The sequence below is a fragment of the Taudactylus pleione genome, unplaced genomic scaffold (assembly GCF_031769625.1).
Source record: "Taudactylus pleione unplaced genomic scaffold, aTauple2 ptg000579l, whole genome shotgun sequence".
NCBI classification, from domain to species: Eukaryota; Metazoa; Chordata; class Amphibia; order Anura; family Myobatrachidae; genus Taudactylus; species Taudactylus pleione.
The window spans coordinates 4,081,733-4,153,821 of record NW_028284981.1 but is presented as its reverse complement, the minus strand read 5'-3'; positions in this window follow the sequence as shown (position 1 = coordinate 4,153,821).

The following is a 72,089-nucleotide window of genomic DNA, read 5'->3' as shown; positions in this document are numbered from 1 at the left end:
GGGCAGTGGAGGTGCAAACGCAGGCGTGCCTGAGCATCTCAACGGCGTGTTAGAGGTGTGCATAATAAAAAGACAGCATCATAGTACACGTCACCTGGCTTGTTTATACACTGAAGTGGTCAACCACAAGTGCTGCGATAGCATCTAATGTTACCCGATGTACCGATGGTTGCATACACTTCCTGGACATGATGTGCACAAGTGGGCATCTTAAAACAGGCTGATGGGTGTCTACATACACTATGTGATCGCTCTATAAGAAATACTGGGTGTGCTAATGCATTGCTGTGCGGTTGCACTGCCTACGCAATTTGCATACACATCGTGTGAGCGATCACATATTAGTGAGAAGGTCTGAATCAGGCCCTAAGCGTACAGATACAGGTGACCTCTGTGTCCTCATTCACATAGCATTTTTGCGACATACTGTATAGCATGAGACGCTTGCCGCAACTCGGATGAATCTGCCATGGATAGCGATTAATACTTTTTCCTAAATTCTGTGTCATAGTCATAGATTCGCTCACAGTATACCAGGGACACTAGATGAATACTTTGGTCACACAGGAATTGGTATGTGAATAAGATCCATAGTAAAAGAAAAAGATGTTTGGAGCAGCTAAATGGCAAAGTCTGTAGTACATCCAATGGAACTATTTGGAGCAATGTGAGAAAAGGTGTATGTAACACATCTGTACACCCCCAGGCTGGTGTGTGTGAGCGCACACAGAGTCAGATATGGATGGGAGCGCACAATAATTGATCCACCACCAGATGGAAACTGGAATGATCCAGCAGCTTGGTGGTCAGCTGAAATGGCTGGATAGCATAGTGCAGTCAGAGAACTCACATATAACTAGGGATGTGCGCCGGACCATTTTTGGCGGATTTGGATTTGGATTTGGTTCTAATTCGTCATCCGGCTTTGGATTTGGATTTGGATTTGCCAAACTGCGGTGACTGGCTTTGGATTTGGATTTGGATTTGGATTTGGATTTTTTGCCAAAATTGGCAAAAAAAGCTAAAATTACATAAATTGGGCTTTTTTTTCTTCCTAGAGTGTTATTTACCTCAATAACATTAATTTCCAGTCATTTACAGTCAATTTAGACCACCTCACAGCTTAAATTATTCGTTTCACCATTATTGGCCAAAGGTTGCAGTGAGCTGACTGGTGACCAAGCGTCAGAGCAGCGGCGCAGTGGCACAGACACCACAGTTTAAAGCACATCTATGAAACTATGCCACACAGCAGTGGCAGAAATGAAAGGTAGTGCTAGATGGAATTGTCCTTGGGCCCTCCCACCCACCCTTTATGTTGGATCTTAAAAAGGACATGCACACTTTAACAAACAAAGCATTTCAGCGACAGGTACTGCCACTTTGTGGCTGAAGTGCTTGGTTTGTTTGGGCCCCCACAAAAAAATCTTCCAATCTACTAAAGGCAACAGGTCTACAGTGGCATGATGTCACCATCATTGCCATCCTCACCCTCATCAGTGTGTACATCATCCGATTCCTCACACAATATCAGTTCATCCCCGCTGGAATCTACCATTACAGAAGTATCTGTACTGTGACGTGATTGGTGGGAAAGGTTTTCCTCGTGAAATTTCCAGTTCATTTTAATGAACATCATTTTTTCTACATTTTGTGGAAGTAACCTCCTTCGTCGTTCACTCACAAGGTTCCCGGCTGTACTGAAAACTCTCTCCGAGTACACACTGGAGGGTGGGCAGCTTAAATAATGCAAAGCCAGTTTATACAAGGGTCTCCAAATTGCCTTTTTTTTCTTCCAATATTCGAAGGGACTCTGTGACATGTCTACGTGTATGGTGTCCTGAAAATAATCCTCCACCATTCTTTGGATGGTAATCGTATTAGATGGAGTTGCGGTAGAGGTGTCACTGGTGTTGGGCAAATCTTTTAGACCCGACCAGATGTCAAAATGTTGACTTGACTTATCTGCATCACCACTGGGTCTTTTGGAAAAGGTGCATTTTTTTCTGGCTGCTGCTGCAGAAACCGAAGGAGGAGACGTCATCGTAGTGCCATGTGTCACTTCAGCTGCCAACTTGCTCACCAGGAGCGCTTTGGTTCTTTTAAGATCTGGGTCAGTTGTAAAGAAAGACACAGCATATGACTTGAACCTAGGATCAAGAATGGTTGCTAAAATATAATGATCAGATTTCAAGATCTTGGCCACCCGTGGATCCTGGCGAAGCGAACAAAGGACTTGATCTATCAGTCCAGCATACTTTGCGGAATCACTTTGTTTAATATCATCCTTCAATTTCTCCAGCTGCTTTTCCAAAAGCGAAATCAGGGGAATCACCTTACTCAAGCTAGCAGTGTCAGCACTCACTTCACAAGTGGCAACTTCAAATGGTTTGAGCACCTTGCACAAGACAGAAAGTACTCTCCACTGTGCTGGGGTAAGGTACATTCCCCCTCCTCTCCCAATGTCATGGCTTGTCGTATAGCTATGGATGGCTTTTTGCTGCTCCTCCATCCGCTGAAGCATATACAGGGTTGAGTTCCACCTCGTTACCACTTCTTGCTTCAGTTGATGGCAGGGCAAATTAAACTGCTCTTGCAGGTGCTGCAATCTCCTGCACGCTGTTGCTGAATGCCGAAAATGTCCCGAAATTTTTCGGGCCACAGACAGCATCTCCTGAACGCCCCTGTCGTTTTTTAAAAAACCCTGCACCACTAAGTTTATTGTGTGAGCAAAACAGGGGATGTGTTGGAATTCACCCAGCTGTAATGCTTTCACTATATTTGTAGCATTGTCAGAAATCACAAATCCTGAGGAGAGTCCAAGTGGGGTAAGCCATGTTTCTATGACATCTCTTAGTTTTTCTAAGAGGTTGTCAGCGGTATGCCTCTTATTGAATCCGGTGATGCACAGAGTTGCCTGCCTCTGAATGAGCTGGTGTTGTTTGTTAGATACTGCTGCTGCTGAAGGCGATTCACCCACCCAGTGGGCTGTCACAGTCATGTAATCTTTAGTTTGTCCACTACCGCTTGTCCACATATCTGTGGTTAAGTGGACAGTGGGTACAATAGCATTTTGCAGACCAATAATTAGGTTCTGTTTAACGTCCTGGTACAGCCGAGGAATGGCTTTTCGGGTAAAATGAAACCGAGATGGAATTTGGTACCGGGGACACATGACCTCAACTAGCTGTGTAAATCCCACTGCATTAATTGAGGATATTGGACGCAGATCTAATATTAGCATAGCTGTCATGGCGTCAGTGATCCGCTGTGCGACAGGGTGAGAGCTGTCATACTTGCTTCCCCTTGCAAGAGATTCTTTAACAGTCAATTGTTTTTTTGGTATACTACTAGTAGTCTTCTTTGTCCACTTCTGGGATGAAGATCCACCAGCAGCAGCAGCAGCAGCAGCAGGCCTAGCGCTCAAAGATTCAGTTTCTTCTGAGGTGTCCTGGAAATTGGAGGAGTCACCGTGACTTAGCACTAATAAATTGGATGTTGTACTACCACTGATCATTCCTGAGGATATTGAGGAGGAAGGTGTTGTCGGTGGAGATTGCAGGTGCTGGGATTTAGTAGAGAGAAGGCATCTAGCTAATGCTGGACTGCTTGTTGTCATTTTTTTTGCAGTAGTTTCTGTTATCAAACACCTGTCATGAGCTCGCTGCAGATGACGTAATAGCGTAGAGGTTCCTAGATGTTTAACGTCCCTACCTCTACTAACTGTGGTCTCACAGAGGCTACAAATGGCTTGACAAACGTTGTCAGGGTTTGGGTAAAAGTAATTCCACACAAAAGATGTGGATTTCTTGGTTCTATGCCCAGGCATGGCAATGGCCTTCTTATCTTGGCCAAGAGCTGCTTCCACTGGTGCCTGACTTATACAAATAATATCCTCATCCTCAACATCCTCATTAGTGCCAGCATCAGCTGCACATATATTCCTCTCATCCTCTTGCAATTCCACGGTGGCATCCTCAATTTCTATGTCCTCGGCAATACTGCTCATCCCCACAACTACAGATGGAAAAGAAACTGTGGAGGGCGGCTTCTCTGAAAGGTCAGGCTTACACATAGAAATGCCACTTGTGGACCCACTTAGACTCTCCTCAGGGATTTCTGACATTTGTGTTTCAAAAAACACAGTTTGTTCGACTGCCTTATTGGTTTTAAATTTTTTCACACTTCTATAGTCTGATTGAAAAGGTCTTTTATCATCACGAGAGGCACAAGATGCCTCACTGACAGCTGCAGAACCACCACTCAGAAATAAAGGGCAAAGCCTGAGTCTTTCCTTGCCGCTACGTGTGGTGAATGGTATGTTGCCAATTTTCTGTTTCTCTGCAAAAGTAGTAGTCTTTAGAGGTTTTTTTTTTGTCTTTACCCCTGTAAAATCTAAATTTTTTGATTTCAGGTTCCCTAAGGTTTTAAAGCCTCTACGCCCTTGAGCATCAGCTTTAGATAAAAGTGATGGACTTCCAGCCGCTGCAATGCTAGCATTTACATGTTGTTTCTGCTCTCCTCTCAGTTCATTCTCGTGATCCATATTACTTTATCACTATGAACTGGAGTCACAGAGCTTGTATACACACAGTGGGCTATGCCCTTTCACGGAGCTTGTATAATAGACACAGTGGGCTATGCCCTGTCACGGAGCTTGTATAATACACTCAGTGGGCTATGCCCTGTCACGGAGCTTGTATAATAGACACAGTGGGCTATGCCCTGTCACGGAGCTTGTATAATAGACACAGTGGGCTATGCCCTGTCACGGAGCTTGTATAATACACTCAGTGGGCTATGCCCTGTCACGAAGCTTGTATAATACTCAGTGGGCTTATGCCCTGTCACGGAGCTTGTATAATAGACTCAGTGGGCTATGCCCTGTCACGGAGCTTGTATAATAGACACAGTGGGCTTATGCCCTGTCACAGAGCTTGTATAATAGACACAGTGGGCTTATGCCCTGTCACGGAGCTTGTATAATACTCAGTGGGCTTATGCCCTGTCACGGAGCTTGTATAATAGACACAGTGGGCTATGCCCTGTCACGGAGCTTGTATAATACACTCAGTGGGCTATGCCCTGTCACGAAGCTTGTATAATACTCAGTGGGCTTATGCCCTGTCACGGAGCTTGTATAATAGACTCAGTGGGCTATGCCCTGTCACGGAGCTTGTATAATAGACACAGTGGGCTTATGCCCTGTCACAGAGCTTGTATAATAGACACAGTGGGCTTATGCCCTGTCACGGAGCTTGTATAATACTCAGTGGGCTTATGCCCTGTCACGGAGCTTGTATAATACACTCAGTGGGCTATGCCCTGTCACGGAGCTTGTATAATAGACACAGTGGGCTATGCCCTGTCACGGAGCTTGTATAATACACTCAGTGGGCTATGCCCTGTCACGGAGCTTGTATAATAGACACAGTAGGCTATGCCCTGTCACGGAGCTTGTATAATACTCAGTGGGTTTATGCCCTGTCACGGAGCTTGTATAATAGACACAGTGGGCTATGCCCTGTCACGGAGCTTGTATAATACACTCAGTGGGCTATGCCCTGTCACGGAGCTTGTATAATAGACACAGTGGGCTATGCCCTGTCACGGAGCTTGTATAATACACTCAGTGGGCTATGCCCTGTCACGGAGCTTGTATAATAGACCCAGTGGGCTATGCCCTGTCACGGAGCTTGTATAATAGACACAGTGGGCTATGCCCTGTCACGGAGCTTGTATAATAGACACAGTGGGCTATGCCCTGTCACGGAGCTTGTATAATACACTCAGTGGGCTATGCCCTGTCACGGAGCTTGTATAATACTCAGTGGGCATATGCCCTGTCACGGAGCTTGTATAATACACTCAGTGGGCTATGCCCTGTCACGGAGCTTGTATAATAGACACAGTGGGCTATGCCCTGTCACAGAGCTTGTATAATAGACACAGTGGGCTATGCCCTGTCAAGAAGCTTGTATAATACTCAGTGGGCTATGCCCTGTCACGGAGCTTGTATAATACACTGAGTGGGCTATGCCCTGTCACGGAGCTTGTATAATACTCAGTGGGCTTATGCCCTGTCACGGAGCTTGTATAATAGACCCAGTGGGCTATGCCCTGTCACGGAGCTTGTATAATACACTCAGTGGGCTATGCCCTGTCACGGAGCTTGTATAATAGACCCAGTGGGCTATGCCCTGTCACGGAGCTTGTATAATAGACACAGTGGGCTATGCCCTGTCACGGAGCTTGTATAATACTCAGTGGGCTTATGCCCTGTCACGGAGCTTGTATAATAGACACAGTGGGCTATGCCCTGTCACGGAGCTTGTATAATACACTCAGTGGGCTATGCCCTGTCACGGAGCTTGTATAATAGACACAGTAGGCTATGCCCTGTCACGGAGCTTGTATAATACTCAGTGGGTTTATGCCCTGTCACGGAGCTTGTATAATAGACACAGTGGGCTATGCCCTGTCACGGAGCTTGTATAATACACTCAGTGGGCTATGCCCTGTCACGGAGCTTGTATAATAGACACAGTGGGCTATGCCCTGTCACGGAGCTTGTATAATACACTCAGTGGGCTATGCCCTGTCACGGAGCTTGTATAATAGACCCAGTGGGCTATGCCCTGTCACGGAGCTTGTATAATAGACACAGTGGGCTATGCCCTGTCACGGAGCTTGCATAATAGACACAGTGGGCTATGCCCTGTCACGGAGCTTGTATAATACACTCAGTGGGCTATGCCCTGTCACGGAGCTTGTATAATACTCAGTGGGCATATGCCCTGTCACGGAGCTTGTATAATACACTCAGTGGGCTATGCCCTGTCACGGAGCTTGTATAATAGACACAGTGGGCTATGCCCTGTCACAGAGCTTGTATAATAGACACAGTGGGCTTATGCCCTGTCACGGAGCTTGTATAATAGACACAGTGGGCTATGCCCTGTCACAGAGCTTGTATAATAGACACAGTGGGCTATGCCCTGTCAAGGAGCTTGTATAATACTCAGTGGGCTATGCCCTGTCACGGAGCTTGTATAATACACTCAGTGGGCTATGCCCTGTCAGTTGTCATGGAGCTTGTATAATACAGTGAGTAGTAGAGTACACATACACACAGTGGGCTTATTATGCCCAGTCACGGAGCACACACAAGGGCTTATGCCCAGTAAAGTCACAGAGCACTGCCTACTCTAATCTATCTAACACTAGAACAGACAGCGCACTAGCTAACTACCTAACTACGCGTCACGCGAGAAATGGCGCCGACTGCCGGGCGCCGCGCCTTTTTATTGAGGCCGAACGTCACTCGGCTCTCGCGAGAATCCGACGCCGGACGGGTGACGTTCGGCCTCGAGGTGGAATCCGAGTCAGGCGGGAACACCCGAACTTGCGTTCGGGTGGACTCGGATTCCACCTGTTCGGAGAGGTTCGGATTCCTCAGAATCCGAACCGCTCATCACTACATATAACCACTGCAGTCACTGATAATTTGCACCAGACTCACCACTCTGGCTCCACCCAGTCCTGGGTGCCACCAACCAAGCTCTCAACACAGCACCCGGCTCAGGCCTCCCCTCAGCAGCTGGGAAACAGCCACCGTGAGCTCTCCTCCTGTGTGACTGACGCTCAATTCATGCCATCCGGGCTAGCTGACATCAGGGCCAGCATGGGACGCAGCTCAGTGGAGGCAAAGAGGAGGAGCCATGGGTGATGATGGGAAGGAACCGCCTCCTCCCACTTTGTTATTGCTCGTGGCTCCATGCCAGGGGCGCATTAAGAGAGGAGGGGGCCCATGTGCATTCCCCGTCTGGGGCCCCCTCCTCTCTCCCTGATGCCGCCTGCGACTGACAGCAGCAGTAGACTCCGGGAACTAGTCTAAGTCTACTGGACCCAGGGGCCGTGTGCCCCGCACACCCTGCACCCATTATAAATACGCCCCTGCGCTTGCTACTGACTCAGGCCCTAAGAACCCACAGGGCCTTAGGCAAAATACAGCCTCACGCCCCATATTAACATATACTGTATATAAATACATAGGTGTATATTTACTAAGAATCGTGTCTGGCCCCTTATCAAACATGCTGGGTATTGCATGGACACCAGTGAGTTTGTTTCAAACAAACGTGTGTGACAGAATGATATTTATCGATGGTGTATGCAATCATATTGCAAGTGTGTGTATTCAGTAGTATTTGGACTGAATGCAATAGAGCTGCCTGTTAGCTGCGTGTTTAACAGAAGTGCATGAAGGGCCCACCTTGGGGAATGCAGTGGTAGGGGCCCATGCTTAAAGGGTGCGGTCAACCACCAGAGGGGTTGTGGAAAGCAACCACAGATAATTGCCTAACCATTAGAAGGGAACCAAGCCCCCATGTTGATCAGTGGTCCTGCTCCTCCAGGTAACTTACTGTCTAATAGAGTAACAATCTATAATTTGGGGTCTGGAACCTAACACCTAGAAAAGGGGGGTGGGCCCATAGGCAGTGGGGACTACTGGGGATTTCCCCATAACCCTGTGGTCCAGTCCGACCCAGCTCTTATTTGAAGAGCTGTCCTTTGCAGGGTTTTTTAATTATTTTATTTTTGGAATTTTTTACACCCAAAATAACAACAGAACACATTTCAGACAAGACAAATGTGCAGTTTTAGAATAAACAATACAAAAGTACAAAAGAACTGGCATGAATGAAGACAGCAATAAAAGGAAATTACATTAAATATACGTACAATATCAAAGACAAGACAAAAAGACAATATGAAAAAGTTTAAAGCATATCCAGTGAGTGGTGTAGTGTGATGAAGAATAAGTACAGAATATATGAAAGAAAACAAAAAATACAGAACAGAACAAGGTCAAAAACAAGCAGTTAAGAGCTTTATAATATACTGTACAGGTAGTCCACAGATACAAAAACCCCTAATAGGATAATATCGACGAGACGGGTGGCTGAAGGAGCTTTCCAGGCCCTTGCAATGAGAAATAAAAATAACAGGAGCAATAGGTACCAGCAAAGTAAGGAGAAATTCCAGCCTACAAAGAGGGTCAATATAGCTCTTTATGAAAATAAGGATAAACAAAATAGGAAAGGCCACAATCAGTGGCGTAACCAGGGCAGGGCAAGCAGGGCACGTGCCCATGGCGCTGTGACAGGCCCAGCAGAGGGGGGCCCCGCTGGTCAGGACACCGTGACCCCCAGCCCAATGACCCCCCCGGCATCTCCATTGCTCCCGGACTGAATATTGAACAAACAGGCATGTGTGCCTATTGGTGCTGCTGAAGGCCTGTAGGTGGAGCTGCAGCAGAAGCACGCCGCCCCTCCCAGGCAGTCTTCCCATTCTCCCTATACTGAGAGCTGCCTCTGGAGGTGCCTGTGACAGGGTGATTCCTCTTCCCCGGCGCTCTCTCCGCTCCGGACCAGCCAGGTAAGGGGTGGTCAGACTGCCGCGAGGGGGGGTGACTTTCAATTGACGTCAGTGATGTTTTTACTTGGCTGGCTGCATTTGTGTGAAAGGTGTGTGTGTGTGTATCTGTGTCTGTGTGTGTCTGTCAGGCTGTGTGTATGTATATGTGTCAGTGTGTGTCTGTGTATTGAGAGACAACACGGGGAAGGTGATGGTGTGATGAGAGTTGACGCAGGGGGGTGATGGTGTGCAGAGAGTTGACACAGGGGGGGTTGATGGTGTACAGAGGGTTGACACGGGGGGTGATGGTGTGCTGAGAGTTGACGCGGTGGGGTTGTGCGAAGAGTTGACGCAGGGGGGGCAGTGATGGTGTGCTGAGAGATGAAGCGGGGAGGAGGAGATGGTGTGACTAAGAAGAGACAACACAGGGAGGGAGATGATGGTGTGGCTAAGAGATGATGCAGTGAGATGATGGTGTGACTGAGAGACGCAGGGGGAAGGAAGTTACATGGGGAATGAGTCTGGTTGAACCGCTATCGTATGATGATGACCTTGTTAATACTCCTACACAAACAGGCATCTTCTGGATGATGTGACCTACATGAATAGTGAATACCAACTGAAGATGCCGTTGTCCCAGGGAGGATGTATTTCTTCAGAGGTTCCACATTGTGAGAAACCACCGTATAGGTAAGGTGCATATGGAATACAAAGGAATGTTCCCAGACTGACAAGAAATTGGTGGCTTGTCATGCTGGCCCACCTCATTCTCAGGAACCACGCCCCTTTTCTGACCACGCCCATTTTTTGCTGCGCGCCGCATAATTTAATAATAACTCAACTTACACAAGTCAGTTTTATTGAGTGATTTGGATTTGGTTTGGATCTTCCCACCAAGTTCGCATCTCAAAATGAAGAAAAACATCATCTTTGTCCATGAAAGATGACGTTTTGCCTTGTTCTAAAATCTGAACTTGGCAGGCAGATCTGAGCCAAAACCGAACCGCTCATCTCTATTATCATTGAGCGTATAATCACATAGATATCCCAAAATAATGTGAGAGGGGGAACGTAAGGCTTTGGAGAGGACCCAAAATGTCTGATGTCCACACAAACTCAAAAGATTAGCCTCACATACAATATGGGCCAGACAAAATGGGAATTTTAACTCCCAAGACACAGCTAGCCCCTTTGTTCTATACCAGAAATTACCTTTTATAGATTGTCCATTCCTCCTGGGCCAATGCTAAGAGTCCCCCATCCCCCAGGCTACAATTTCTGGTCTCTGCTGGGCACCAAGTACACTCGGTTATTACTGACTTTTCCTTATCTGATTGGTATAACAGCCTTGATTCTCTTGTGTGTAAGCCTCTGGTGAGAGACAGGGACATTTCCATACATGACCAGTACCTCCGTAGGTCATAAAAAAAAAATCCTACCCTTTCCATTGACCAGTTGTTTATGACACTATCCTACTTCTGCAAAATGCTTACAGTTAGTTCTTATAGGTCAATGTTTATTAATATATAAGTTGCTAATACTGTCCACAAGTTCTATTTCTTACAAAATGTAATTAAATCTTGTGTATCATAAGGTGCAATATACCCCCCTACCTTACATTACTATAGATATCAGAGGACACCGCAGAGTTCTATGACCTGTATAATAGACTAGGCCGGCAGCACTGTACGTCTATATGGTCACTCATCAACACAGATGGGCTTTCTAAATGCAAAATCTGCATATTTATCATCCATAGGGTTTCAACTTCCAATTGAAGATGAAACCCTACGGATGATAAATATGCAAAATTTGCATTTGGAAAGCCCATCTGTGTTTTAAATCTAGCTAAATCAACATTTAGTAAATTTACCCCTTAGGGTAATGTTCATTATGTTAATTATTGGGGTCTGATAATTAACATTCTAACTCGCCGCACTCAAGCTCCGAAAATATAATATCTTTGGTGCTTGATGAATTCTGTCACCGTGCTAGTATATGGGGACAGCGGGCCATTCCGCAAGAGAAAGGTAAGCAGGAGATATCTGTGATACTAGTGTATGGAGACAACGGGCCAATCCGCTAGAGAAGGGTAAGCAGGAGATATCTGTGATACTAGTATATGGGTACAGTGGGCCAATCCGCTAGAGAAAGATAAGCAGGAGATATCTGTGATACTAGTGTATGGGACAGCGGGCCAATCCGCTAGAGAAAGATAAGCAGGAGATATCTGTGATACTAGTGTATGGGGACAGCGGGCCCATCCGCTAGAGAAAGATAAGCAGGAGATATCTGCGATACTAGTGTATGGGGACAGCGGGCCAATCCGCTAGAGAAAGGTAAGCAGGAGATATCTGTGATACTAGTGTATGGGGACAGCGGGCCAATCTGCTAGAGAAAGGTAAGCAGGAGATATCTGTGATACTAGTGCATGGGGACAGCGGCCAATCTGCTAGAGAAAGGTAAGTAGGAGATATATCTGTGATATCTCCTGTTTTACCTTCGTGATGAATGGCCCGATAACTTAATTTTTACAATTGCAGGTGAAAATGTTAATTTTAAGCTGCTTTTGTAAAAATTAAGTGATGATGAATAGGCCCCATGAGTGGCAGAAAAAGAGAAAAAAGCAGCTAGTAAGAGGCCTGAGGGCCTGATTCAGACCCGCTCGCTAAGATGCATACTTTTGTTGCTGCCGATGGTATGAAGTGTGCATGCGCATACCTTAGCGAAAGTTCACAATGCATTCGCTCGCTGCACATAGACAGCCCAGCAGAGTGAGTGACAGGAGAAGACGTTTGGTAGGTGGTAACGTGCTGGCCATTAAAAACGGGGCAGTGGAGGTGCAAACGCAGGCGTGCCTGAGCATCTCCACGGCGTGTTAGAGGTGTGCATAATAAAAAGACAGCATCATAGTACACGTCACCTGGCTTGTTTATACACTGAAGTGGTCAACCTCAAGCGCTGCGATAGCATCTGATGTTACCCGATGTACCGATGGTTGCATACACTTCCTGGACATGATGTGCACAAGTGGGCGTCTTAAAACAGGCTGATGGGTGTCTACATACACTATGTGATCGCTCTATAAGAAATACTGGGCTTGCTAATGCATTGCTGTGTGGTTGCACTGCCTACGCAATTTGCATACACATCGTGAGAGCGATCACATCTTAGTGAGAGGGTCTGAATCAGGCCCTAAGCGTACAGATACAGGTGACCTCTGTGTCCTCATTCACATAGCGTTTTTGCGACATACTGTATAGCATGAGACGCTTGCCGCAACTCGGATGAATCTGCCATGGATAACGATTAATACTTTTTCCTAAATTCTGTGTCATAGTCACAGTGTAGCGGCCTACAGATTCACTCACAGTATACCAGGGACACTAGATGAATACTTTGGTCACACAGGAATTGGTATGTGAATAAGATCCATAGTAAAAGAAAAAGATGTTTGGAGCAGCTAAATGGCAAAGTCTGTAGTACGTCCAATGGAGCTATTTGGAGCAATGTGAGAAAAGGTGTATGTAACACATCTGTACACCCCCAGGCTGGTGTGTATGAGCGCACACAGAGTCAGAAATGTATGGGAGCGCACAATAATTGATCAACCACCAGATGGAAACTGGAATGATCCAGCAGCTTGGTGGTCAGCTGAAATGGCTGGATAGCATAGTGCAGTCAGAGAACTCACACATAACCACTGCAGTCACTGATAATTTGCACCAGACTCACCGCTCAGGCTCCTCCCAGTCCTGGGTGCCACCAACCAAGCTCTCAACACAGCACCCGGCTCAGGCCTCCCCTCAGCAGCAGGGAAACAGCCACTGTGATCTCTCCTCCTGTGTGACTGACGCTCAATTCATGCCATCCGGGCTAGCTGACATCAGGGCCAGCATGGGACGCAGCTCAGTGGAGTCAAAGAGGAGGTGATGGGAAGGAACCGCCTCCGCCCACTTTGTTATTGCTCGTGGCTCCATGCCAGGGGCACATTAAGAGAGGAGGCGGCCCATGTGCATTCCCCGTCTGGGGACCCCTCCTCTCTCCCTGATGCCGCCTGCGACTGACAGCAGCAGTAGACTCCGGGAACTAGTATAAGTCTACTGGACCCAGGGGCCGTGTGCCCCGCACACCCTACACCCATTATAAATACGCCCCTGCGCCTGCTACTGACTCAGGCCCTAAGACCTGTGGGGTCTTAGGCAAAATACAGCCTCACGCCCCATATTAACGTATACTGTATATAAATACATAGGTGTATATTTACTAAGAATCATGTCTGGCCCCGTATCAAACACGCTGGGTATTGCATGGACACCAGTGAGTTTGTTTCAAACAAACGTGTGTGACAGAATGATATTTATCGATGGTGTATGCAATCATATTGCAAGTGTGTGTATTCAGTAGTATTTGGACTGAATACAATAGAGCTGCCTGTTAGCTGCGTGTTTAACAGAAGTGCATGAAGGGCCCACCTTGGGGAATGCAGTGGTAGGGGCCCATGCTTAAAGGGTGCGGTCATCCACCAGAGGGGTTGTGCAAAGCAACCACAGATGATTGCCTAACCATTAGAAGGGAACCAAGCCCCCATGTTGATCAGTGGTCCTGCTCCTCCAGGTAACTTACTGTCTAATAGAGTAACAATCTATAATTTGAGGTCTGGAACCTAACACTTAGAAAAGTGGGGTGGGCCCATAGGCAGTGGGGACTACCGGCGATTTCCCCATAACCCTGTGGTCCAGTCCGACCCAGCTCTTATTTGAAGAGCTGTCCTTTGCAGGGTTTTTTAATTATATTATTTTTGGAATTTTTTACACCGAAAATAACAACAGAACACATTTCAGACAAGACAAATGTGCAGTTTTAGAATAAACAATACAAAAGGACTGGCATGAATGAAGACAGCAATAAAAGGAAATAACATTAAATATACGTACAATTTCAAAGACAAGACAAAAAGACAATATGAAAAAGTTTAAAGCATATCCAGTGAGTGGTGTAGTGTGGTGAATGATAAGTACAGAATATACGAAAGAAAACAAAAAATACAGGACAGAACAAGGTCAAAAACGAGCAGGTAACAGCTTTATAATATACTGTACAGGTAGTCCACAGATACAAAACCCCTAATAGGATAATATCGATGAGACGGGTGGCTGAAGGAGCTTTCCAGGCCCTCGCAATGAGAAATAAAAATAACAGGAGCAATAGGTACCAGCAAAGTAAGGAGAAATTCCAGCCTACAAAGAGGGTCAATATAGCTCTTTATGAAAATAAGGATAAACAAAATAGGAAAGGCCACAATCAGTGGCGTAACCAGGGCAGTGTAAGCGGGGCATGTGCCCATGGCACCGTGGCAAGCCCAGCAGAGTGGGGAGTGGGGCCCCGCTGGTCAGGACACCGTGACCCCCAGCCCAATGAACCCCACGGCATCTCCATTGCTCCCAGACTGAATATTGAACAAACAGGCATGTGTGCCAGTAGCTGCTGCTGAAGGCCTGTAGGAGGAGATGCAGGAGAAGCACGCAGCCACTCCCAGGCAGTCTTCCCATTCTCTCTATACTGAGAGCTGCCGCTGGAGGTGCCTGTGACAGGGTGATTCTTCTTCCCCGGCGCTCTCTCCGCTCCGGACCAGCCAGGTAAGGGAGGGTCGGACTGCCGCGAGGGGGGGTGACTTTCAATTGACGTCAGTGATGTTTTTACTTGGTTGGCTGCATTTGTGTGAAAGGTGTGTGTGTGTATCTGTGTCAGTGTGTGTGTCTGTCAGTCTGTGTGTATGTATATGTGTCAGTGTGTGTCTGTGTATTGAGAGACAACACAGGGGGAAGGTGATGGTGTGATGAGAGTTGACGCAGGGGGGTGATGGTGTGCAGAAAGTTGACACAGGGGCGGGTTGATGGTGTGCAGAGGGTTGACATGGGGGGTGATGGTGTGCTGAGAGTTGACGCAGGGGGGGAGGTGTGCGAAGAGTTGATGCAGGGGGGGCAGTGATGGTGTGCTGAGAGATGAAGCGGGGGGGAGATGATGGTGTGGCTAAGAGATGATGCAGTGAGATGATGGTGTGACTGAGAGACGCAGGGGGAAGGAAGTTACATGGGGAACGAGTCTGGTTGAACCGTTATCGTATGATGATGACCTTGTTAATACTCCTACACAAACAGGCATCTTCCAGATGATGTCACCTACATGAATAGTGAATACCAACTGAAGATGCCGTTGTCCCAGGGAGGATGTATTTCTTCAGAGGTTCCACATTGTGAGAAACCACCGTATAGGTAAGGTGCATATGGAATAGAAAGGAATGTTCCCAGACTGACAAGAAATTGGTGGCGTGTCATGTTGGCCCGCCTCATTCTCAGGAACCATGCCCCTTTTCTGACCACGCCCATTTTTTGCTTACAATCTTACATTTATCCTGGGCTCCGAAGACCCTAGTTACGCCACTGGCCACAATTCCCAATACCACACCCGGTCACATAGACTCACCTCAAAGAAACATTTGTGAAGTGGTACAAACCTGACAAACAAGCATAAAACAGAAATAAATAATATGCACATCAGCCACATAATTTAATAATAATAATAATAATAACTCAACTTACACAAGTCAGTTTTATTGAGCGATTTGGATTTGGCTTGGATCTTCCCACCAAGTTCGCATCTCAAAATTAAGAAAAACATCATCTTTGTCCATGAAAGATGACGTTTTGCCTTGTTCTAAAATCTGAACTTGGTGGGTAGATCTGAGCCAAAACCGAACCGCTCATCTCTATTTTCATTGAGTGTATAATCACATAGATATCCCAAAATAATGTGAGAGGGGGAACGTAAGGCTTTGGGGAGGACCCAAAATGTCTGATGTCCACACAAACTCAAAAGATTAGCCTCACATACAATATGGACCAGACAAAATGGGAATTTTAACTCCCAAGACACAGCTAGCCCCTTTGTTCTATACCAGAAATCACCTTTTATAGATTGTCCATTCCTCCTGGGCCAATGCTAAGAGTCCCCCATCCCCCAGGCTACAATTTCTGGTCTCTGCTGGGCACCAAGTACACTCAGTTATTACTGACTTTTCCTTATCTGATTGGTATAACAGCCTTGATTCTCTTGTGTGTAAGCCTCTGGTGAGAGACAGGGACATTTCCATACATGACCAGTACCTCCGTAGGTCATAAAAAAAAAATCCTACCCTTTCCATTGACCAGTTGTTTATGACACTATCCTACTCCTGCAAAATGCTTACAGTTAGTTCTTATAGGGCAATGTTTATTAATATATACCATAGGTGCTCCCTGTCCCCTCCCCGCTACTGGGCTCTCAATTCTGCTTGTTCAAAATGTGAACCTCCAAGCACTGCCTCCTGTGCACTGCATGTGGGAATGTCCTTCTGTTATACATTTCTGGAGGCAAATTGACCTCTATAACTCTACCCATTTAGTTTTCTATGCCCCCATTTTCCCAGCTTGGGAAATATTGGGCATTCTTCATTCCTCTTTGAAATTGACCAGAGATAAGAGAAAACATGTAATGATCGCCGTGACTGTGTGTCCTTCAGGCCTGGATACAGGCAAACCCTCCACTTATGCAGTGATGGACTGTGCACTGGAGCATGAAGGGCCTACCAGGGGAACGCAGTGATAGGGGCCCGCTGAGGGGGTGTGACCATCTGCCAAAGTGGGTGTACCCAATGAACAGAGAGGTGTGGCAAGGCTGATTCTGAGAGAGAGACGTATCCCTGGTCACTTTTACGGCTGTCTGCTTACTACATTATGGTAATGTGAGAATCCGCTCATGTATACTAAATATCCGCGTGACTGCATGTGGAAGCTTAACCCGGCCACTGTTCTTACACACCAGCAAGGAAGTCGGTCTACACACCCACGACACTCAAACTAAATTGAAAAGATCAGTACTATCTCATGCTTTCCATGATTTTCTTGACATTGTAAAAGTTTTGTTATATTTATTATTCCTATAACAAAAACTATTTAAAATAAAGCAACACATCAGTGTCAGTTCGGCCCTCTCATCTCACGATATATGTGTATATGGGTACATTCAGCATCACTGTGGAGCTCAGCTTGTTTTACTTCTATCTCCAAGGGAGGCAGATTGATAAGTAAGCATAGGCAGCACTGACTAATGGTGCTGATTGTGTCACTGGTCAACTCTGGTTGGAAATAACTGGGGACAGTATGTTTTATTACAACTGATGGGTACCAAGAAAAAGTCACATAGGTATGATAGGTGCTGCTTCTGCTGATTACACAGACTGGTGATGTCACAATGTATTACCAAGTCTGGCCATTATGAGGTCACATATGGATCATATACACTGAGCTGTTTGGCTTGGTGCTCACTTCTTGAAGGGAGCTGGTGGTAAGAAGTTTCCATTGCAAAATGGGATGTTGCGGAAGCAAATGCTGTAGAGGCGATGATGATGATGATGATGGGGATTATGCTGCGTCTGCCGTAGCTCAGAATCCTGACATCTGCTCCAATGTCCAATCCATGGATCTCTCGTTGGAAGAGGAAGCAGATATCCTTGAAAAAATCATCACCACCCCACCAATGTATAGCAAACGTAGGATATACAAATACAGGAGCTATGCATTTAGGCCAAATCTTCCCAGTATACCTGAGGAGGAAGAGCCGGAGGAGCCTGTGGAAGAAAATCTTCCCAGTATACGTGAGGAGGAAGAGCCGGAGGAGCCTGTGGAAGAAAGTTTTAACAACGGTGAAGGAAACATCATTGGCTGTAATAATGCTGATGACCCATATCTATATATGCTGGTCAGCGTTCTGTCATGGATAATCGGAATCCACATCTATTTTTGGATACATTGCTTATTTTAACCGGTGATGATAGCCAGAAAATGGATGGCCCCTGTCGCCTCAACTCCCCGAACATGGGTGGCGCTAATAAAGAAACAACTGGGCAAAAACGATTGATACATACTGGGAGAAGCTGTATGCTGACATATGAGAGCGCGTGCAGCAAGACTATCGATGGTGGAAGAGGAAGATCGATGGTGAACCCCCATGCTCTATTTATATATGGACTCTCTGCAGAGAGCAAGACATGAGTAGGAGCAAAACTAACTCCTGCCCACGGTTCTATCATCAGAAATTAAAATAGAGAAGGAAAACCAGGAGAAAGAAAAACATTTGTATATAATTAGCAATAAACCAATTTATAACAACAAAAAGTAAGTGTATGTGTTGTATGCATGACACAATCCTGGCGCAGACCGACACGCATCTTGCAATTTTTGCAAATCTGTATTTACAAGCAATCGTGTTTATTTAGTTAACGCATTTTACCGTTTGGAAATAGTGACGCAAAAATGATCTAATTCCCCATAGTGTTATATATTTATTGGTATTGATTAACATAAAACCGTTATAAGTTGCTAATACTGTCCACAAGTTCTATTTCTTACAAAATGTAATTAAATCTTGTGTATCATAAGGTGCAATATACCCCCCTACCTTACATTACTATAGATATCAGAGGACACCGCAGAGTTCTATGACCTGTATAATTGACTAGGCCGGCAGCACTGTACATCTATATGGTCACTCATCAACACAGATGGGCTTTCTAAATGCAAAATCTGCATATTTATCATCCGTAGGGTTTCAACTTCCAATTGAAGATGAAATCCTACGGATGATAAATATGCAAAATTTGCATTTGGAAAGCCCATCTGTGTCTTAAATCTAGCTAAATCAACATTTAGTAAATTTACCCCTTAGGGTAATGTTCATTATGCTAATTATTGGGGTCTGATAATTAACATTCTAACTCGCCGCACTCAAGCTCCGAAAATATAATATCTTCGGTGCTTGATGAATTCTGTCCCCGTGCTAGTATATGGGGACAGCGGACCATTCCGCAAGAGAAAGGTAAGCAGGAGATATCTGTGATACTAGTGTATGGAGACAGCGGGCCAATCCGCTAGAGAAGGGTAAGCAGGAGATATCTGTGATACTAGTATATGGGTACAGTGGGCCAATCCACTAGAGAAAGGTAAGCAGGAGATATCTGTGATACTAGTGTATGGGGACAGGGGGCCAATCCGCTAGAGAAAGGTAAGCAGGAGATATCTGTGATACTAGTGTATGGGGACAGTGGGCCCATCCGCTAGAGAAAGGTAAGCAGGAGATATCTGTGATACTAGTGTATGGGGACAGCGGGCCATTCCGCAAGAGAAAGGTAAGCAGGAGATATCTGTGATACTAGTGTATGGAGACAGCGGCCCAATCCGCTAGAGAAGGGTAAGCAGGAGATATATGTGATACTAGTGTATGGGGACAGCGGGCCAATCCGCTAGAGAAGGGTAAGCAGGAGATATCTGTGATATTAGTGTATGGGGACAGTTGGCCAATCCGCTAGAGAAAGGTAAGCAGGAGATATATAAGTGATACTAGTGTATGGGGACAGCGGGCCAATCCGCTAGAGAAAGGTAAGCAGGAGATATCTGTGATACTAGTGTATGGGGGACAGCGGGCCAATCCGCTAGAGAAAGGTAAGCAGGAGATATCTGTGATACTAGTGTATGGGGACAGTGGGCCAATCTGCTAGAGAAAGGTAAGCAGGAGATATCTGTGATACTAGTGCACGGGGACAGCGGGTCAATCTGCTAGAGAAAGGTAAGTAGGAGATATATCAGTGATATCTCCTGTTTTACCTTCGTGATGAATGGCCCGATAACTTCATTTTTACAATTGCAGGTGAAAATGTTAATTTTAAGCTGCTTTTGTAAAAATTAAGTGATGATGAAAAGGCCCCATGTGTGGCAGAAAAAGAGATAAAAGCAGCTAGTAAGAGGCCTGAGGGCCTGATTCAGACCCGCTCGCTAAGATGCATACTTTTGTTGCTGCCGATGGTATGAAGTGTGCATGCGCATACCTTAGCGAAAGTTCACAATGCATTCGCTCGCTGCACATAGACAGCCCAGCAGAGTGAGTGACAGGAGAAGCCGTTTGGTAGGTGGTAACGTGCTGGCCATTAAAAACGGGGCAGTGGAGGTGCAAACGCAGGCGTGCCTGAGCATCTCAACGGCGTGTTAGAGGTGTGCATAATACAAAGACAGCATCATAATACACTTTACCTCGCTTGTTTATTCACTGAAGTGGTCAACCTCAAGCTCTGCGATAGCATCTGATGTTACCCGATGTACCGATGGTTGCATACACTTCCTGGACATGATGTGCACAAGTGGGCGTCTTAAACAGGCTGATGGGTGACTACATACACTATGTGATCACTCTATAAGAAATACTGGGCGTGCTAATGCATTGCTGTGCGGTTGCACTGCCTACGCAATTTGCATACACATTGTGCGAGCGATCACATCTTAGCGAGAGAGTCTGAATCAGGCCCTAAGCGTACAGATACAGGTGACCTCTGTGTCCTCATTCACATAGCATTTTTGCGACATACTGTATAGCATAAGACGCTTGCCGCAACTCGGATGAATCTGCCATGGATAGCGATTAATACTTTTTCCTAAATTCTGTGTCATAGTCACAGTGTAGCGGCCTACAGATTCGCTCACAGTATACCAGGGACACTAGATGAATACTTTGGTCACACAGGAATTGGTATGTGAATAAGATCCAAAGTAAAAGAAAAAGATGTTTGGAGCAGCTAAATGGCAAAGTCTGTAGTACGTCCAATGGAGCTATTTGGAGCAATGTGAGAAAAAGTGTATGTAACACATCTGTACACCCCCAGGCTGGTGTGTGTGAGCGCACACAGAGTCAGATATGGATGGGAGCGCACAATAATTGATCCACCACCAGATGGAAACTGGAATGATCCAGCAGCTTGGTGGTCAGCTGAAATGGCTGGATAGCATAGTGCAGTCAGAGAACTCACACATAACCACTGCAGTCACTGATAATTTGCACCAGACTCACCGCTCAGGCTTCTCCCAGTCCTGGGTGCCACCAACCAAGCTCTCAACACAGCACCCGGCTCAGGCCTCCCCTCAGCAGCTGGGAAACAGCCACCTCCTCCTGTGTGACTGACGCTCAATTCATGCCATCCGGGCTAGCTGACATCAGGGCCGGCATGGGACGCAGCTCAGTGGAGTCAAAGAGGAGGTGATGGGAAGGAACCGCCTCCTCCCACTTTGTTATTGCTCGTGGCTCCATGCCAGGGGCGCATTAAGAGAGGAGGGGGCCCATGTGCATTCCCTGTCTGGGGCCCCCTCCTCTCTCCCTGATGCCGCCTGTGACTGACAGCAGCAGTAGACTCCGGGAACTAGTCTAAGTCTACTGGACCCACGGCCGTGTGCCCCGCACACCCTGCACCCATTATAAATACGCCCCTGCGCCTGCTACTGACTCAGGCCCTTAGACCTGTGGGGTCTTAGGCAAAATACAGCCTCACGCCCCATATTAACGTATACTGTATATAAATACACAGGTGTATATTTACTAAGAATCGTGTCTGGCCCCGTATCAAACACGCTGGGTATTGCATGGACACCAGTGAGTTTGTTTCAAACAAACGTGTGTGACAGAATGATATTTATCGATGGTGTATGCAATCATATTGCAAGTGTGTGTATTCAGTAGTATTTGGACTGAATACAGTAGAGCTGCCTGTTAGCTGCGTGTTTAACAGAAGTGCATGAAGGGCCCACCTTGGGGAATGCAGTGGTAGGGGCCCATGCTTAAAGGGTGTGATCATCCACCAGAGGGGTTGTGGAAAGCAACCACAGATGATTGCCTAACCATTAGAAGGGAACCAAGCCCCCATGTTGATCAGAGGTCCTGCTCCTCCAGGTAACTTACTGTCTAATAGAGTAACAATCTATAATTTGAGGTCTGGAACCTAACACTTAGAAAAGTGGGGTGGGCTCATAGGCAGTGGGGACTACCGGGGATTTCCCCATAACCCTGTGGCCCTGTCCGACCCAGCTCTTATTTGAAGAGCTGTCCTTTGCAGGGTTTTTTAATTATTTTATTTTTGGAATTTTTTACACCCAAAATAACAACAGAACACATTTCAGACAAGACAAATGTGCAGTTTTAGAATAAACAATACAAAAGGACTGGCATGAATGAAGACAGCAATAAAAGGAAATAACATTAAATATACGCACAATTTCAAAGACAAGACAAAAAGACAATATGAAAAAGTTTAAAGCATATCCAGTGAGTGGTGTAGTGTGGTGAAGGATAAGTACAGAATATATGAAAGAAAACAAAAAATACAGGACAGAACAAGGTCAAAAACAAGCAGGTAACAGCTTTATAATATACTGTATAGGTAGTCCACAGATACAAAAACCCCTAATAGGATAATATCGACGAGACGGGTGGCTGAAGGAGCTTTCCAGGCCCTTGCAATGAGAAATAAAAAAACAGGAGCAATAGCTACCAGCAAAGTAAGGAGAAATTCCAGCCTACAAAGAGGGTCAATATAGCTCTTTATGAAAATAAGGATAAACAAAATAGGAAAGGCCACAATCAGTGGCGTAACCAGGGCAGTGTAAGCGGAGCATGTGCCAATGGCGCCGTGGCAAGCCCAGCAGAGTGGGGCCCCGCTGGTCAGGACACCTTGACCCCCAGCCCAATGACCCCCCCCGGCATCTCCATTGCTCCCGGACTGAATATTGAACAAACAGGCATGTGTGCCTGTAGGTGCTGCTGAAGGCCTGTAGGAGGAGATGCAGCAGAAGCACGCAGCCCCTCCCAGGCAGTCTTCCCATTCTCTCTATACTGAGAGCTGCCGCTGGAGGTGCCTGTGACAGGGTGATTCTTCTTCCCTGGCGCTCTCTCCGCTCTGGACCAGCCAGGTAAGGGGGGGTCGGACTGCCGCGAGGGGGGGTGACTTTCAATTGACATCAGTGATGTTTTTACTTGGCTGGCTGCATTTGTGTGAAAGGTGTGTGTGTGTATCTGTGTCAGTCTGTGTGTCTGTCAGTCTGTGTGTATGTATATGTGTCAGTGTGTGTCTGTGTATTGAGAGACAACACAGGGGGAAGGTGATGGTGCAATGAGAGTTGACGCAGGGGGGTGATGGTGTGCAGAAAGTTGACACAGGGGGGGGTTGATGGTGTGCAGAGGGTTGACATGGGGGGTGATGGTGTGCTGAGAGTTGACGCAGGGGGGGAGGTGTGTGAAGAGTTGACGCAGGAGGGGCAGTGATGGTGTGCTGAGAGATGAAGCGGGGGGAGATGATGGTGTGGCTAAGAGATGATGCAGTGAGATGATGGTGTGACTGAGAGACGCAGGGGAAAGGAAGTTACATGGGGAACGAGTCTGGTTGAACCGTTATCGTATGATGATGACCTTGTTAATACTCCTACACAAACAGGCATCTTCCAGATGATGTGACCTACCTGAATACTGAATACCAACTGAAGACGCCGTTGTCCCAGGGAGGATGTATTTCTTCAGAGGTTCCACATTGTGAGAAACCACCGTATAGGTAAGGTGCATATGGAATAGAAAGGAATGTTCCCAGACTGACAAGAAATTGGTGGCGTGTCATGTTGGCCAGCCTCATTCTCAGGAACCACGCCCCTTTTCTGACCACGCCCATTTTTTGCTGCGCACCAAGGGCACGCAACACAAATTTTCCTCTGTGGGGAGGGGGGTTCCGCCGCCAATCTTACATTTATCCTGGACTCCGAAGACCCTAGTTACGCCACTGGCCACAATTCCCAATACCACACACGGTCACATAGACTCACCTCAAAGAAACATTTGTGAAGTGGTACAAACCTGACAAACAAGCAAAAAACAGAAATAAATAATATGTACATCAGCCACATAATTTAATAATAATAATAATAACTCAACTTACACAAGTCAGTTTTATTGAGCGATTTGGATTTGGCTTGGATCTTCCCACCAAGTTCGCATCTCAAAATGAAGAAAAACATCATCTTTGTCCATGAAAGATGACGTTTTGCCTTGTTCTAAAATCTGAACTTGGCGGGCAGATCTGAGCCAAAACCGAACCGCTCATCTCTATTTTCATTGAGTGTATAATCACATAGATAATGTGAGAGAGGGAACGTAAGGCTTTGGGGAGGACCCAAAATGTCTGATGTCCACACAAACTCCAAAGATTAGCCTCACATACAATATGGGCCAGACAAAATGGGAATTTTAACTCCCAAGACACAGCTAGCCCCTTTGTTCTATACCAGAAATCACCTTTTATAGATTGTCCATTCCTCCTGGGCCAATGCTAAGAGTCCCCCATCCCCCAGGCTACAATTTCTGGTCTCTGCTGGGCACCAAGTACACTCAGTTATTACTGACTTTTCCTTATCTGATTGGTATAACAGCCTTGATTCTCTTGTGTGTAAGCCTCTGGTGAGAGACAGGGACATTTCCATACATGACCAGTACCTCCGTAGGTCATAAAAAAAAAATCCTACCCTTTCCATTGACCAGTTGTTTATGACACTATCCTACTCCTGCAAAATGCTTACAGTTAGTTCTTATAGGGCAATGTTTATTAATATATACCATAGGTGCTCCCTGTCCCCTCCCCGCTACTGGGCTCTCAATTCTGCTTGTTAAAAAAGTGAACCTCCAAGCACTGCCTCCTGTGCACTGCATGTGGGAATGTCCTTCTGTTATACATTTCTGGAGGCAAATTGACCTCTATAACTCTACCCATTTAGTTTTCTATGCCCCCATTTTCCCAGCTTGGGAAATATTGGGCATTCTTCATTCCTCTTTGAAATTGACCAGAGATAGGAGAAAACATGTAATGATCGCCGTGACTGTGTGTCCTTCAGGCCTGGATACAGGCAAACCCTCCACCTATGCAGTGATGGACTGTGCACTGGAGCATGATGGGCCTACCAGGGGAATGCAGTGATAGGGGCCTGCTGAGGGGGTGTGACCATCTGCCAAAGTGGGTGTACCCAATGAACAGAGAGGTGTGGCAAGGCTGATTCTGAGAGAGAGACGTATCCCTGGTCACTTTTACGGCTGTCTGCTTACTACATTATGGTAATGTGAGAATCCGCTCATGTATACTAAATATCCGCGTGACTGCATGTGGAAGCTTAACCCGGCCACTGTTCTTACACACCAGCAAGGAAGTCGGTCTACACACCCACGACACTCAAACTAAATTGAAAAGATCAGTACTATCTCATGCTTTCCTTGATTTTCTTGACATTGTAAAAGTTTTGTTATATTTATTATTCCTATAACAAAAACTATTTAAAATAAAGCAACACATCAGTGTCAGTTCGGCCCTCTCATCTCACGATATATGGGTACATTCAGCATCACTGTGGAGCTCAGCTTGTTTTACTTCTATCTCCAAGGGAGGCAGATTGATAAGTAAGCATAGGCAGCACTGACTAATGGTGCTGATTGTGTCACTGGTCAACTCTGGTTGGAAATAACTGGGGACAGTATTTTTTATTACAACTGATGGATACCAAGAAAAAGTCACATAGGTATGATAGATGCTGCTTCTGCTGATTACACAGACTGGTGATGTCACAATGTATTACCAAGTCTGGCCATTATGAGGTCACATATGGATCATATACACTGAGCTGTTTGGCTTGGTGCTCACTTCTTGAAGGGAGCTGGTGGTAAGAAGTTTCCATTGCAAAATGGGATGTTGCGGAAGCAAATGCTGTAGAGGCGATGATGATGATGATGATGATGATGGGGATTATGCTGCGTCTGCTGTAGCTCAGAATCCTGACATCTGCTCCAATGTCCAATCCATGGATCTCTTGTTGGAAGAGGAAGCAGATATCCTTGAAAAAATCATCACCACCCCACCAATGTATAGCAAACGTAGGATGTACAAATACAATAGCTATGCATTTAGGCCAAATCTTCCCAGTATACGTGAGGAGGAGGAGCCGGAGGAGCCTGTGGAAGAAAGTTTTAACAACGGTGAAGGAAACATCATTGGCTGTAATAATGCTGACGACCCATATCTATATATGCTGGTCAGCGTCCTGTCATGGATAATCGGAATCCACATCTATTTTTGGATACATTGCTTATTTTAACCGGTGATGATAGCCAGAAAATGGATGGCCCCTGTCGCCGCAACTCCCCGAACATGGGTGGCGCTAATAAAGAAACAACTGGGCAAAAACGATTGATACATACTGGGAGAAGCTGTATGCTGACATATGAGAGCGTGTGCAGCAAGACTATCGATGGTGGAAGAGGAAGATCGATGGTGAACCCCCATGCTCTATTTATATATGGACTCTCTGCAGAGAGCAAGACATGAGTAGGAGCAAAACTAACTCCTGCCCACGGTTCTATCATCAGAAATTAAAATAGAGAAGGAAAACCAGGAGAAAGAAAAACATTTGTATATAATTAGCAATAAACCAATTTATAACAACAAAAAGTAAGTGTATGTGTTGTATGCATGACACAATCCTGGCGCAGACCGACACACATCTTGCAATTTTTGCAAATCTGTATTTACAAGCAATCGTGTTTATTTAGTTAACGCATTTTACCGTTTGGAAATTGTGACGCAAAAAATGATCTAACTGCCCATAGTGTTATACATTTATTGGTATTGATTAACATAAAACCGTTATAAGTTGCTAATACTGTCCACAAGTTCTATTTCTTACAAAATGTAATTAAATCTTGTGTATCATAAGGTGCAATATACCCCGCGACCTTACATTACTATAGATATCAGAGGTCACCGCAGAGTTCTATGACCTGTATAATAGACTAGGCCGGCAGCACTGTACATCTATATGGTCACTCATCAACACAGATGGGCTTTCTAAATGCAAAATCTGCATATTTATCATCTGTAGGGTTTCAACTTCCAATTGAAGATGAAACCCTACGGATGATAAATATGCAAAATTTGCATTTGGAAAGCCCATCTGTGTTTTAAATCTAGCTAAATCAACATTTAGTAAATTTACCCCTTAGGGTAATGTTCATTATGTTAATTATTGGGGTCTGATAATTAACATTCTAACTCGCCGCACTCAAGCTCCGCAAATATAATATCTTTGGTGCTTGATGAATTCTGTCACCGTGCTAGTATATGGGGACAGCGGGCCATTCCGCAAGAGAAAGGTAAGCAGGAGATATCTGTGATATTAGTGTATGGGGACAGCGGGCCATTCCGCAAGAGAAAGGTAAGCAGGAGATATCTGTGATACTAGTGTATGGAGACAGCGGGCCAATCCGCTAGAGAAGGGTAAGCAGGAGATATCGGTGATACTAGTGTATGGGGACAGTGGGCCAAACCGCTAGAGAAAGGTAAGCAGGAGATATCTGTGATACTAGTGTATGGGGACAGCGGGCCAATCCGCAAGAGAAAGGAAAGCAGGAGATATCTGTGATACCAGTGTATGGGGACAGCGGGCCCATCCGCTAGAGAAAGATAAGCAGGAGATATCTGTGATACTAGTGTATGGGGACAACGGGCCAATCCGCTAGAGAAAGGTAAGCAGTAGATATCTGTGATACTAGTGTATGGGGACAGCGGGCCAATCCGCTAGAGAAAGGTAAGTAGGAGATATATCTGTGATATCTGTGATATCTCCTGTTTTACCTTCGTGATGAATGGCCCGATAACTTCATTTTTACAATTGCAGGTGAAAATGTTAATTTTAAGCTGCTTTTGTAAAAATTATGTGATGATGAATAGGCCCCATGTGTGGCAAAAAAAGAGAAAAAAAAGCAGCTAGTAAGAGGCCTGAGGGCCTGATTCAGACCCGCTCGCTAAGATGCATACTTTTGTTGCTGCCGATGGTATGCAGTGTGCATGCGCATACCTTAGCGAAAGTTCACAATGCATTCGCTCGCTGCACATAGACAGCCCAGCAGAGTGAATGACAGGAGAAGCCGTTTGGTAGGTGGTAACGTGCTGGCCATTAAAAACGGGGCAGTGGAGGTGCAAACGCAGGCGTGCCTGAGCATCTCAACGGCGTGTTAGAGGTGTGCATAATAAAAAGACAGCATCATAGTACACGTCACCTGGCTTGTTTATACACTGAAGTGGTCAACCACAAGTGCTGCAATAGCATCTAATGTTACCCGATGTACCGATGGTTGCATACACTTCCTGGACATGATGTGCACAAGTGGGCATCTTAAAACAGGCTGATGGGTGTCTACATACACTATGTGATCGCTCTATAAGAAATACTGGGTGTGCTAATGCATTGCTGTGCGGTTGCACTGCCTACGCAATTTGCATACACATCGTGTGAGCGATCACATATTAGTGAGAAGGTCTGAATCAGGCCCTAAGCGTACAGATACAGGTGACCTCTGTGTCCTCATTCACATAGCATTTTTGCGACATACTGTATAGCATGAGACGCTTGCCGCAACTCGGATGAATCTGCCATGGATAGCGATTAATACTTTTTCCTAAATTCTGTGTCATAGTCATAGATTCGCTCACAGTATACCAGGGACACTAGATGAATACTTTGGTCACACAGGAATTGGTATGTGAATAAGATCCATAGTAAAAGAAAAAGATGTTTGGAGCAGCTAAATGGCAAAGTCTGTAGTACATCCAATGGAACTATTTGGAGCAATGTGAGAAAAGGTGTATGTAACACATCTGTACACCCCCAGGCTGGTGTGTGTGAGCGCACACAGAGTCAGATATGGATGGGAGCGCACAATAATTGATCCACCACCAGATGGAAACTGGAATGATCCAGCAGCTTGGTGGTCAGCTGAAATGGCTGGATAGCATAGTGCAGTCAGAGAACTCACATATAACTAGGGATGTGCGCCGGACCATTTTTGGCGGATTTGGATTTGGATTTGGTTCTAATTTGTCATCCGGCTTTGGATTTGGATTTGGATTTGCCAAACTGCGGTGACTGGCTTTGGATTTGGATTTGGATTTGGATTTGGATTTTTTGCCAAAATTGGCAAAAAAAGCTAAAATTACATAAATTGGGCTTTTTTTTCTTCCTAGAGTGTTATTTACCTCAATAACATTAATTTCCAGTCATTTACAGTCAATTTAGACCACCTCACAGCTTAAATTATTCGTTTCACCATTATTGGCCAAAGGTTGCAGTGAGCTGACTGGTGACCAAGCGTCAGAGCAGCGGCGCAGTGGCACAGACACCACAGTTTAAAGCACATCTATGAAACTATGCCACACAGCAGTGGCAGAAATGAAAGGTAGTGCTAGATGGAATTGTCCTTGGGCCCTCCCACCCACCCTTTATGTTGGATCTTAAAAAGGACATGCACACTTTAACAAACAAAGCATTTCAGCGACAGGTACTGCCACTTTGTGGCTGAAGTGCTTGGTTTGTTTGGGCCCCCACAAAAAAATCTTCCAATCTACTAAAGGCAACAGGTCTACAGTGGCATGATGTCACCATCATTGCCATCCTCACCCTCATCAGTGTGTACATCATCCGATTCCTCACACAATATCAGTTCATCCCCGCTGGAATCTACCATTACAGAAGTATCTGTACTGTGACGTGATTGGTGGGAAAGGTTTTCCTCGTGAAATTTCCAGTTCATTTTAATGAACATCATTTTTTCTACATTTTGTGGAAGTAACCTCCTTCGTCGTTCACTCACAAGGTTCCCGGCTGTACTGAAAACTCTCTCCGAGTACACACTGGAGGGTGGGCAGCTTAAATAATGCAAAGCCAGTTTATACAAGGGTCTCCAAATTGCCTTTTTTTTCTTCCAATATTCGAAGGGACTCTGTGACATGTCTACGTGTATGGTGTCCTGAAAATAATCCTCCACCATTCTTTGGATGGTAATCGTATTAGATGGAGTTGCGGTAGAGGTGTCACTGGTGTTGGGCAAATCTTTTAGACCCGACCAGATGTCAAAATGTTGACTTGACTTATCTGCATCACCACTGGGTCTTTTGGAAAAGGTGCATTTTTTTCTGGCTGCTGCTGCAGAAACCGAAGGAGGAGACGTCATCGTAGTGCCATGTGTCACTTCAGCTGCCAACTTGCTCACCAGGAGCGCTTTGGTTCTTTTAAGATCTGGGTCAGTTGTAAAGAAAGACACAGCATATGACTTGAACCTAGGATCAAGAATGGTTGCTAAAATATAATGATCAGATTTCAAGATCTTGGCCACCCGTGGATCCTGGCGAAGCGAACAAAGGACTTGATCTATCAGTCCAGCATACTTTGCGGAATCACTTTGTTTAATATCATCCTTCAATTTCTCCAGCTGCTTTTCCAAAAGCGAAATCAGGGGAATCACCTTACTCAAGCTAGCAGTGTCAGCACTCACTTCACAAGTGGCAACTTCAAATGGTTTGAGCACCTTGCACAAGACAGAAAGTACTCTCCACTGTGCTGGGGTAAGGTACATTCCCCCTCCTCTCCCAATGTCATGGCTTGTCGTATAGCTATGGATGGCTTTTTGCTGCTCCTCCATCCGCTGAAGCATATACAGGGTTGAGTTCCACCTCGTTACCACTTCTTGCTTCAGTTGATGGCAGGGCAAATTAAACTGCTCTTGCAGGTGCTGCAATCTCCTGCACGCTGTTGCTGAATGCCGAAAATGTCCCGAAATTTTTCGGGCCACAGACAGCATCTCCTGAACGCCCCTGTCGTTTTTTAAAAAACCCTGCACCACTAAGTTTATTGTGTGAGCAAAACAGGGGATGTGTTGGAATTCACCCAGCTGTAATGCTTTCACTATATTTGTAGCATTGTCAGAAATCACAAATCCTGAGGAGAGTCCAAGTGGGGTAAGCCATGTTTCTATGACATCTCTTAGTTTTTCTAAGAGGTTGTCAGCGGTATGCCTCTTATTGAATCCGGTGATGCACAGAGTTGCCTGCCTCTGAATGAGCTGGTGTTGTTTGTTAGATACTGCTGCTGCTGAAGGCGATTCACCCACCCAGTGGGCTGTCACAGTCATGTAATCTTTAGTTTGTCCACTACCGCTTGTCCACATATCTGTGGTTAAGTGGACAGTGGGTACAATAGCATTTTGCAGACCAATAATTAGGTTCTGTTTAACGTCCTGGTACAGCCGAGGAATGGCTTTTCGGGTAAAATGAAACCGAGATGGAATTTGGTACCGGGGACACATGACCTCAACTAGCTGTGTAAATCCCACTGCATTAATTGAGGATATTGGACGCAGATCTAATATTAGCATAGCTGTCATGGCGTCAGTGATCCGCTGTGCGACAGGGTGAGAGCTGTCATACTTGCTTCCCCTTGCAAGAGATTCTTTAACAGTCAATTGTTTTTTTGGTATACTACTAGTAGTCTTCTTTGTCCACTTCTGGGATGAAGATCCACCAGCAGCAGCAGCAGCAGCAGGCCTAGCGCTCAAAGATTCAGTTTCTTCTGAGGTGTCCTGGAAATTGGAGGAGTCACCGTGACTTAGCACTAATAAATTGGATGTTGTACTACCACTGATCATTCCTGAGGATATTGAGGAGGAAGGTGTTGTCGGTGGAGATTGCAGGTGCTGGGATTTAGTAGAGAGAAGGCATCTAGCTAATGCTGGACTGCTTGTTGTCATTTTTTTTGCAGTAGTTTCTGTTATCAAACACCTGTCATGAGCTCGCTGCAGATGACGTAATAGCGTAGAGGTTCCTAGATGTTTAACGTCCCTACCTCTACTAACTGTGGTCTCACAGAGGCTACAAATGGCTTGACAAACGTTGTCAGGGTTTGGGTAAAAGTAATTCCACACAAAAGATGTGGATTTCTTGGTTCTATGCCCAGGCATGGCAATGGCCTTCTTATCTTGGCCAAGAGCTGCTTCCACTGGTGCCTGACTTATACAAATAATATCCTCATCCTCAACATCCTCATTAGTGCCAGCATCAGCTGCACATATATTCCTCTCATCCTCTTGCAATTCCACGGTGGCATCCTCAATTTCTATGTCCTCGGCAATACTGCTCATCCCCACAACTACAGATGGAAAAGAAACTGTGGAGGGCGGCTTCTCTGAAAGGTCAGGCTTACACATAGAAATGCCACTTGTGGACCCACTTAGACTCTCCTCAGGGATTTCTGACATTTGTGTTTCAAAAAACACAGTTTGTTCGACTGCCTTATTGGTTTTAAATTTTTTCACACTTCTATAGTCTGATTGAAAAGGTCTTTTATCATCACGAGAGGCACAAGATGCCTCACTGACAGCTGCAGAACCACCACTCAGAAATAAAGGGCAAAGCCTGAGTCTTTCCTTGCCGCTACGTGTGGTGAATGGTATGTTGCCAATTTTCTGTTTCTCTGCAAAAGTAGTAGTCTTTAGAGGTTTTTTTTTTGTCTTTACCCCTGTAAAATCTAAATTTTTTGATTTCAGGTTCCCTAAGGTTTTAAAGCCTCTACGCCCTTGAGCATCAGCTTTAGATAAAAGTGATGGACTTCCAGCCGCTGCAATGCTAGCATTTACATGTTGTTTCTGCTCTCCTCTCAGTTCATTCTCGTGATCCATATTACTTTATCACTATGAACTGGAGTCACAGAGCTTGTATACACACAGTGGGCTATGCCCTTTCACGGAGCTTGTATAATAGACACAGTGGGCTATGCCCTGTCACGGAGCTTGTATAATACACTCAGTGGGCTATGCCCTGTCACGGAGCTTGTATAATAGACACAGTGGGCTATGCCCTGTCACGGAGCTTGTATAATAGACACAGTGGGCTATGCCCTGTCACGGAGCTTGTATAATACACTCAGTGGGCTATGCCCTGTCACGAAGCTTGTATAATACTCAGTGGGCTTATGCCCTGTCACGGAGCTTGTATAATAGACTCAGTGGGCTATGCCCTGTCACGGAGCTTGTATAATAGACACAGTGGGCTTATGCCCTGTCACAGAGCTTGTATAATAGACACAGTGGGCTTATGCCCTGTCACGGAGCTTGTATAATACTCAGTGGGCTTATGCCCTGTCACGGAGCTTGTATAATAGACACAGTGGGCTATGCCCTGTCACGGAGCTTGTATAATACACTCAGTGGGCTATGCCCTGTCACGAAGCTTGTATAATACTCAGTGGGCTTATGCCCTGTCACGGAGCTTGTATAATAGACTCAGTGGGCTATGCCCTGTCACGGAGCTTGTATAATAGACACAGTGGGCTTATGCCCTGTCACAGAGCTTGTATAATAGACACAGTGGGCTTATGCCCTGTCACGGAGCTTGTATAATACTCAGTGGGCTTATGCCCTGTCACGGAGCTTGTATAATACACTCAGTGGGCTATGCCCTGTCACGGAGCTTGTATAATAGACACAGTGGGCTATGCCCTGTCACGGAGCTTGTATAATACACTCAGTGGGCTATGCCCTGTCACGGAGCTTGTATAATAGACACAGTAGGCTATGCCCTGTCACGGAGCTTGTATAATACTCAGTGGGTTTATGCCCTGTCACGGAGCTTGTATAATAGACACAGTGGGCTATGCCCTGTCACGGAGCTTGTATAATACACTCAGTGGGCTATGCCCTGTCACGGAGCTTGTATAATAGACACAGTGGGCTATGCCCTGTCACGGAGCTTGTATAATACACTCAGTGGGCTATGCCCTGTCACGGAGCTTGTATAATAGACCCAGTGGGCTATGCCCTGTCACGGAGCTTGTATAATAGACACAGTGGGCTATGCCCTGTCACGGAGCTTGTATAATAGACACAGTGGGCTATGCCCTGTCACGGAGCTTGTATAATACACTCAGTGGGCTATGCCCTGTCACGGAGCTTGTATAATACTCAGTGGGCATATGCCCTGTCACGGAGCTTGTATAATACACTCAGTGGGCTATGCCCTGTCACGGAGCTTGTATAATAGACACAGTGGGCTATGCCCTGTCACAGAGCTTGTATAATAGACACAGTGGGCTATGCCCTGTCAAGAAGCTTGTATAATACTCAGTGGGCTATGCCCTGTCACGGAGCTTGTATAATACACTGAGTGGGCTATGCCCTGTCACGGAGCTTGTATAATACTCAGTGGGCTTATGCCCTGTCACGGAGCTTGTATAATAGACCCAGTGGGCTATGCCCTGTCACGGAGCTTGTATAATACACTCAGTGGGCTATGCCCTGTCACGGAGCTTGTATAATAGACCCAGTGGGCTATGCCCTGTCACGGAGCTTGTATAATAGACACAGTGGGCTATGCCCTGTCACGGAGCTTGTATAATACTCAGTGGGCTTATGCCCTGTCACGGAGCTTGTATAATAGACACAGTGGGCTATGCCCTGTCACGGAGCTTGTATAATACACTCAGTGGGCTATGCCCTGTCACGGAGCTTGTATAATAGACACAGTAGGCTATGCCCTGTCACGGAGCTTGTATAATACTCAGTGGGTTTATGCCCTGTCACGGAGCTTGTATAATACACTCAGTGGGCTATGCCCTGTCACGGAGCTTGTATAATACACTCAGTGGGCTATGCCCTGTCACGGAGCTTGTATAATAGACACAGTGGGCTATGCCCTGTCACGGAGCTTGTATAATACACTCAGTGGGCTATGCCCTGTCACGGAGCTTGTATAATAGACCCAGTGGGCTATGCCCTGTCACGGAGCTTGTATAATAGACACAGTGGGCTATGCCCTGTCACGGAGCTTGCATAATAGACACAGTGGGCTATGCCCTGTCACGGAGCTTGTATAATACACTCAGTGGGCTATGCCCTGTCACGGAGCTTGTATAATACTCAGTGGGCATATGCCCTGTCACGGAGCTTGTATAATACACTCAGTGGGCTATGCCCTGTCACGGAGCTTGTATAATAGACACAGTGGGCTATGCCCTGTCACAGAGCTTGTATAATAGACACAGTGGGCTTATGCCCTGTCACGGAGCTTGTATAATAGACACAGTGGGCTATGCCCTGTCACAGAGCTTGTATAATAGACACAGTGGGCTATGCCCTGTCAAGGAGCTTGTATAATACTCAGTGGGCTATGCCCTGTCACGGAGCTTGTATAATACACTCAGTGGGCTATGCCCTGTCAGTTGTCATGGAGCTTGTATAATACAGTGAGTAGTAGAGTACACATACACACAGTGGGCTTATTATGCCCAGTCACGGAGCACACACAAGGGCTTATGCCCAGTAAAGTCACAGAGCACTGCCTACTCTAATCTATCTAACACTAGAACAGACAGCGCACTAGCTAACTACCTAACTACGCGTCACGCGAGAAATGGCGCCGACTGCCGGGCGCCGCGCCTTTTTATTGAGGCCGAACGTCACTCGGCTCTCGCGAGAATCCGACGCCGGACGGGTGACGTTCGGCCTCGAGGTGGAATCCGAGTCAGGCGGGAACACCCGAACTTGCGTTCGGGTGGACTCGGATTCCACCTGTTCGGAGAGGTTCGGATTCCTCAGAATCCGAACCGCTCATCACTACATATAACCACTGCAGTCACTGATAATTTGCACCAGACTCACCACTCTGGCTCCACCCAGTCCTGGGTGCCACCAACCAAGCTCTCAACACAGCACCCGGCTCAGGCCTCCCCTCAGCAGCTGGGAAACAGCCACCGTGAGCTCTCCTCCTGTGTGACTGACGCTCAATTCATGCCATCCGGGCTAGCTGACATCAGGGCCAGCATGGGACGCAGCTCAGTGGAGGCAAAGAGGAGGAGCCATGGGTGATGATGGGAAGGAACCGCCTCCTCCCACTTTGTTATTGCTCGTGGCTCCATGCCAGGGGCGCATTAAGAGAGGAGGGGGCCCATGTGCATTCCCCGTCTGGGGCCCCCTCCTCTCTCCCTGATGCCGCCTGCGACTGACAGCAGCAGTAGACTCCGGGAACTAGTCTAAGTCTACTGGACCCAGGGGCCGTGTGCCCCGCACACCCTGCACCCATTATAAATACGCCCCTGCGCTTGCTACTGACTCAGGCCCTAAGACCCCACAGGGCCTTAGGCAAAATACAGCCTCACGCCCCATATTAACATATACTGTATATAAATACATAGGTGTATATTTACTAAGAATCGTGTCTGGCCCCTTATCAAACATGCTGGGTATTGCATGGACACCAGTGAGTTTGTTTCAAACAAACGTGTGTGACAGAATGATATTTATCGATGGTGTATGCAATCATATTGCAAGTGAAGTGCATGAAGGGCCCACCTTGGGGAATGCAGTGGTAGGGGCCCATGCTTAAAGGGTGCGGTCAACCACCAGAGGGGTTGTGGAAAGCAACCACAGATAATTGCCTAACCATTAGAAGGGAACCAAGCCCCCATGTTGATCAGTGGTCCTGCTCCTCCAGGTAACTTACTGTCTAATAGAGTAACAATCTATAATTTGGGGTCTGGAACCTAACACCTAGAAAAGGGGGGTGGGCCCATAGGCAGTGGGGACTACTGGGGATTTCCCCATAACCCTGTGGTCCAGTCCGACCCAGCTCTTATTTGAAGAGCTGTCCTTTGCAGGGTTTTTTAATTATTTTATTTTTGGAATTTTTTACACCCAAAATAACAACAGAACACATTTCAGACAAGACAAATGTGCAGTTTTAGAATAAACAATACAAAAGTACAAAAGAACTGGCATGAATGAAGACAGCAATAAAAGGAAATTACATTAAATATACGTACAATATCAAAGACAAGACAAAAAGACAATATGAAAAAGTTTAAAGCATATCCAGTGAGTGGTGTAGTGTGATGAAGAATAAGTACAGAATATATGAAAGAAAACAAAAAATACAGAACAGAACAAGGTCAAAAACAAGCAGTTAAGAGCTTTATAATATACTGTACAGGTAGTCCACAGATACAAAAACCCCTAATAGGATAATATCGACGAGACGGGTGGCTGAAGGAGCTTTCCAGGCCCTTGCAATGAGAAATAAAAATAACAGGAGCAATAGGTACCAGCAAAGTAAGGAGAAATTCCAGCCTACAAAGAGGGTCAATATAGCTCTTTATGAAAATAAGGATAAACAAAATAGGAAAGGCCACAATCAGTGGCGTAACCAGGGCAGGGCAAGCAGGGCACGTGCCCATGGCGCTGTGACAGGCCCAGCAGAGGGGGGCCCCGCTGGTCAGGACACCGTGACCCCCAGCCCAATGACCCCCCCGGCATCTCCATTGCTCCCGGACTGAATATTGAACAAACAGGCATGTGTGCCTATTGGTGCTGCTGAAGGCCTGTAGGTGGAGCTGCAGCAGAAGCACGCCGCCCCTCCCAGGCAGTCTTCCCATTCTCCCTATACTGAGAGCTGCCTCTGGAGGTGCCTGTGACAGGGTGATTCCTCTTCCCCGGCGCTCTCTCCGCTCCGGACCAGCCAGGTAAGGGGTGGTCGGACTGCCGCGAGGGGGGGTGACTTTCAATTGACGTCAGTGATGTTTTTACTTGGCTGGCTGCATTTGTGTGAAAGGTGTGTGTGTGTGTATCTGTGTCTGTGTGTGTCTGTCAGGCTGTGTGTATGTATATGTGTCAGTGTGTGTCTGTGTATTGAGAGACAACACGGGGAAGGTGATGGTGTGATGAGAGTTGACGCAGGGGGGTGATGGTGTGCAGAGAGTTGACACAGGGGGGGTTGATGGTGTACAGAGGGTTGACACGGGGGGTGATGGTGTGCTGAGAGTTGACGCGGTGGGGTTGTGCGAAGAGTTGACGCAGGGGGGGCAGTGATGGTGTGCTGAGAGATGAAGCGGGGAGGAGGAGATGGTGTGACTAAGAAGAGACAACACAGGGAGGGAGATGATGGTGTGGCTAAGAGATGATGCAGTGAGATGATGGTGTGACTGAGAGACGCAGGGGGAAGGAAGTTACATGGGGAATGAGTCTGGTTGAACCGCTATCGTATGATGATGACCTTGTTAATACTCCTACACAAACAGGCATCTTCTGGATGATGTGACCTACATGAATAGTGAATACCAACTGAAGATGCCGTTGTCCCAGGGAGGATGTATTTCTTCAGAGGTTCCACATTGTGAGAAACCACCGTATAGGTAAGGTGCATATGGAATACAAAGGAATGTTCCCAGACTGACAAGAAATTGGTGGCTTGTCATGCTGGCCCACCTCATTCTCAGGAACCACGCCCCTTTTCTGACCACGCCCATTTTTTGCTGCGCGCCGCATAATTTAATAATAACTCAACTTACACAAGTCAGTTTTATTGAGTGATTTGGATTTGGTTTGGATCTTCCCACCAAGTTCGCATCTCAAAATGAAGAAAAACATCATCTTTGTCCATGAAAGATGACGTTTTGCCTTGTTCTAAAATCTGAACTTGGCAGGCAGATCTGAGCCAAAACCGAACCGCTCATCTCTATTATCATTGAGCGTATAATCACATAGATATCCCAAAATAATGTGAGAGGGGGAACGTAAGGCTTTGGGGAGGACCCAAAATGTCTGATGTCCACACAAACTCAAAAGATTAGCCTCACATACAATATGGGCCAGACAAAATGGGAATTTTAACTCCCAAGACACAGCTAGCCCCTTTGTTCTATACCAGAAATTACCTTTTATAGATTGTCCATTCCTCCTGGGCCAATGCTAAGAGTCCCCCATCCCCCAGGCTACAATTTCTGGTCTCTGCTGGGCACCAAGTACACTCGGTTATTACTGACTTTTCCTTATCTGATTGGTATAACAGCCTTGATTCTCTTGTGTGTAAGCCTCTGGTGAGAGACAGGGACATTTCCATACATGACCAGTACCTCCGTAGGTCATAAAAAAAAAATCCTACCCTTTCCATTGACCAGTTGTTTATGACACTATCCTACTTCTGCAAAATGCTTACAGTTAGTTCTTATAGGTCAATGTTTATTAATATATAAGTTGCTAATACTGTCCACAAGTTCTATTTCTTACAAAATGTAATTAAATCTTGTGTATCATAAGGTGCAATATACCCCCCTACCTTACATTACTATAGATATCAGAGGACACCGCAGAGTTCTATGACCTGTATAATAGACTAGGCCGGCAGCACTGTACGTCTATATGGTCACTCATCAACACAGATGGGCTTTCTAAATGCAAAATCTGCATATTTATCATCCATAGGGTTTCAACTTCCAATTGAAGATGAAACCCTACGGATGATAAATATGCAAAATTTGCATTTGGAAAGCCCATCTGTGTTTTAAATCTAGCTAAATCAACATTTAGTAAATTTACCCCTTAGGGTAATGTTCATTATGTTAATTATTGGGGTCTGATAATTAACATTCTAACTCGCCGCACTCAAGCTCCGAAAATATAATATCTTTGGTGCTTGATGAATTCTGTCACCGTGCTAGTATATGGGGACAGCGGGCCATTCCGCAAGAGAAAGGTAAGCAGGAGATATCTGTGATACTAGTGTATGGAGACAACGGGCCAATCCGCTAGAGAAGGGTAAGCAGGAGATATCTGTGATACTAGTATATGGGTACAGTGGGCCAATCTGCTAGAGAAATGTAAGCAGGAGATATCTGAGATACTAGTGTATGGGGACAGTGGGCCAATCCGCTAGAGAAAGATAAGCAGGAGATATCTGTGATACTAGTGTATGGGACAGCGGGCCAATCCGCTAGAGAAAGATAAGCAGGAGATATCTGTGATACTAGTGTATGGGGACAGCGGGCCCATCCGCTAGAGAAAGATAAGCAGGAGATATCTGCGATACTAGTGTATGGGGACAGCGGGCCAATCCGCTAGAGAAAGGTAAGCAGGAGATATCTGTGATACTAGTGTATGGGGACAGCGGGCCAATCTGCTAGAGAAAGGTAAGCAGGAGATATCTGTGATACTAGTGCATGGGGACAGCGGCCAATCTGCTAGAGAAAGGTAAGTAGGAGATATATCTGTGATATCTCCTGTTTTACCTTCGTGATGAATGGCCCGATAACTTAATTTTTACAATTGCAGGTGAAAATGTTAATTTTAAGCTGCTTTTGTAAAAATTAAGTGATGATGAATAGGCCCCATGAGTGGCAGAAAAAGAGAAAAAAGCAGCTAGTAAGAGGCCTGAGGGCCTGATTCAGACCCGCTCGCTAAGATGCATACTTTTGTTGCTGCCGATGGTATGAAGTGTGCATGCGCATACCTTAGCGAAAGTTCACAATGCATTCGCTCGCTGCACATAGACAGCCCAGCAGAGTGAGTGACAGGAGAAGACGTTTGGTAGGTGGTAACGTGCTGGCCATTAAAAACGGGGCAGTGGAGGTGCAAACGCAGGCGTGCCTGAGCATCTCCACAGCGTGTTAGAGGTGTGCATAATAAAAAGACAGCATCATAGTACACGTCACCTGGCTTGTTTATACACTGAAGTGGTCAACCTCAAGCGCTGCGATAGCATCTGATGTTACCCGATGTACCGATGGTTGCATACACTTCCTGGACATGATGTGCACAAGTGGGCGTCTTAAAACAGGCTGATGGGTGTCTACATACACTATGTGATCGCTCTATAAGAAATACTGGGCTTGCTAATGCATTGCTGTGTGGTTGCACTGCCTACGCAATTTGCATACACATCGTGAGAGCGATCACATCTTAGTGAGAGGGTCTGAATCAGGCCCTAAGCGTACAGATACAGGTGACCTCTGTGTCCTCATTCACATAGCGTTTTTGCGACATACTGTATAGCATGAGACGCTTGCCGCAACTCGGATGAATCTGCCATGGATAACGATTAATACTTTTTCCTAAATTCTGTGTCATAGTCACAGTGTAGCGGCCTACAGATTCACTCACAGTATACCAGGGACACTAGATGAATACTTTGGTCACACAGGAATTGGTATGTGAATAAGATCCATAGTAAAAGAAAAAGATGTTTGGAGCAGCTAAATGGCAAAGTCTGTAGTACGTCCAATGGAGCTATTTGGAGCAATGTGAGAAAAGGTGTATGTAACACATCTGTACACCCCCAGGCTGGTGTGTATGAGCGCACACAGAGTCAGAAATGTATGGGAGCGCACAATAATTGATCCACCACCAGATGGAAACTGGAATGATCCAGCAGCTTGGTGGTCAGCTGAAATGGCTGGATAGCATAGTGCAGTCAGAGAACTCACACATAACCACTGCAGTCACTGATAATTTGCACCAGACTCACCGCTCAGGCTCCTCCCAGTCCTGGGTGCCACCAACCAAGCTCTCAACACAGCACCCGGCTCAGGCCTCCCCTCAGCAGCAGGGAAACAGCCACCGTGATCTCTCCTCCTGTGTGACTGACGCTCAATTCATGCCATCCGGGCTAGCTGACATCAGGGCCAGCATGGGACGCAGCTCAGTGGAGTCAAAGAGGAGGTGATGGGAAGGAACCGCCTCCGCCCACTTTGTTATTGCTCGTGGCTCCATGCCAGGGGCACATTAAGAGAGGAGGCGGCCCATGTGCATTCCCCGTCTGGGGACCCCTCCTCTCTCCCTGATGCCGCCTGCGACTGACAGCAGCAGTAGACTCCGGGAACTAGTATAAGTCTACTGGACCCAGGGGCCGTGTGCCCCGCACACCCTACACCCATTATAAATACGCCCCTGCGCCTGCTACTGACTCAGGCCCTAAGACCTGTGGGGTCTTAGGCAAAATACAGCCTCACGCCCCATATTAACGTATACTGTATATAAATACATAGGTGTATATTTACTAAGAATCATGTCTGGCCCCGTATCAAACACGCTGGGTATTGCATGGACACCAGTGAGTTTGTTTCAAACAAACGTGTGTGACAGAATGATATTTATCGATGGTGTATGCAATCATATTGCAAGTGTGTGTATTCAGTAGTATTTGGACTGAATACAATAGAGCTGCCTGTTAGCTGCGTGTTTAACAGAAGTGCATGAAGGGCCCACCTTGGGGAATGCAGTGGTAGGGGCCCATGCTTAAAGGGTGCGGTCATCCACCAGAGGGGTTGTGCAAAGCAACCACAGATGATTGCCTAACCATTAGAAGGGAACCAAGCCCCCATGTTGATCAGTGGTCCTGCTCCTCCAGGTAACTTACTGTCTAATAGAGTAACAATCTATAATTTGAGGTCTGGAACCTAACACTTAGAAAAGTGGGGTGGGCCCATAGGCAGTGGGGACTACCGGCGATTTCCCCATAACCCTGTGGTCCAGTCCGACCCAGCTCTTATTTGAAGAGCTGTCCTTTGCAGGGTTTTTTAATTATATTATTTTTGGAATTTTTTACACCGAAAATAACAACAGAACACATTTCAGACAAGACAAATGTGCAGTTTTAGAATAAACAATACAAAAGGACTGGCATGAATGAAGACAGCAATAAAAGGAAATAACATTAAATATACGTACAATTTCAAAGACAAGACAAAAAGACAATATGAAAAAGTTTAAAGCATATCCAGTGAGTGGTGTAGTGTGGTGAATGATAAGTACAGAATATACGAAAGAAAACAAAAAATACAGGACAGAACAAGGTCAAAAACGAGCAGGTAACAGCTTTATAATATACTGTACAGGTAGTCCACAGATACAAAACCCCTAATAGGATAATATCGATGAGACGGGTGGCTGAAGGAGCTTTCCAGGCCCTCGCAATGAGAAATAAAAATAACAGGAGCAATAGGTACCAGCAAAGTAAGGAGAAATTCCAGCCTACAAAGAGGGTCAATATAGCTCTTTATGAAAATAAGGATAAACAAAATAGGAAAGGCCACAATCAGTGGCGTAACCAGGGCAGTGTAAGCGGGGCATGTGCCCATGGCACCGTGGCAAGCCCAGCAGAGTGGGGAGTGGGGCCCCGCTGGTCAGGACACCGTGACCCCCAGCCCAATGAACCCCACGGCATCTCCATTGCTCCCAGACTGAATATTGAACAAACAGGCATGTGTGCCAGTAGCTGCTGCTGAAGGCCTGTAGGAGGAGATGCAGGAGAAGCACGCAGCCACTCCCAGGCAGTCTTCCCATTCTCTCTATACTGAGAGCTGCCGCTGGAGGTGCCTGTGACAGGGTGATTCTTCTTCCCCGGCGCTCTCTCCGCTCCGGACCAGCCAGGTAAGGGAGGGTCGGACTGCCGCGAGGGGGGGTGACTTTCAATTGACGTCAGTGATGTTTTTACTTGGTTGGCTGCATTTGTGTGAAAGGTGTGTGTGTGTATCTGTGTCAGTGTGTGTGTCTGTCAGTCTGTGTGTATGTATATGTGTCAGTGTGTGTCTGTGTATTGAGAGACAACACAGGGGGAAGGTGATGGTGTGATGAGAGTTGACGCAGGGGGGTGATGGTGTGCAGAAAGTTGACACAGGGGCGGGTTGATGGTGTGCAGAGGGTTGACATGGGGGGTGATGGTGTGCTGAGAGTTGACGCAGGGGGGGAGGTGTGCGAAGAGTTGATGCAGGGGGGGCAGTGATGGTGTGCTGAGAGATGAAGCGGGGGGGAGATGATGGTGTGGCTAAGAGATGATGCAGTGAGATGATGGTGTGACTGAGAGACGCAGGGGGAAGGAAGTTACATGGGGAACGAGTCTGGTTGAACCGTTATCGTATGATGATGACCTTGTTAATACTCCTACACAAACAGGCATCTTCCAGATGATGTCACCTACATGAATAGTGAATACCAACTGAAGATGCCGTTGTCCCAGGGAGGATGTATTTCTTCAGAGGTTCCACATTGTGAGAAACCACCGTATAGGTAAGGTGCATATGGAATAGAAAGGAATGTTCCCAGACTGACAAGAAATTGGTGGCGTGTCATGTTGGCCCGCCTCATTCTCAGGAACCATGCCCCTTTTCTGACCACGCCCATTTTTTGCTTACAATCTTACATTTATCCTGGGCTCCGAAGACCCTAGTTACGCCACTGGCCACAATTCCCAATACCACACCCGGTCACATAGACTCACCTCAAAGAAACATTTGTGAAGTGGTACAAACCTGACAAACAAGCATAAAACAGAAATAAATAATATGCACATCAGCCACATAATTTAATAATAATAATAATAATAACTCAACTTACACAAGTCAGTTTCATTGAGCGATTTGGATTTGGCTTGGATCTTCCCACCAAGTTCGCATCTCAAAATTAAGAAAAACATCATCTTTGTCCATGAAAGATGACGTTTTGCCTTGTTCTAAAATCTGAACTTGGCGGGTAGATCTGAGCCAAAACCGAACCGCTCATCTCTATTTTCATTGAGTGTATAATCACATAGATATCCCAAAATAATGTGAGAGGGGGAACGTAAGGCTTTGGGGAGGACCCAAAATGTCTGATGTCCACACAAACTCAAAAGATTAGCCTCACATACAATATGGACCAGACAAAATGGGAATTTTAACTCCCAAGACACAGCTAGCCCCTTTGTTCTATACCAGAAATCACCTTTTATAGATTGTCCATTCCTCCTGGGCCAATGCTAAGAGTCCCCCATCCCCCAGGCTACAATTTCTGGTCTCTGCTGGGCACCAAGTACACTCAGTTATTACTGACTTTTCCTTATCTGATTGGTATAACAGCCTTGATTCTCTTGTGTGTAAGCCTCTGGTGAGAGACAGGGACATTTCCATACATGACCAGTACCTCCGTAGGTCATAAAAAAAAAATCCTACCCTTTCCATTGACCAGTTGTTTATGACACTATCCTACTCCTGCAAAATGCTTACAGTTAGTTCTTATAGGGCAATGTTTATTAATATATACCATAGGTGCTCCCTGTCCCCTCCCCGCTACTGGGCTCTCAATTCTGCTTGTTCAAAATGTGAACCTCCAAGCACTGCCTCCTGTGCACTGCATGTGGGAATGTCCTTCTGTTATACATTTCTGGAGGCAAATTGACCTCTATAACTCTACCCATTTAGTTTTCTATGCCCCCATTTTCCCAGCTTGGGAAATATTGGGCATTCTTCATTCCTCTTTGAAATTGACCAGAGATAGGAGAAAACATGTAATGATCGCCGTGACTGTGTGTCCTTCAGGCCTGGATACAGGCAAACCCTCCACTTATGCAGTGATGGACTGTGCACTGGAGCATGAAGGGCCTACCAGGGGAACGCAGTGATAGGGGCCCGCTGAGGGGGTGTGACCATCTGCCAAAGTGGGTGTACCCAATGAACAGAGAGGTGTGGCAAGGCTGATTCTGAGAGAGAGACGTATCCCTGGTCACTTTTACGGCTGTCTGCTTACTACATTATGGTAATGTGAGAATCCGCTCATGTATACTAAATATCCGCGTGACTGCATGTGGAAGCTTAACCCGGCCACTGTTCTTACACACCAGCAAGGAAGTCGGTCTACACACCCACGACACTCAAACTAAATTGAAAAGATCAGTACTATCTCATGCTTTCCATGATTTTCTGGACATTGTAAAAGTTTTGTTATATTTATTATTCCTATAACAAAACTATTTAAAATAAAGCAACACATCAGTGTCAGTTCGGCCCTCTCATCTCACGATATATGTGTATATGGGTACATTCAGCATCACTGTGGAGCTCAGCTTGTTTTACTTCTATCTCCAAGGGAGGCAGATTGATAAGTAAGCATAGGCAGCACTGACTAATGGTGCTGATTGTGTCACTGGTCAACTCTGGTTGGAAATAACTGGGGACAGTATGTTTTATTACAACTGATGGGTACCAAGAAAAAGTCACATAGGTATGATAGATGCTGCTTCTGCTGATTACACAGACTGGTGATGTCACAATGTATTACCAAGTCTGGCCATTATGAGGTCACATATGGATCATATACACTGAGCTGTTTGGCTTGGTGCTCACTTCTTGAAGGGAGCTGGTGGTAAGAAGTTTCCATTGCAAAATGGGATGTTGCGGAAGCAAATGCTGTAGAGGCGATGATGATGATGATGATGATGGGGATTATGCTGCGTCTGCCGTAGCTCAGAATCCTGACATCTGCTCCAATGTCCAATCCATGGATCTCTCGTTGGAAGAGGAAGCAGATATCCTTGAAAAAATCATCACCACCCCACCAATGTATAGCAAACGTAGGATATACAAATACAGGAGCTATGCATTTAGGCCAAATCTTCCCAGTATACCTGAGGAGGAAGAGCCGGAGGAGCCTGTGGAAGAAAATCTTCCCAGTATACGTGAGGAGGAAGAGCCGGAGGAGCCTGTGGAAGAAAGTTTTAACAACGGTGAAGGAAACATCATTGGCTGTAATAATGCTGATGACCCATATCTATATATGCTGGTCAGCGTTCTGTCATGGATAATCGGAATCCACATCTATTTTTGGATACATTGCTTATTTTAACCGGTGATGATAGCCAGAAAATGGATGGCCCCTGTCGCCTCAACTCCCCGAACATGGGTGGCGCTAATAAAGAAACAACTGGGCAAAAACGATTGATACATACTGGGAGAAGCTGTATGCTGACATATGAGAGCGCGTGCAGCAAGACTATCGATGGTGGAAGAGGAAGATCGATGGTGAACCCCCATGCTCTATTTATATATGGACTCTCTTCAGAGAGCAAGAAATGAGTAGGAGCAAAACAAACTCCTGCCCACGGTTCTATCATCAGAAATTAAAATAGAGAAGGAAAACCAGGAGAAAGAAAAACATTTGTATATAATTAGCAATAAACCAATTTATAACAACAAAAAGTAAGTGTATGTGATGTATGCATGACACAATCCTGGCGCAGACCGACACGCATCTTGCAATTTTTGCAAATCTGTATTTACAAGCAATCGTGTTTATTTAGTTAACGCATTTTACCGTTTGGAAATTGTGACGCAAAAATGATCTAACTGCCCATAGTGTTATACATTTATTGGTAATGATTAACATAAAACCGTTATAAGTTGCTAATACTGTCCACAAGTTCTATTTCTTACAAACTGTAATTAAATCTTGTGTATCATAAGGTGCAATATACCCCCCTACCTTACATTACTATAGATATCAGAGGACACCGCAGAGTTCTATGACCTGTATAATAGACTAGGCCGGCAGCACTGTACATCTATATGGTCACTCATCAACACAGATGGGCTTTCTAAATGCAAAATCTGCATATTTATCATCCGTAGGGTTTCAACTTCCAATTGAAGATGAAACCCTACGGATGATAAATATGCAAAATTTGCATTTGGAAAGCCCATCTGTGTCTTAAATCTAGCTAAATCAACATTTAGTAAATTTACCCCTTAGGGTAATGTTCATTATGTTAATTATTGGGGTCTGATAATTAACATTCTAACTCGCCGCACTCAAGCTCCGAAAATATAATATCTTTGGTGCTTGATGAATTCTGTCACTGTGCTAGTATATGGGGACAGCGGGCCATTCCACAAGAGAAAGGTAAGCAGGAGATATCTGTGATACTAGTGTATGGAGACAGCGGGCCAATCCGCTAGAGAAGGGTAAGCAGGAGATATCTGTGATACTAGTATATGGGTACAGTGGGCCAATCTGCTAGAGAAAGTTAAGCAGGAGATATCTGTGATACTAGTGTATGGGGACAGGGGGCCAATCCGCTAGAGAAAGGTAAGCAGGAGATATCTGTGATACTAGTGTATGGGGACAGTGGGCCAATCCGCTAGAGAAAGGTAAGCAGGAGATATCTGTGATACTAGTGTATGGGGACAGCGGGCCAATCCGCTAGAGAAAGGTAAGCATGACATATCTGTGATACTAGTGTATGGGGACAGCGGGCCAATCCGCTAGAGAAAGGTAAGCAGGAGATATCTGTGATACTAGTGTATGGGGACAGCGGGCCAATCCGCTAGAGAAAGATAAGCAGGAGATATCTGTGATACCAGTGTATGGGGACAGCGGGCCCATCCGCTAGAGAAAGATAAGCAGGAGATATCTGTGATACTAGTGTATGGGGACAATGGGCCAATCCGCTAGAGAAAGGTAAGCAGGAGATATCTGTGATACTAGTGTATGGGGACAGCGGGCCAATCTGCTAGAGAAAGGTAAGCAGGAGATATCTGTGATACTAGTGCATGGGTACAGCGGGCCAATCTGCTAGAGAAAGGTAAGTAGGAGATATATCTGTGATATCTCCTGTTTTACCTTCGTGATGAATGGCCCGATAACTTAATTTTTACAATTGCAGGTGAAAATGTTAATTTTAAGCTGCTTTTGTAAAAATTAAGTGATGATGAAAAGGCCCCATGTGTGGCAGAAAAAGAGATAAAAGCAGCTAGTAAGAGGCCTGAGGGCCTGATTCAGACCCGCTCGCTAAGATGCATACTTTTGTTGCTGCTGATGGTATGAAGTGTGCATGCGCATACCTTAGCGAAAGTTCACAATGCATTCGCTCGCTGCACATAGACAGCCCAGCAGAGTGAGTGACAGGAGAAGCCGTTTGGTAGGTGGTAACGTGCTGGCCATTAAAAACGGGGCAGTGGAGGTGCAAATGCAGGCGTGCCTGAGCGTCTCCACGGCGTGTTAGAGATGTGCATAATAAAAAGACAGCATCATAGTACACGTCACCTGGCTTGTTTATTCACTGAAGTGGTCAACCTCAAGCGCTGCGATAGCATCTGATGTTACCCGATGTACCGATGGTTGCATACACTTCCTGGACATGATGTGCACAAGTGGGCGTCTTAAAACAGGCTGATGGGTGTCTACATACACTATGTGATCGCTCTATAAGAAATACTGGGCGTGCTAATGCATTGCTGTGCGGTTGCACTGCCTACGCAATTTGCATACACATCGTGAGAGCGATCACATCTTAGCGAGAGGGTCTGAATCAGGCCCTAAGCGTACAGATACAGGTGACCTCTGTGTCCTCATTCACATAGCGTTTTTGCGACATACTGTATAGCATGAGACGCTTGCCGCAACTCGGATGAATCTGCCATGGATAGCGATTAATACTTTTTCCTAAATTCTGTGTCATAGTCACAGTGTAGCGGCCTACAGATTCGCTCACAGTATACCAGGGACACTAGATGAATACTTTGGTCACACAGGAATTGGTATGTGAATAAGATCCATAGTAAAAGAAAAAGATGTTTGGAGCAGCTAAATGGCAAAGTCTGTAGTACGTCCAATGGAGCTATTTGGAGCAATGTGAGAAAAGGTGAATGTAACACATCTGTACACCCCCAGGCTGGTGTGTGTGGGTGCACACAGAGTCAGATATGGATGGGAGCGCACAATAATTGATCCACCACCAGATGGAAACTGGAATGATCCAGCAGCTTGGTGGTCAGCTGAAATAGCTGGATAGCATAGTGCAGTCAGAGAACTCACACATAACCACTGCAGTCACTGATAATTTGCACCAGACTCACCGCTCAGGCTCCTCCCAGTCCTGGGTGCCACCAACCAAGCTCTCAACACAGCACCCGGCTCAGGCCTCCCCTCAGCAGCAGGGAAACAGCCACCGTGATCTCTCCTCCTGTGTGACTGACGCTCAATTCATGCCATCCGGGCTAGCTGACATCAGGGCCCAGCATGGGACACAGCTCAGTGGAGTCAAAGAGGAGGTGATGGGAAGGAACCGCCTCCTCCCACTTTGTTATTGCTCATGGCTCCATGCCAGGGGTGCATTAAGAGAGGAGGGGGCCCATGTGCATTCCCCGTCTGGGGCCCCCTCCTCTCTCCCTGATGACGCCTGCGACTGACAGCAGCAGTAGACTCCGGGAACTAGTCTAAGTCTACTGGACCCAGGGGCCGTGTGCCCCGCACACCCTGCACCCATTATAAATACGCCCCTGCGCATGCTACTGACTCAGGCCCTAAGACCTGTGGGGTCTTAGGCAAAATACAGCCTCACGCCCCATATTAACGTATACTGTATATAAATACATAGGTGTATATTTACTAAGAATCGTGTCTGGCACCGTATCAAACACGCTGGGTATTGCATGGACACCAGTGAGTTTGTTTCAAACAGACGTGTGTGACAGAATGATATTTATCGATGGTGTATGCAATCATATTGCAAGTGTGTGTATTCAGTAGTATTTGGACTGAAAACAATAGAGCTGCCTGTTAGCTGTGTGTTTAACAGAAGTGCATGAAGGGCCCACCTTGGGGAATGCAGTGGTAGGGGCCCATGCTGAAAGGGTGCGGTCATCCACCAGAGGGGTTGTGGAAAGCAACCACAGATGACTGCCTAACCATTAGAAGAGAACCAAGCTCCCATGTTGATCAGTGGTCCTGCTCCTCCAGGTAACTTACTGTCTAATAGAGTAACAATCTATAATTTGAGGTCTGGAACCTAACACTTAGAAAAGTGGGGTGGGCCCATAGGCAGTGGGGACTACCGGGGATTTCCCCGTAACCCTGTGGTCCAGTCCGACCCAGCTCCTTTGCAGGGTTTTTTAATTATTTTATTTTTGGAATTTTTTACACCCAAAATAACAACAGAACACATTTCAGACAAGTCAAATGTGCAGTTTTAGAATAAACAATACAAAAGGACTGGTATGAATGAAGACAGCAATAAAAAGAAATAACATTAAATATACATACAATTTCAAAGACAATACAAAAAGACAATATGAAAAAGTTTAAAGCATATCCAGTGAGTGGTGTAGTGTGGTGAAGGATAAGTACAGAATATATGAAAGAAAACAAAAAATACAGGACAGAACAAGGTCAAAAACAAGCAGGTAACAGCTTTATAATATACTGTACAGGTAGTCCACAGATACAAAAACCCCTAATAGGATAATATCGAACAGACGGGTGGCTGAAGGAGCTTTCCAGGCCCTCGCTATGAGAAATAAAAATAACAGGAGCAATAGGTACCAGCAAAGTAAGGAGAAATTCCAGCCTACAAAGAGGGTCAATATAGCTCTTTATGAAAATAAGGATAAACATAATAGGAAAGGCCACAATCAGTGGCGTAACCAGGGCAGGGCGAGCGGGGCATGTGCCCATGGTGCCGTGGCAGGCCCAGCAGAGTGGGGCCCCGCTGGTCAGGACACCGTGACCCCCGGCCCAATGCCCCCCCCCGGCATCTCCATTGCTCCCGGACTGAATATTGAACAAACAGGCATGTGTGCCTGTAGGTGCTGCTGAAGGCCCGTAGGAGGAGCTGCAGCAGAAGCACGCAGCCCCTCCCAGGCAGTCTTCACATTCTCTCTATACTGAAAGCTGCCGCTGGAGGTGCCTGTGACAGGGTGATTCTTCTTCCCCGGCGCTCTCTCCGCTCCGGACCAGCCAGGTAAGGGGGGGTCGGACTTCCGCGAGGGGGGGTGACTTTCAATTGACGTCAGTGATGTTTTTACTTGGCTGGCTGCATTTGTGTGAAAGGTGTGTGTGTGTGTGTGTGTGTGTATCTGTGTCAGTGTGTGTGTCTGTCAGTCTGTGTGTATGTATGTGTCAGTGTGTGTCTGTGTATTGAGAGACAACACAGGGGGGAAGGTGATGGTATGATGAGAGTTGACGCAAGGGGGTGATGGTGTGCAGAGAGTTGACACAGGGGGGGGTTGATGGTGTGCAGAGGGTTGACACGGGGGGTGATGGTGTGCTGAGAGTTGACACAGGGGGGAGGTGTGCGAAGAGTTGATGCAGGGGGGGCAGTGATGGTGTGCTGAGAGATGAAGCGGGGGGGAGGAGATGGTGTGACTAAGAAGAGACAACACAGGGAGGGAGATGATGGTGTGGCTAAGAGATGATGCAGTGAGATGATGGTGTGACTGAGAGACGCAGGGGGAAGAAAGTTACATGGGGAACGAGTCTGGTTGAACCGCTATCGTATGATGATGACCTTGTTAATACTCCTACACAAACAGTCATCTTCCAGATGATGTGACCTACATGAATAGTGAATACCAACTGAAGACGCCGTTGTCCCAGGGAGGATGTATTTCTTCAGAGGTTCCACATTGTGAGAAACCACCGTATAGGTAAGATGCATATGGAATAGAAAGGAATGTTACCAGACTGACAAGAAATTGGTGGCATATCATGTTGGCCCGCCTCATTCTCAGGAACCACGCCCCTTTTCTGACCACACCCATTTTTTGCTGCGCGCCAAAGACGCACAACACAAATTTTCCTCTGTGGTGAGGGGGGTTCCGCCGCCAATCTTACATTTATCCTGGGCTCTGAAGACCCTAGTTACGCCACTGGCCACAATTCCCAATACCACACCAGGTCACATAGACTCACCTCAAAGAAACATTTGCGAAGTGGTACAAACCTGACAAACAAGCATAAAACAGAAATAAATAATATGCACATCAGCCACATAATTTAATAACAATAATAATAACTCAACTTACACAAGTCAGTTTTATTGAGTGATTTGGATTTGGCTTGGATCTGCCCACCAAGTTTGCATCTCAAAATGAAAAAAAACATAATCTTTGTCCATGAAAGATGACATTTTGCCTTGTTCTAAAATCTGAACTTGGCGGGCAGATCTGAGCCAAAACTGAACCGCTCATCTCTATTTTCATTGAGTGTATAATCACATAGATATCCCAAAATAATGTGAGAGGGGGAACGTAAGGCTTTGGGGAGAACCCAAAATGTCTGATGTCCACACAAACTCAAAAGATTAGCCTCACATACAATACGGGCCAGACAAAATGGGAATTTTAACTCCCAAGACACAGCTAGCCCCTTTGTTCTATACCAGAAATCACCTTTTATAGATTGTCCATTCCTCCTGGGCTAATGCTAAGAGTCCCCCATCCCCCAGGCTACAATTTCTGGTCTCTGCTGGGCACCAAGTACACTCAGTTATTACTGACTTTTCCTTATCTGATTGGTATAACAGCCTTGATTCTCTTGTGTGTAAGCCTCTGGTGAGAGACAGGGACATTTCCATACATGACCAGTACCTCCGTAGGTCATAAAAAAAAAATCCTACCCTTTCCATTGACCAGTTGTTTATGACACTATCCTACTCCTGCAAAATGCTTACAGTTAGTTCTTATAGGGCAATGTTTATTAATATATACCATAGGGGCTCCCTGTCCCCTCCCAACTACTGGGCTCTCAGTTCTGCTTGTTCAAAATGTGAACCTCCAAGCACTGCCTCCTGTGCACTGCATGTGGGAATGTCCTTCTGTTATACATTTCTGGAGGCAAATTGACCTCTATAACTCTACCCATTTAGTTTTCTAAGCCCCCATTTTCCCAGCGTGGGCAATATTGGGCATTCTTCATTCCTCTTTGAAATTGACCAGAGATAGGAGAAAACATGTAATGATCACCGTGATTGTGTGTCCTTCAGGCCTGGATACAGGCAAACCCTCCACCTATGCAGTGATGGACTGTGCACTGGAGCATGAAGGGCCTACCAGGGGAATGCAGTGATAGGGGCCCGCTGAGGGGGTGTGACCATCTGCCAAAGTGGGTGTATCCAATGAACAGAGAGGTGTGTCAAGGCTGATTCTGAGAGAGAGACGTATCCCTGGTCACTTTTACGGCTGTCTGCTTACTACATTATGGTAATGTGAGAATCCGCTCATGTATACTAAATATCCGCGTGACTGCATGTGGAAGCTTAACCCGGCCACTGTTCTTACACACCAGCAAGGAAGTCGGTCTACACACCCACGACACTCAAACTAAATTGAAAAGATCAGTACTATCTCATGCTTTCCATGATTTTCTTGACATTGTAAAAGTTTTGTTATATTTATTATTCCTATAACAAAAACTATTTAAAATAAAGCAACACATCAGTGTCAGTTCGGCCCTCTCATCTCACGATATATGTGTATATGGGTACATTCAGCATCACTGTGGAGCTCAGCTTGTTTTACTTCTATCTCCAAGGGAGGCAGATTGATAAGTAAGCATAGGCAGCACTGACTAATGGTGCTGATTGTGTCACTGGTCAACTCTGGTTGGAAATAACTGGGGACAGTATGTTTTATTACAACTGATGGGTACCAAGAAAAAGTCACATAGGTATGATAGATGCTGCTTCTGCTGATTACACAGACTGGTGATGTCACAATGTATTACCAAGTCTGGCCATTATGAGGTCACATATGGATCATATACACTGAGCTGTTTGGCTTGGTGCTCACTTCTTGAAGGGAGCTGGTGGTAAGAAGTTTCCATTGCAAAATGGGATGTTGCGGAAGCAAATGCTGTAGAGGCGATGATGATGATGATGATGGGGATTATGCTGCGTCTGCTGTAGCTCAGAATCCTGACATCTGCTCCAATGTCCAATCCATGGATCTCTCATTGGAAGAGGAAGCAGATATCCATGAAAAAATCATCACCACCCCACCAATGTATAGCAAACGAAGGATGTACAAATACAATAGCTATGCATTTAGGACAAATCTTCCCAGTATACCTGAGGAGGAAGAGCCGGAGGAGCCTGTGGAAGAAAATCTTCCCAGTATACGTGAGGAGGAAGAGCCGGAGGAGCCTGTGGAAGAAAGTTTTAACAACGGTGAAGGAAACATCATTGGCTGTAATAATGCTGATGACCCATATCTATATATGCTGGTCAGCGTTCTGTCATGGATAATCGGAATCCACATCTATTTTTGGATACATTGCTTATTTTAACCGGTGATGATAGCCAGAAAATGGATGGCCCCTGTCACCGCAACTCCCCGAACATGGGTGGCGCTAATAAAGAAACAACTGGGCAAAAACAATTGATACATACTGGGAGAAGCTGTATGCTGACATATGAGAGCGCGTGCAGCAAGACTATCGATGTTGGAAGAGGAAGATCGATGGTGAACCCCCATGCTCTATTTATATATGGACTCTCTGCAGAGAGCAAGACATGAGTAGGAGCAAAACTAACTCCTGCCCACGGTTCTATCATCAGAAATTAAAATAGAGAAGGAAAACCAGGAGAAAGAAAAACATTTGTATATAATTAGCAATAAACCAATTTATAACAACAAAAAGTAAGTGTATGTGATGTATGCATGACACAATCCTGGCGCAGACCGACACGCATCTTGCAATTTTTGCAAATCTGTATTTACAAGCAATCGTGTTTATTTAGTTAACGCATTTTACCGTTTGGAAATTGTGACGCAAAAATGATCTAACTGCCCATAGTGTTATACATTTATTGGTAATGATTAACATAAAACCGTTATAAGTTGCTAATACTGTCCACAAGTTCTATTTCTTACAAACTGTAATTAAATCTTGTGTATCATAAGGTGCAATATACCCCCCTACCTTACATTACTATAGATATCAGAGGTCACCGCAGAGTTCTATGACCTGTATAATTGACTAGGCCGGCAGCACTGTACATCTATATGGTCACTCATCAACATAGATGGGCTTTCTAAAAGCAAAATCTGCATATTTATCATCCGTAGGGTTTCATCTTCCAATTGAAGATGAAACCCTACGGATGATAAATATGCAAAATTTGCATTTGAAAAGCCCATCTGTGTTTTAAATCTAGCTAAATCAACATTTAGTAAATTTACCCCTTAGGGTAATGTTCATTATGTTAATTATTGGGGTCTGATAATTAACATTCTAACTTGCCGCACTCAAGCTCCAAAAATATAATATCTTTGGTGCTTGATGAATTCTGTCCCCGTGCTAGTATATGGGGACAGCGGGCCATTCCGCAAGAGAAAGGTAAGCAGGAGATATCTGTGATACTAGTGTATGGAGACAGCGGGCCAATCCGCTAGAGAAGGGTAAGCAGGAGATATCTCTGAAACTAGTATATGGGTACAGTGGGCCAATCCGCTAGAGAAGGGTAAGCAGGAGATATCTGTGATACTAGTATATGGGTACAGTGGGCCAATCCGCTAGAGAAAGGTAAGCAGGAGATATCTGTGATACTAGTGTATGGGGACAGGGGGCCAATCCGCTAGAGAAAGGTAAGCAGGAGATATCTGTGATACTAGTGTATTGGGACAGTGGGCCAATCCGCTAGAGAAGGATAAGCAGGAGATATCTGTGATACCAGTGTATGGGGACAGCGGGCCCATCCGCTAGAGAAAGATAAGCAGGAGATATCTGTGATACTAGTGCATGGGGACAGCGGGCCAATCTGCTAGAGAAAGGTAAGTAGGAGATATATCTGTGATATCTCCTGTTTTACCTTCGTGATGAATGGCCCGATAACTTCATTTTTACAATTGCAGGTGAAAATGTTAATTTTAAGCTGCTTTTGTAAAAATTAAGTGATGATGAATAGGCCCCATGTGTGGCAGAAAAAGAGATAAAAGCAGCTAGTAAGAGGCCTTAGGGCCTGATTCAGACCCGCTCGCTAAGATGCATACTTTTGTTGCTGCTGATGGTATGAAGTGTGCATGCGCATACCTTAGCGAAAGTTCACAATGCATTCGCTCGCTGCAAATAGACAGCCCAGCAGAATGAGTGACAGGAGAAGCCGTTTGGTAGGTGGTAACGTGCTGGCCATTAAAAACGGGGCTGTGGAGGTGTAAACACAGGCATGCCTGAGCATCTCAACGGCGTGTTAGAGGTGTGCATAATAAAAAGACAGCATCATAGTACACGTCACCTGGCTTGTTTATACACTGAAGTGGTCAACCTCAAGCGCTGCGATAGCATCTGATGTTACCCGATGTACCGATGGTTGCATACACTTCCAGGACATGATGTGCACAAGTGGGCGTCTTAAAACAGGCTGATGGGTGTCTACATACACTATGTGATCGCTCTATAAGAAATACTGGGCGTGCTAATGCATTGCTGTGCGGTTGCACTGCCTACGCAATTTGCATACATATCGTGCGAGCGATCACATCTTAGCGAGAGGGTCTGAATCAGGCCCTAAGCGTACAGATACAGGTGACCTCTGTGTCCTCATTCACATAGCGTTTTTGCGACATACTGTAAAGCATGAGACGCTTGCCGCAACTCGGATGAATCTGCCATGGATAGCGATTAATACTTTTTCCTAAATTCTGTGTCATAGTCACAGTGTAGCGGCCTACAGATTCGCTCACAGTATACCAGGGACACTAGATGAATACTTTGGTCACACAGGAATTGGTATGTGAATAAGATCCATAGTAAAAGAAAAAGATGTTTGGAGCAGCTAAATGGCAAAGTCTGTAGTACGTCCAATGGAGCTATTTGGAGCAATGTGAGAAAAGGTGTATGTAACACATCTGTACACCCCCAGGCTGGTGTGTGTGAGCGCACACAGAGTCAGATATGGATGGGAGCGCACAATAATTGATCCACCACCAGATGGAAACTGGAATGATCCAGCAGCTTGGTGGTCAGCTGAAATGGCTGGATAGCATAGTGCAGTCAGAGAACTCACACATAACCACTGCAGTCACTGATAATTTGCACCAGACTCACCGCTCAGGCTCCTCCCAGTCCTGGGTGCCACCAACCAAGCTCTCAACACAGCACCCGGCTCAGGCCTCCCCTCAGCAGCAGGGACACAGCCACCGTGATCTCTCCTCCTGTGTGACTGACGCTCAATTCATGCCATCCGGGCTAGCTGACATCAGGGCCCAGCATGGGACGCAGCTCAGTGGAGTCAAAGAGGAGGTGATGGGAAGGAACCGCCTCCTCCCACTTTGTTATTGCTCGTGGCTCCATGCCAGGGGCGCATTAAGAGAGGAGGGGGCCCATGTGCATTCCCCGTCTGGGGCCCCCTCCTCTCTCCCTGATGCCGCCTGCGACTGACAGCAGCAGTAGACTCCGGGAGCTAGTCTAAGGCTACTGGACCCAGGGGCCGTGTGCCCCGCACACCCTGCACCCATTATAAATACGCCCCTGTCCCTGCTACTGACTCAGGCCCTAAGACCTGTGGGGTCTTTGGCAAAATACAGCCTCACGCCCCATATTAACGTATACTGTATATAAATACATAGGTGTATATTTACTAAGAATCGTGTCAGGCCCCGTATCAAACACACTGGGTATTGCATGGACACCAGTGAGTTTGTTTCAAACAAACGTGTGTGACAGAATGATATTTATCGATGGTGTATGCAATCATATTGCAAGTGTGTGTATTCAGTAGTATTTGGACTGAATACAATAGAGCTGCCTGTTAGCTGCGTGTTTAACAGAAGTGCATGAAGGGCCCACCTTGGGGAATGCAGTGGTAGGGGCCCATGCTTAAAGGGTGCGGTCATCCACCAGAGGGGTTGTGGAAAGCAACCACAGATGATTGCCTAACCATTAGAAGGGAACCAAGCCCCCATGTTGATCAGTGGTTCTGCTCCTCCAGGTAACTTACTGTCTAATAGAGTAACAATCTATAATTTGAGGTCTGGAACCTAACACCTAGAAAAGGGGGGTAGGCCCATAGGCAGTGGGGACTCTTGGGGATTTCCCCGTAACCCTGTGGTCCAGTCCGACCCAGCTCTTATTTGAAGAGCTGTCCTTTGCAGGGTTTTTAATTATTTTTTTTTTGGAATTTTTTACACCCAAAATAACAACAGAACAAATTTCAGACAAGACAAATGTGCAGTTTTAGAATAAACAATACAAAGGGACTGGCATGAATGAAGACAGCAATAAAAAGAAATAACATTAAATATACCTACAATTTCAAAGACAATACAAAAAGACAATATGAAAAAGTTTAAAGCATATCCAGTGAGTGGTGTAGTGTGGTGAAGGATAAGGAAAGAATATATGAAAGAAAACAAAAAATACAGGACAGAACAAGGTCAAAAACAAGCAGGTAACAGCTGTATAATATACTGTACAGGTAGTCCACAGATACAAAAACCCCTAATAGGATAATATCGACGAGACGGGTGGCTGAAGGAGCTTTCCAGGCCCTCGCAATGAGAAATAAAAATAACAGGAGCAATAGGTACCAGCAAAGTAAGGAGAAATTCCAGCCTACAAAGAGGGTCAATATAGCTCTTTATGACAATAAGGATAAACAAAATAGGAAAGGCCACAATCAGTGGCGTAACCAGGGCAGGGCAAGCGGGGCACGTGCCCATGGTGCTGTGGCAGGCCCAGCAGAGGGGGGCCCCGCTGGTCAGGACACCGTGACCCCCAGCCCAATGACCCCCCCCGGCATCTCCATTGCTCCCGGACTGAATATTGAACAAACAGGCATGTGTGCCTGTAGGTGCTGCTGAAGGCCTGTAGGAGGAGCTGCAGCAGAAGCACGCAGCCCCTCCCAGGCAGTCTTCCCATTCTCTCTATACTGAAAGCTGCCGCTGGAGGTGCCTGTGACAGGGTGATTCTTCTTCCCCGGCGCTCTCTCCACTCCGGACCAGCCAGGTAAGGGGGGGTCGGACTGCCGCGAGGGGGGGTGACTTTCAATTGACGTCAGTGATGTTTTTACTTGGCTGGCTGCATTTGTGTGAAAGATGTGTGTGTGTGTGTGTATCTGTGTTAATGTGTGTGTCTGTCAGTCTGTGTGTATGTATATGTGTCAGTGTGTGTCTGTGTATTGAGAGACAACACAGGGGGGAAGGTGATGGTGTGATGAGAGTAGATGCAGGGGGGTGATGGTGTGCAGAGAGTTGACACAGGGGGGGGGTTGATGGTGTGCAGAGGGTTGACACGGGGGGTGATGGTGTGCTGAGAGTTGACGCAGGGGGGAGGTGTGCAAAGTGTTGACGCAGGGGGGGCAGTGATGGTGTGCTGAGAGATGAAGCGGGGGGGAGGAGATGGTGTGACTAAGAAGAGACAACACAGGGAGGGAGATGATGGTGTGGCTAAGAAATGATGCAGTGAGATGATGGTGTGACTGAGAGATGCAGGGGGAAGGAAGTTACATGGGGAACGAGTCTGGTTGAACCGCTATCATATGATGATGACCTTGTTAATACTCCTACACAAACAGGCATCTTCCAGATGATGTGACCTACATGAATACTGAATACCAACTGAAGACGCCGTTGTCCCAGGGAGGATGTATTTCTTCAGAGGTTCCACATTGTGAGAAATCACTGTATAGGTAAGGTGCATATGGAATAGAAAGGAATGTTGCCAGACTGACAAGAAATTGGTGGCGTGTCATGTTGGCCCGCCTCATTCTCAGGAACCACGCCCCTTTTCTGACCACGCCCATTTTTTTGCTGCGCACCAAGGGCGCGCAACACAAATTTTCCTCTGTGGGGAGGGGGGTTCCGCCGAAAATCTTACATTTATCCTGGGCTCCGAAGACCCTAGTTACGCCACTGGCCACAATTCCCAATACCACACCCGGTCACATAGACTCACCTCAAAGAAACATTTGTGAAGTGGTACAAACCTGACAAACAAGCATAAAACAGAAATAAATAATATGTACATCAGCCACATAATTTAATAATAATAATAATAACTCAACTTACACAAGTCAGTTTTATTGAGCGATTTGGATTTGGCTTGGATCTTCCCACCAAGTTCGCATCTCAAAATGAAGAAAAACATCATCTTTGTCCATGAAAGATGACGTTTTGCCTTGTTCTAAAATCTGAACTTGGCGGGCAGATCTGAGCCAAAACCGAACCGCTCATCTCTATTTTCATTGAGTGTATAATCACATAGATATCCCAAAATAATGTGAGAGGGGGAACGTAAGGCTTTGGGGAGGACCCAAAATGTCTGATGTCCACACAAACTCAAAAGATTAGCCTCACATACAATATGGGCCAGACAAAATGGGAATTTTAACTCCCAAGACACAGCTAGCCCCTTTGTTCTATACCAGAAATCACCTTTTATAGATTGTCCATTCCTCCTGGGCCAATGCTAAGAGTCCCCCATCCCCCAGGCTACAATTTCTGGTCTCTGCTGGGCACCAAGTACACTCAGTTATTACTGACTTTTCCTTATCTGATTGGTATAACAGCCTTGATTCTCTTGTGTGTAAGCCTCTGGTGAGAGACAGGGACATTTCCATACATGACCAGTACCTCCGTAGGTCATTAAAAAAAAATCCTACCCTTTCCATTGACCAGTTGTTTATGACACTATCCTACTCCTGCAAAATGCTTACAGTTAGTTCTTATAGGGCAATGTTTATTAATATATACCATAGGTGCTCCCTGTCCCCTCCCCGCTACTGGGCTCTCAATTCTGCTTGTTCAAAATGTGAACCTCCAAGCACTGCCTCCTGTGCACTGCATGTGGGAATGTCCTTCTGTTATACATTTCTGGAGGCAAATTGATCTCTATAACTCTACCCATTTAGTTTTCTATGCCCCCATTTTCCCAGCTTGGGAAATATTGGGCATTCTTCATTCCTCTTTGAAATTGACCAGAGATAGGAGAAAACATGTAATGATCGCCGTGACTGTGTGTCCTTCAGGCCTGGATACAGGCAAACCCTCCACTTATGCAGTGATGGACTGTGCACTGGAGCATGAAGGGCCTACCAGGGGAACGCAGTGATAGGGGCCCGCTGAGGGGGTGTGACCATCTGCCAAAGTGGGTGTACCCAATGAACAGAGAGGTGTGGCAAGGCTGATTCTGAGAGAGAGACGTATCCCTGGTCACTTTTACGGCTGTCTGCTTACTACATTATGGTAATGTGAGAATCCGCTCATGTATACTAAATATCCGCGTGACTGCATGTGGAAGCTTAACCCGGCCACTGTTCTTACACACCAGCAAGGAAGTCGGTCTGCACACCCACGACACTCAAACTAAATTGAAAAGATCAGTACTATCTCATGCTTTCCATGATTTTCTTGACATTGTAAAAGTTTTGTTATATTTATTATTCCTATAACAAAAACTATTTAAAATAAAGCAACACATCAGTGTCAGTTCGGCCCTCTCATCTCACGATATATGTGTATATGGGTACATTCAGCATCACTGTGGAGCTCAGCTTGTTTTACTTCTATCTCCAAGGGAGGCAGATTGATAAGTAAGCATAGGCAGCACTGACTAATGGTGCTGATTGTGTCACTGGTCAACTCTGGTTGGAAATAACTGGGGACAGTATGTTTTATTACAACTGATGGGTACCAAGAAAAAGTCACATAGGTATGATAGATGCTGCTTCTGCTGATTACACAGACTGGTGATGTCACAATGTATTACCAAGTCTGGCCATTATGAGGTCACATATGGATCATATACACTGAGCTGTTTGGCTTGGTGCTCACTTCTTGAAGGGAGCTGGTGGTAAGAAGTTTCCATTGCAAAATGGGATGTTGCGGAAGCAAATGCCGTAGAGGCGATGATGATGATGATGATGGGGATTATGCTGCGTCTGCTGTAGCTCAGAATCCTGACATGTGCTCCAATGTCCAATCCATGGATCTCTCATTGGAAGAGGAAGCAGATATCCTTGAAAAAATCATCACCACCCCACCAATGTATAGCAAACGTAGGATGTACAAATACAATAGCTATGCATTTAGGCCAAATCTTCCCAGTATACCTGAGGAGGAAGAGCCGGAGGAGCCTGTGGAAGAAAGTTTTAACAACGGTGAAGGAAACATCATTGGCTGTAATAATGCTGATGACCCATATCTATATATGCTGGTCAGCGTTCTGTCATGGATAATCGGAATCCACATCTATTTTTGGATACATTGCTTATTTTAACCGGTGATGATAGCCAGAAAATGGATGGCCCCTGTCACCGCAACTCCCCAAACATGGGTGGCGCTAATAAAGAAACAACTGGGCAAAAACGATTGATACATACTGGGAGAAGCTGTATGCTGACATATGAGAGCGCGTGCAGCAAGACTATCGATGGTGGAAGAGGAAGATCGATGGTGAACCCCCATGCTCTATTTATATATGGACTCTCTGCAGAGAGCAAGACATGAGTAGGAGCAAAACTAACTCCTGCCCACGGTTCTATCATCAGAAATTAAAATAGAGAAGGAAAACCAGGAGAAAGAAAAACATTTGTATATAATTAGCAATAAACCAATTTATAACAACAAAAAGTAAGTGTATGTGTTGTATGCATGACATAATCCTGGCGCAGACCGACACACATCTTGCAATTTTTGCAAATCTGTATTTACAAGCAATCGTGTTTATTTAGTTAACGCATTTTACCGTTTTAAAATTGTGACGCAAAAATGATCTAACTGCCCATAGTGTTATACATTTATTGGTATTGATTAACATAAAACCGTTATAAGTTGCTAATACTGTCCACAAGTTCTATTTCTTAAAAAATGTAATTAAATCTTGTGTATCATAAGGTGCAATATACCCCGCGACCTTACATTACTATAGATATCAGAGGTCACCGCAGAGTTCTATGACCTGTATAATTGACTAGGCCGGCAGCACTGTACATCTATATGGTCACTCATCAACACAGATGGGCTTTCTAGATGCAAAATCTGCATATTTATCATCCGTAGGGTTTCAACTTCCAATTGAAGATGAAATCCTACGGATGATAAATATGCAAAATTTGCATTTGGAAAGCCCATCTGTGTCTTAAATCTAGCTAAATCAACATTTAGTAAATTTACCCCTTAGGGTAATGTTCATTATGTTAATTATTGGGGTCTGATAATTAACATTCTAACTCGCCGCACTGAAGCTCCAAAAATATAATATCTTCGGTGCTTGATGAATTCTGTCCCCGTGCTAGTATATGGGGACAGCGGGCCATTCCGCAAGAGAAAGGTAAGCAGGAGATATCTGTGATACTAGTGTATGGAGACAGCGGCCCAATCCGCTAGAGAAGGGTAAGCAGGAGATATATGTGATACTAGTGTATGGACACAGCGGGCCAATCCGCTAGAGAAGGGTAAGCAGGAGATATCTGTGATATTAGTGTATGGGGACAGTGGGCCAATCCGCTAGAGAAAGGTAAGCAGGAGATATCTGTGATACTAGTGTATGGGGACAGCAGGCCAATCCGCTAGAGAAAGGTAAGCAGGAGATATCTGTGATACTAGTGTATGGGGGACAGCGGGCCAATCCGCTAGAGAAAGGTAAGCAGGAGATATCTGTGATACTAGTGTATGGGGGACAGCGGGCCAATCCGCTAGAGAAAGGTAAGCAGGAGATATCTGTGATACTAGTGCACGGGGACAGCGGGCCAATCCGCTAGAGAAAGGTAAGTAGGAGATATATCTGTGATATCTGTGATATCTCCTGTTTTACCTTCGTGATGAATGGCCCGATAACCTCATTTTTACAATTGCAGGTGAAAATTTTAATTTTAAGCTGCTTTTGTAAAAATTAAGTGATGATGAATAGGCCCCATGTGTGGCAGAAAAAGAGATAAAAGCAGATAGTAAGAGGCCTGAGGGCCTGATTCAGACCCGCTCGCTAAGATGCATACTTTTGTTGCTGCCGATGGTATGAAGTGTGCATGCGCATACCTTAGCGAAAGTTCACAATGCATTCGCTCGCTGCACATAGACAGCCCAGCAGAGTGAGTGACAGGAGAAGCCGTTTGGTAGGTGGTAACGTGCTGGCCATTAAAAAGGGGGCAGTGGAGGTGCAAACGCAGGCGTGCCTGAGCATCTCAACGGCGTGTTAGAGGTGTGCATAATAAAAAGACAGCATCATAGTACACGTCACCTGGCTTGTTTATTCACTGAAGTGGTCAACCTCAAGCGCTGCGATAGCATCTGATGTTACCCGATGTACCGATGGTTGCATACACTTCCTGGACATGATGTGCACAAGTGGGCGTCTTAAAACAGGCTGATGGGTGTCTACATACACTATGTGATCACTCTATAAGAAATACTGGGCGTGCTAATGCATTGCTGTGCGGTTGCACTGCCTACGCAATTTGCATACACATCGTGCGCGCGATCACATCTTAGCGAGAGGGTCTGAATCAGGCACTAAGCGTACAGATACAGGTGAGCTCTGTGTCCTCATTCACAATGTCACATAGCGTTTTTGCGACATACCGTATAGCATAAGACGCTTGCCGCAACTCGGATGAATCTGCCATGGATAGCGATTAATACTTTTTCCTAAATTCTGTGTCATAGTCACAGTGTAGCGGCCTACAGATTCGCTCACAGTATACCAGGGACACTAGATGAATACTTTGGTCACACAGGAATTGGTATGTGAATAAGATCCATAGTAAAAGAAAAAGATGTTTGGAGCAGCTAAATGGCAAAGTCTGTAGTACGTCCAATGGAGCTATTTGGAGCAATGTGAGAAAAGGTGTATGTAACACATCTGTACACCCCCAGGCTGGTGTGTGTGAGCGCACACAGAGTCAGATATGGATGGGAGCACACAATAATTGATCCACCACCAGATGGAAACTGGAATGATCCAGCAGCTTGGTGGTCCGCTGAAATGGCTGGATAGCATAGTGCAGTCTGAGAACTCACACATAACCACTACAGTCACTGATAATTTGCACCAGACTCACCGCTCAGGCTCCTCCCAGTCCTTGGTGCCACCAACCAAGCTCTCAACACAGCACCCGGCTCAGGCCTCCCCTCAGCAGCAGGGAAACAGCCACCGTGATCTCTCCTCCTGTGTGACTGACACTCAATTCATGCCATCCGGGCTAGCTGACATCAGGGCCAGCATGGGACGCAGCTCAGTGGAGTCAAAGAGGAGGTGATGGAAAGGAACCGCCTCCTCCCACTTTGTTATTGCTCGTGGCTCCATGCCAGGGGCGCATTAAGAGAGGAGGGGGCCCATGTGCATTCCCCGTCTGGGGCCCCCTCCTCTCTCCCTGATGCCGCCTGCGACTGACAGCAGCAGTAGACTCCGGGAACTAGTCTAAGTCTACTGGACCCAGGGGCCGTGTGCCCCGCACACCCTGCACCCATTATAAATACGCCCCTGCGCCTGCTACTGACTCAGGCCCTAAGACCTGTGGGGTCTTAGGCAAAATACAGCCTCACGCCCCATATTAACGTATACTGTATATAAATACATAGGTGTATATTTACTAAGAATCGTGTCTGGCCCCGTATCAAACACGCTGGGTATTGCATGGACACCAGTGAGTTTGTTTCAAACAAACGTGTATGACAGAATGATATTTATCGATGGTGTATGCAATCATATTGCAAGTGTGTGTATTCAGTAGTATTTGGACTGAATACAATAGAGCTGCCTGTTAGCTGCGTGTTTAACAGAAGTGCATGAAGGGCCCACCTTGGGGAATGCAGTGGTAGGGGCCCATGCTTAAAGAGTGCGGTCATCCACCAGAGGGGTTGTGGAAAGCAACCACAGTTGATTGCCTAACCATTAGAAGGGAACCAAGCCCCCATGTGGATCAGTGGTCCTGCTCCTCCAGGTAACTTACTGTCTAATAGAGTAACAATCTATAATTTGAGGTCTGGAACCTAACACTTAGAAAAGTGGGGTGGGCCCATAGGCAGTGGGGACTACCGGGGATTTCCCCATAACCCTGTGGTCCAGTCCGACCCAGCTCTTATTTGAAGAGCTGTCCTTTGCAGGGTTTTTTAATTATTTTATTTTTGGAATTTTTTACACCCAAAATAACAACAGAACACATTTCAGACAAGACAAATGTGCAGTTTTAGAATAAACAATACAAAAGGACTGGCATGAATGAAGACAGCAATAAAAGGAAATAACATTAAATATACGTACAATTTCAAAGACAAGACAAAAAGACAATATGAAAAAGTTTAAAGCATATCCAGTGAGTGGTGTAGTGTGGTGAAGGATAAGTACAGAATATATGAAAGAAAACAAAAAATACAGGACAGAACAAGGTCAAAAACAAGCAGGTAACAGCTTTATAATATACTGTACAGGTAGTCCACAGATACAAAAACCCCTAATAGGATAATATCGACGAGACGGGTGGCTGAAGGAGCTTTCCAGGCCCTCGCAATGAGAAATAAAAATAACAGGAGCAATAGGTACCAGCAAAGTAAGGAGAAATTCCAGCCTACAAAGAGGGTCAATATAGCTCTTTATGAAAATAAGGATAAACAAAATAGGAAAGGCCACAATCAGTGGCGTAACCAGGGCAGTGTAAGCGGGGCATGTGCCCATGGCGCCGTGGCAAGCCCAGCAGAGTGGGGCCCCGCTGGTCAGGACACCGTGACCCCCAGCCCAATGACCCCCCCGGCATCTCCATTGCTCCCGGACTGAATATTGAACAAACAGGCATGTGTGCCTGTAGGTGCTGCTGAAGGCCTGTAGGAGGAGATGCAGCAGAAGCACGCAGCTCCTCCCAGGCAGTCTTCCCATTCTCTCTATACTGAGAGCTGCCGCTGGAGGTGCCTGTGACAGGGTGATTCTTCTTCCCTGGCGCTCTCTCTGCTCCGGACCAGCCAGGTAAGGGGGGGTCGGACTGCCGTGAGGGGGGGTGACTTTCAATTGACGTCAGTGAAGTTTTTACTTGGCTGCTGCATTTGTGTGAAAGGTGTGTGTGTATCTGTGTCAGTGTGTGTGTGTCTGTCAGTCTGTGTGTATGTATATGTGTAAGTGTGTGTCTGTGTATTGTGAGACAACACAGGGGGAAGGTGATGGTGTGATGAGAGTTGATGCAGGGGGGTGATGGTGTGCAGAAAGTTGACACAGGGGGGGTTGATGGTGTGCAGAGGGTTGACATGGGGGGTGATGGTGTGCTGAGAGTTGACGCAGGGGGGAGGTGTGCGAAGAGTTGACGCAGAGGGGGCAGTGATGGTGTGCTGAGAGATGAAGCCGGGGGGGAGATGATGGCGTGGCTAAGAGATGATGCAGTGAGATGATGGTGTGACTGAGAGACGCAGGGGGAAGGAAGTTACTTGGGGAACGAGTCTGGTTGAACCGTTATCATATGACACAAATTTTCCTCTGTGGGGAGGGGGGTTCCGCCGCCAATCTTACATTTATCCTGGGCTCCGAAGACCCTAGTTACGCCACTGGCCACAATTCCCAATACCACACCCGGTCACATAGACTCACCTCAAAGAAACATTTGTGAAGTGGTACAAACCTGACAAACAAGCATAAAACAGAAATAAATAATATGCACATCAGCTACATAATTTAATAATAATAATAATAACTCAACTTACACAAGTCAGTTTTATTGAGCGATTTGGATTTGGCTTGGATGTTCCCACCAAGTTCGCATCTCAAAATGAAGAAAAACATCATCTTTGTCCATGAAAGATGACGTTTTGCCTTGTTCTAAAATCTGAACTTGGCGGGCAGATCTGAGCCAAAACCGAACTGCTCATCTCTATTTTCATTGAGTGTATAATCACATAGATATCCCAAAATAATGTGAGAGGGGGTACGTAAGGCTTTGGGGAGGACCCAAAATGTCTGATGTCCACACAAACTCAAAAGATTAGCCTCACATACAATATGGGCCAGACAAAATGGGAATTTTAACACCCAAGACACAGCTAGCCCCTTTGTTCTATACCAGAAATCACCTTTTATAGATTGTCCATTTCTCCTGGGCAAATGCTAAGAGTCCCCCATCCACCAGGCTACAATTTCTGGTCTCTGCTGGGCACCAAGTACACTCAGTTATTACTGACTTTTCCTTATCTGATTGGTATAACAGCCTTGATTCTCTTGTGTGTAAGCCTCTGGTGAGAGACAGGGACATTTCCATACATGACCAGTACCTCCGTAGGTCATAAAAAAAAAATCCTACCCTTTCCATTGACCAGTTGTTTATGACACTATCCTACTCCTGCAAAATGCTTACAGTTAGTTCTTATAGGGCAATGTTTATTAATGTATAGTGGGGCTCCCTGTCCCCTCCCTGCTACTGGGCTCTCAGTTCTGCTTGTTCAAAATGTGAACCTCCAAGCACTGCCTCCTGTGCACTGCATGTGGGAATGTCCTTCTGTTATACATTTCTGGAGGCAAATTGACCTCTATAACTCTACCCATTTAGTTTTCTATGCCCCCATTTTCCCAGCGTGGGCAATATTGGGCATTCTTCATTCCTCTTTGAAATTGACCAGAGATAGGAGAAAACATGTAATGATCGCCGTGACTGTGTGTCCTTCAGGCCTGGATACAGGCAAACCCTCCACCTATGCAGTGATGGACTGTGCACTGGAGCATGAAGGGCCTACCAGGGGAATGCAGTGATAGGGGCCCGCTGAGGGGGTGTGACCATCTGCCAAAGTGGGTGTATCCAATGAACAGAGAGGTGTGGCAAGGCTGATTCTGAGAGAGAGACGTATCCCTGGTCACTTTTACGGCTGTCTGCTTACTACATTATGGTAATGTGAGAATCCGCTCATGTATACTAAATATCCGCGTGACTGCATGTGGAAGCTTAACCCGGCCACTGTTCTTACACACCAGCAAGGAAGTCGGTCTGCACACCCACGACACTCAAACTAAATTGAAAAGATCAGTACTATCTCATGCTTTCCATGATTTTCTTGACATTGTAAAAGTTTTGTTATATTTATTATTCCTATAACAAAAACTATTTAAAATAAAGCAACACATCAGTGTCAGTTCGGCCCTCTCATCTCACGATATATGTGTATATGGGTACATTCAGCATCACTGTGGAGCTCAGCTTGTTTTACTTCTATCTCCAAGGGAGGCAGATTGATAAGTAAGCATAGGCAGCACTGACTAATGGTGCTGATTGTGTCACTGGTCAACTCTGGTTGGAAATAACTGGGGACAGTATGTTTTATTACAACTGATGGGTACCAAGAAAAAGTCACATAGGTATGATAGATGCTGCTTCTGCTGATTACACAGACTGGTGATGTCACAATGTATTACCAAGTCTGGCCATTATGAGGTCACATATGATCATATACACTGAGCTGTTTGGCTTGGTGCTCACTTCTTGAAGGGAGCTGGTGGTAAGAAGTTTCCATTGCAAAATGGGATGTTGCGGAAGCAAATGCTGTAGAGGCGATGATGATGATGATGATGGGGATTATGCTGCGTCTGCTGTAGCTCAGAATCCTGACATCTGCTCCAATGTCCAATCCATGGATCTCTCGTTGGAAGAGGAAGCAGATATCCTTGAAAAAATCATCACCACCCCACCAATGTATAGCAAACGTAGGATATACAAATACAGGAGCTATGCATTTAGGCCAAATCTTCCCAGTATACCTGAGGAGGAAGAGCCGGAGGAGCCTGTGGAAGAAAATCTTCCCAGTATACGTGAGGAGGAAGAGCCGGAGGAGCCTGTGGAAGAAAGTTTTAACAACGGTGAAGGAAACATCATTGGCTGTAATAATGCTGATGACCCATATCTATATATGCTGGTCAGCGTTCTGTCATGGATAATCGGAATCCACATCTATTTTTGGATACATTGCTTATTTTAACCGGTGATGATAGCCAGAAAATGGATGGCCCCTGTCGCCGCAACTCCCCGAACATGGGTGGCGCTAATAAAGAAACAACTGGGCAAAAACGATTGATACATACTGGGAGAAGCTGTATGCTGACATATGAGAGCGCGTGCAGCAAGACTATCGATGTTGGAAGAGGAAGATCGATGGTGAACCCCCATGCTCTATTTATATATGGACTCTCTTCAGAGAGCAAGAAATGAGTAGGAGCAAAACAAACTCCTGCCCACGGTTCTATCATCAGAAATTAAAATAGAGAAGGAAAACCAGGAGAAAGAAAAACATTTGTATATAATTAGCAATAAACCAATTTATAACAACAAAAAGTAAGTGTATGTGATGTATGCATGACACAATCCTGGCGCAGACCGACACGCATCTTGCAATTTTTGCAAATCTGTATTTACAAGCAATCGTGTTTATTTAGTTAACGCATTTTACCGTTTGGAAATTGTGACGCAAAAATGATCTAACTGCCCATAGTGTTATACATTTATTGGTAATAATTAACATAAAACCGTTATAAGTTGCTAATACTGTCCACAAGTTCTATTTCTTACAAACTGTAATTAAATCTTGTGTATCATAAGGTGCAATATACCCCCCTACCTTACATTACTATAGATATCAGAGGACACCGCAGAGTTCTATGACCTGTATAATAGACTAGGCCGGCAGCACTGTACATCTATATGGTCACTCATCAACACAGATGGGCTTTCTAAATGCAAAATCTGCATATTTATCATCCGTAGGGTTTCAACTTCCAATTGAAGATGAAACCCTACGGATGATAAATATGCAAAATTTGCATTTGGAAAGCCCATCTGTGTCTTAAATCTAGCTAAATCAACATTTAGTAAATTTACCCCTTAGGGTAATGTTCATTATGTTAATTATTGGGGTCTGATAATTAACATTCTAACTCGCCGCACTCAAGCTCCGAAAATATAATATCTTTGGTGCTTGATGAATTCTGTCACTGTGCTAGTATATGGGGACAGCGGGCCATTCCACAAGAGAAAGGTAAGCAGGAGATATCTGTGATACTAGTGTATGGAGACAGCGGGCCAATCCGCTAGAGAAGGGTAAGCAGGAGATATCTGTGATACTAGTATATGGGTACAGTGGGCCAATCTGCTAGAGAAAGTTAAGCAGGAGATATCTGTGATACTAGTGTATGGGGACAGGGGGCCAATCCGCTAGAGAAAGGTAAGCAGGAGATATCTGTGATACTAGTGTATGGGGACAGTGGGCCAATCCGCTAGAGAAAGGTAAGCAGGAGATATCTGTGATACTAGTGTATGGGGACAGCGGGCCAATCCGCTAGAGAAAGGTAAGCATGACATATCTGTGATACTAGTGTATGGGGACAGCGGGCCAATCCGCTAGAGAAAGGTAAGCAGGAGATATCTGTGATACTAGTGTATGGGGACAGCGGGCCAATCCGCTAGAGAAAGATAAGCAGGAGATATCTGTGATACCAGTGTATGGGGACAGCGGGCCCATCCGCTAGAGAAAGATAAGCAGGAGATATCTGTGATACTAGTGTATGGGGACAATGGGCCAATCCGCTAGAGAAAGGTAAGCAGGAGATATCTGTGATACTAGTGTATGGGGACAGCGGGCCAATCTGCTAGAGAAAGGTAAGCAGGAGATATC